Source organism: Humulus lupulus, chromosome 1 (genome assembly GCF_963169125.1).
Source record: "Humulus lupulus chromosome 1, drHumLupu1.1, whole genome shotgun sequence".
Taxonomy (NCBI): Eukaryota; Viridiplantae; Streptophyta; class Magnoliopsida; order Rosales; family Cannabaceae; genus Humulus; species Humulus lupulus.
Genome location: NC_084793.1, coordinates 27207796 through 27279884, shown reverse-complemented (window position 1 = coordinate 27279884; position 72089 = coordinate 27207796). Strand labels below are relative to the sequence as shown.

Here is a 72089-nt window from a genome sequence, read left to right as displayed (position 1 = left end):
AGAGTCCAAGAACTTTACGTAGCTAGTTAGATAGTAGTATTATAGTAATTATAGTATTATCAGTATGACTGTGGATTTTTGGTTCAGACCGGGATTTATTTGGACACTCATAGTAGTATTTGTAGATTTTCTAAGTTTAACCTATAGTTTAAGAATATTAATACACTGAGCTCGCTTATTATGCACTGGTAGCCGAGGACAGCTTATTATGCACTTAGCTCGCTTTAAGCGGGCCGGAGTCAGTGGGGTAAACAGAGGGTGCGGCCCAAGTTGTCGGCCCTGATTATCATGTAACTTGATTGTTATCAATGCTTGGTTACATCTTTGATTCTGAATACGTGCTATGTGGTTAATAAGAGTATTGAGTGTTTGATCATGTTTAAAGGATTACTCATCTGTTAATGTTGTTTGTGATGCATATTATGTTTTCTTGCTGGGCCTTGGCTCACGAGTGCTACGTGGTGCAGGTAAAGACAAGGGCAAACTCGATCAGCCCTAATTAGGAGAGCTCTGCGAGCTGAATGTACATGAGCAGCTGCTCAACTGCCACGGTTGAGGGGAAGGTAGGAACAGGGGAACCAGAAATGTCTGTTTTGCCTTAGAATGGCTGATGGTTGTCTGTATTTTGGAGATTCTATAAACCAACTTTTAAACACTGTTCCTTTTTTGGGATCCCATGTGTAAAACTGTTTAGTTACATAAATTGTATCTTTTAAGACCAAAACCCTTTTCAACCCTAGCACATTCATGGTTAGTGACACATTTTTTTTAATTAAATGACTTGATTAGTGAGTCCTGCACCTTTATAAGTACACAGTGTAGCGGTCTTGGCTATCCAGGGTGTTACACTGTCCATTCCCTTTAGGACTAAGTGCCTTTTTCTTGGGAGGTTTTTGGTTACCAGAGTTATTGGAAGTGAACTTTCTCTTGTGAGGATTGTTCAGATTGTTAGGATTCGTCACCATAGAGATGCTTCTTACCCTACCTTTTCTCATGTCCTCCTCTTCCTTGGCAAGAATAGCAGACATCTCCCCAATAGTCCATTGCTCTTTCTGAGCATTGTAGCTTGATCTGATCGCATCAAACTGAGATGGAATGGTCTCCATCACCAACCATACCATGTAATCCTCACTGAGGTCCATACCTATGGCCTTAAGTTTGTGATAATAGCCCATGAACTTGTCAATATGAGCCCTAATGTCACTTGAACCATCATAAATGGTGTGATGGAGCATGTTCAAGTGTTCATTCTTCTCATTCTTTGAGAATTTCTGGTACTTTTCCTTAATGGTAGCAAGAAAATCCTTCACATTTTTGAACTTAGGAATACTATCACGAATGGATTCATCCATGTAATATCTCATGAGCATCAAGCAACAACGATTGGAGTGTTCTCAGTCCTCATAGAATTTCTTATCCTTCCCAATAGCATCATCAACAGGCTTAGATGGTGCATCAATTCTCAAGGCCAAGTCCACTTTCATGAAAGTCAAGTTCATCGTGATAGACTCAACTCACTGCTCGTGGTTGGTTGCATTCAGTGTCAAGACGACGGAGGTTCTAGGATAGCTTAGTGCTAAATGAGAAACAAGAGCAATAACTATTAAATGCATGTTATAACAAAATCATGTCATTTGTGCTATTTTCTCATAAATGATCGCAAAAACAACAAATGATCATTATGTATGTTATAGTTCTTAAATAAACAAAAGATAGAATTCATTCACAAGTAAGAACAATCTATTAAGAATTATAACCAAATACTTGAATTTGCTATCTAGAGGATAGACAAATTGTGGTTCATAAAATTCAATAGACTTTCTTTACCATATTAAGCATCCTTACCAAATAATTATTATCGATAGGATAATTAATTACTCATATGGACCTTAATGTAACTTTGGAGGAAAAACACAAAATTTAAATAAATAATTATTTAAATGTTCCTCATCACTAAACATTTTTCATGCTTATTCTTACAACAAGTAAGAAAATAAGCAATAATTGCTGTCAATATATATAATTAGATTTATGCCACAAAAGATTGAATACAAATACAATTATGAATAAAATTCATGGATTAATCTCTGCATAAATATATGAAGATAATAGGTGTTTAACACCCAAAATGTGACTACCACTAAGCGGTAGTTGTAGTAAGATTAGGTGGTCGATCTACAAGGAGGTAACCTAAAATCAAAAGATTAGTAGAAAATAACACAAAAAGTTAGTAACAATAAATAAATAAAATTGTAAATGAAAAGAGGTTTGAGATTTTGGTATTGTCTTTTTGATAAGGTGATAAAATGATATAAGTGAAATAAATGTAAGATGTAATCAAGATTTTGAGAAAATGAAAGATTTCAAGAGTCATCTATATGCTTGTTTAGTTACTTGGTTACTTGATTTACAAAAATACACAAGTAAATAGTTCATATCCCAACATTTACTTGAAAAATCTAACATTAAAGTTCATATTATTTTCTAACAAAAGTTCATTTGAGTTATAAAGTTATTTACTTTAAAAGCACAATGTTAATCTTATGAAAAATCTAAGAATGAAAAAATACCCAAGGGCAATAATGCAATAGAATATTAGACATAAAATTATGTATCAATATTACTTTTACTAATTAGAATCACATAGAAAGAGCATGACTAATCCTATATACCATTAGCATAAGTAAATAAAGATAACAAAATAGAGATGGAGATGAAAGAACATAAATAACTCAAATATATTACATTAAGAACATAGTAAATCAAAGTAGCAAAATAACATCACTAGCATATGGAATCATCCCTAACCTTACTAGGAAGATTAGACCATTATGTTCATGATTCTCACAAAATTCTAAGAAGAAAATGAGTAGAAATTTTGCTATAGTTTCTTTACTCTAAAAATTACATATATATTATGAAGAAAGAGTCCCTATTTATAGATGGAGAAAATGACTAAAACGAAATTAAACAAAAAAATGGGGTTTATAAAATAAATCTGAAATATTAATAATAAAATATGATTTTGAAAAATCAAATCTTATTATTAATACTAACCTAGCTATTTTGGTGTATGGTCATTTTTCCCTTTTTTCAAATACCACAAAAACACGAGCTTTAAAGCTCAAAATAGCAAATTTGCAAAGCCCAATACCCACAAAATATGGGTTGAAGGTGGCTGGTGGCAGATATGGGTTTTGACCCATTCACAGCCAATGAAAATGTGACACGTAGGTAGGCTGCTAGGAAGGCTTCAGATTGGGCTCTTTGGGTCGAAATGATGAGGAGGCTTCGGCTGAAGGAAGCAAGGCTGCTGGTTGCTTGGGCCTTTATTGGGCTGGTGGTCACGTTGGAGTGAAGCTGCTGGGACGCGTGGAGATGCTTGGACGTTGAAGAGGATTTGAGCCGTTGGAGATGCTTGGATGCTGAGAATGGAGCTACGGGCCTGGGTCTGTGTTGGAGAAGCTGAAGCTTGGGCGGCTGGCTGAAGGATTACATTGGGTTGGGGAGAAGGCTGGGTTAAGGCAGAAAGAGACCAGGAGGCTCACGGACAGGTGGCAGGCGAGGAGCTGCTTTGGAACGCGTGGCGCGTTGAGATAATGCCACCTGGCGCACTGAGGGAGGAGGAGAAAGGCTGGGCCTTTGGTTTGGGCCTTCGGGACTGGGCCAAATTCCTCAAAAATGCCACTTTCTTCATTTTCTTTTTCAGTTTTAACCATTCATTGTTCTCTCTTTTTATTAATGTCCAAATGCAATTTATTTCATGAAAATTAAACACAAATTAAATCAAAAATTAATATTTTCAATTAAAAAAAATATTACAATAAATTTATGAAAATATTAATTAAAACTTAATTTATTTTACACTTTAAAACCAATAAATTTGCATTTTTGAGCACTAATCACAACCCCAACTAGCTTATTGCTAGTCCCTAGCAATTAAAGTAAAAAAGAAAATTGTCAAGTTGAATAATCAAGTCAAACCAAGCAAAATCATCTAAACATTTTCAAAGTATCAGCAAGAAGTCAGAAATTACTATCTAAGCTACTATAGTTGGGATTTCAGAGTTGTGTGTGTGTGCACCAAACCATATTATTTTTATAGCAAGTCATAACACAAATAGTATTGAAAATTTTCAAAAGTATAAAGATTTCAACTCCAAATTCCTCACGGGCATTGAAAGTATTTGTATGGGAAGGATTACACTCTTGGAGTTGGAAATGTAACAGTTTACGCTCAAATGAGAAAAGATAAACTTTTTAGGACAAGCAATTTGAACAAGTATTGATCACAAGATAGACAAATCAACTTATTAGAATTCAAATGACAAACAACCTTTGAGATTTATATGAGAAAACTCCAAGAACAAAATGACAACTAACTAGAAATGATAAATAAGAAAATGAACTATAAAGATAATAAAATTGTTTTTTTAATACAATTACACAAAATAATAGTAATAGAAATATATATATATTTTTTGAACAACTACAAAATAATAGAAGGAAGTGTTGCTCTTGTTCTTTTTTTTTCATTTATCTAATATATTTTTTTCTTTTGTTGTCTTCTTTTTTTTCATCATTCTTTTCCCTTTTTTTTTTCAATTTTTTTTTACAAGAGACAACACAAAAATGAAAGGAAATTACAAACAAAATCTATTGAACATAAATTTATAAATTATTACAAAGACTCATTCTTATATGAAAAACATCCCTGTAGTAAATGTCATGTTTTAAATTCCAAAGGTGTGACTTTACCAACTCAGATAATCAATAAAAGTTCAAAAAGTTGTTTTCTCAACTCTCACAACTCACCAAGAAATGAAAAACTTTAAACTTGAAATTTCTCTCAACTATTTGTGTTAACAACCAATTTATCACATGTTTGGAAAGTGTACAAAAGAACTCTTAAAATCATTTCTTAATAGCTAAACATAGTAAGAACTGACTCAAACTAACAAGTTATACTCATGCTTGGATAATTTTGAGAAAATTTGACTTAAAAATTCAACAAGACAATAATATTTTCCAAATGAATGCTAATGATGTAACAATAAGATTTTCCAAATGAAAGTCAATGCATGCTCACCACCCCCAACCAAAAATCAGGTAGTTTCCTCAATGTCAAAATGAATAATCAATGAAAAAGGTAAGGAGAGAGAACACTTGGATGATGACCATGTCCATGAGGCAAGAGCGAAAATAGCCTGGTAACAATATCCCAAAACAAAATACGAAAAAGCATACAAAAATAAAAGAAAGACAGAAAAATAAAGATAATGAAAAATAAAAATAAAAATAACAACAACAAACCATTTAGAACTTCAAAGTGTATAGATTGGGTCCATAAGAATGACCTTTTCAACACGACTCACACTCTCAATGTAATGCTCCAGTCTTTGGCCATTAACTCAAAAAATTCTCCCATCGATTGGGTCCTCGACCTCAATAGAATCGTTGGGAAATGCTTGCTTCACTACAAATAGACCAGTCCATCGCGATCGCAGTTTATCAGGATGCAAGTGCAAGCGAGAATCGTACAGATGTACTTTTTGATTTGGCTCAAAGTGTTTTCGTAGGATTTGTTTGTCGTGAGCGATTTTCAATTTTTCTCTATAAACCCTGGAATTGTCATATGCATCATTTCTCAACTCCTTAATTTTGGACAACTGGAGTTTGCGATTGATACCTGCGGCATTCAGATCAAAGTTTAGGGCTTTGATAGCCCAATATGCTTTATGCTCGAGCTCGACAAGTAAATGACAGGCTTTTCCAAAGATAAGCCGATAGGGAGACATCCCAACAGGGGACTTAAAAGCAGTGCGGTATGCCCAAAGAGCGTCTAGAAGGCGTGTAGACCAATCTTTGGGGTCGGGATTTATTGTCTTTTCCAGAATGTGTTTTATCTCCCTATTGGCTAACTCAGCTTGACCATTGGTCTGTGGATGATAGGCATTTGCAACTTTATGAAGTACACCGTACTTGCGCATAAGAGCCTCAAAGGATCGGTTGCAAAAATGAGTGCCTTGATCACTGATGATAGCGCGAGGGGTACCAAACCTTGATAACACATTTTCTTTCAAGAATTTTACAACAGTAGCGTTATCATTGGTTATGCATGGTACAGCCTCGACCCGTTTGGAAACATAATCAACAGCGAGAAGAATGTAAAGGTAGCCAAAAGAAGGTGGAAATTGTCCCATAAAGTCTACCCCCCAACAATCAAATATTTCAATAACAAGAATTGGGTTCAAGGGCATCATGTGCCGACGGGATAAGGATCCTAACTTTTGGCACCTTACACAAGAACGACAGAAATCATTGGTGTCTTTGAACAAAGTGGGCCAGTAAAGACCGCATTGTAAGGTTTTTGCAGCAGTTTTCTTCACAGAGAAGTGACCACCACAAGCATCATTGTGGCAAAAGTTCAGCACACTTGACACCTCATCGTCGTGAATGCATCTTCGCATGATTTGGTCGGGGCAATACTTGAATAAGTATGGGTCATCCCAAAAGAAATTGCGCACCTTGACCAAAAATTTGCGTTTGTCTTGTGAACTCCATTCAGATAGGAGTTCACCTGTTACTAAGTAGTTTACAATGTGAGCATACCACAGTAACTTAGCAACAGAAAGCAATTGTTCATCGGGGAAATCATCATGAATAGGTGGACCGTCAGCGGGATCGCTGAATTCAAGTCGGGACAAGTGGTCAGCGACGACATTTTCAACACCTTTCTTGTCTTTGATCGTTATGTCAAATTCTTGCAAAAGAAGGATCCACCGTATTAATCGCGCCTTAGCATCCTTTTTGGAAAGGAGATACTTAAGGGCGAAGTGATATGTGAAGATCGTAAAAGGTGATCCAATCAAATAAGAGCGGAATTTGTCAAGGGTAAAGACAACGGCAAATAACTCTTTTTCAATGCTGGAATAGTTCATTTGAGCACTATTGAGAGTTCAGCTTGCATAATAGACAACAAAGGGTTCCCCCCCCCCCCCCCCTTCATTGTCCTAGCACAACTCCCACAGCAAAGTTGCTGGCGTCACACATGATCTCGAAAGGAAGAATCCAATCGGGTGACTGAATGATGGGAGCAGAAGTGAGTGAATTGACAAGTGTTCGGAATGATTCCTCACACTTAGGTGTCCATTCAAAAGTGGCATCTTTGGCTAGGAGGTTGCTTAGCGGACGGGCAATCATTGAAATTTTTTGTATGAACCTCCTATAGAAACCAGCATGACCAAGAAATGACCTAACATCTTTGACAGTCTTAGGAGTCGTGTAATGCCCCAAATTTCCTAATAAGGTTTAGGACCTTGATTAGGAGGTCGGGAGGGCCATAATTGATTTATTATGTTATTAAGTGATCATATGCATGTTTAGGTGTATCAAATATGCATGTGAGCTCATTTTTAACTAATTGGGTGATTTTCATATTTTGGCCATATCAGGCATATTTGGCATATATGTGATATGTGTGTGGTGCTTTATTATTGTTTGGTTATGCCAAGGTTACTCATCACAAGACGATCCTAGGAGGTAAGCTAGTGGGAAAGTCACAATGGGATTTATTCTTGACTTGGAGTGAGTCAAGGGGTAATTAGAGCATTATCGGGTTACTGGGTAATGGGAATTAATATTTGGTGATAAATTGGGAGTTAGTAAGATCAAGGGGAAATTCTGGAGGTTTTGACTATAATATTCCCAGGGGTGTTTTCGGGACCCCAAGCACTAGGTTTTATTTGAGATTACTTAAACTTGAAGTAACATTTTAAAAGAATAAAAGAACGTTCTCTCTCCCTCAAAGTTTCCTTTTCATCTCCCGATCGTGTTTTTGAAGGTAACTTGAGTTCTAGGACTCGGATTCAAGCGAGGATCGAGGCATAGCAATCCTAGGGAAGATTAAAAGCTTTTTAGATGGAAGATTTAGTTGGAAACAACTCAATTGGAGGTAATTCAAGTTTTAAGTTTTTAAAGTTTTTAAGCTTGAATTGGACTTTGTGTTTTGATGAGTTTTTGTTAGATTTGAAGCTTAGGTTTTATGGGTTTTGGATCATGGGGATGTTTGGGAACTTTAATTTTTGGATTTGAGGGTGTTTAGGTATGTTTTTTGGAGGTTTTAAAAGGTTAAAAGCGGAGAAAAATGGCTGGCCCGAAGTTGGGCCGCGACCCTGTTCTTGGGCGCCGCGGCCCTAGTTCGAAGAAGCTGGTGAGGGCTTATTGGCCTTGCTGGGCGCCGCGGCCCTTGCTCCTGAAGTGGCTGGGGGCCGCGGCTCAAGGTGTTAGGGCCGCAGCCCTTGGGCAGGTTTGAGCCCGTTTGAGTGTTTTGACCTCGGGAACTTGGTTTTAGGCCTTGGGATCATTCTTACTACCCGGATTGGTGGGGGTTTGATGTCTTGGAGGCTATCCGGGATTGGTTTTAGAACTTGAACTCATTGGATCACCATTTGTGGTTGTGAGTAGGTTATCACTAGAGGCTTGGAAGCATGATCGTGCTTGTGGTTCGTTTGTTGGTAACCTGTGCTTGGACCAAAGGTAAGAAAACTGCACCCCATATGTGACATGCATGGTTATTCTTGATGCATGTTGGATGCTTAAATATGATGCATGTGATGCACGAGAAACATGTGATTAGGGCATGCCATGAATATTGAATATGAGATTGTTCAGAGCTTGAGCCTCTGTGTGTATGCATGATCTTAATTGTGCTAGTAATTGTTAAGTAAGCATGCTGAATGCCCTGTATTTGAATATTAGACATATGATATATGTTTGGTAGCATTTCTTACTTGTGCATGGCCTTGATCACTCAGATTTGGCATTGGTCGTGTGTTACCGACCTGGGAGCCAGTAACGGCATAAGCGTCATGACCACAGGGCCGATAAAAGATTAGATCTAATCGACATTCTGCATTAGAAGACTCAACAAGAGCATTAATGCCGGACCGACCTCAAGTTCGATGAAAACTAAAAGCGCTTGTGTGACTTACCCATCAGTCACTCATCTGTTAAGTTAGAGACTTACCCATCAGTCTCCCATCTGTTCAAGCTAGTGACTTACCCAGCAGTCACTCATCTGTTTAAGCTAGTAACTACCCATCAGTCACCCATCTGATTAGAGCCATTGCAGGAAAGCCCAGGTAACGGTTTCGTTACACGGTTATGGGCACCGAACCCCATAGTGACTTGCTTGTCAGTCACTCAGTATGGTTAACAGAACCTCAAAGTGATATTCACTCATCTGTTCAAGGCTATAAGCTCTGTATGATCATTTTGATCATCATATGCATGGCTTTGGGTGCTGAGCCCTGTAGTGACTTTCTTGTTGGTCACTCAGTATGGTTTACCAGAACCTCAAGTGTTGAAACACTCATTTGATTAGGATTGACTTGATAGTCATCCAATCAGAAGGGCAGGATTCCTTATCCTTGATACCCCAGCATTGGTTGAACTTATTTGCATGCTTGAATAAAGCTATGTTGCTAGGCATGTCAGATATGATTTGATATCATAATATGATTGTTCAAGGGCATATTGAGTTTTCTTGCTGGGCTTCGGCTCATGGGTGCTATGTGGTGCAGGTAAAGGCAAAAGAAAGTTGGACCATCCTTGAGTTGGAGAGCTTAGTTGACGACGTGTACATATGCAGCTGCTCGACCGCTACGGCCGAGGTTTGAAGGAGAAGAACTAAGGTTAAATCCTGTTTTGCCACTTAGATCGGCTGGTTGTAAATATTTTGTTGTAATAAATCTTTAAATTACATTTTTTGGATCCCAATGTATACAGTAAACGTTTTAGTGAAACGTTATATCTTAACCAAAATTTGTAATCTTTAAACCGTTAATCATACTTAGTTACACGTTTATGGCCAAATGACTCGATTAGCGAGTTTAGCACTGTTTGCAATGTGCACCGTAACGGTCCCTGGAGTTTAGGGCGTTACAAGTCGGCAGGTTGGAGATAAGGTCGACTTTGGATTGATCAACCTCAATTCCTTTTTGAGAAACAATGTGGCCTAAGACTATGCTAGAAGATACCATGAAGTGGCATTTCTCCCAATTGAGTACAAGTCCTTTCTCAATGCATCGTTTTAAAATAGCTTCAAGATGAAAAAGACATGTCTCAAAGGAGTTTCCAAAAACGGTTAGGTCATCCATGACTAAAGATGCTCATCATGCATCTTTGGAAAGTAGCTAGTGCGTTACACAAGCCAAATGGCATACGCCGGAAAGCAAAAGTGCCAAAGGGACAAGTGAAAGTGGTCTTATCTTGATCCTCTAATGCAATCTCAATTTGATAATAGCCAGAATAGCCATCAAGAAAGCAATAGAAAGGATGACCAGCTACACGTTCAAGGATTTGATCAATAAATGGGAGTGGAAAATGATCTTTGCAGGAGGCGGCATTTAATTTTCTATAATCGATGCACATGCGCCACCCCGTCACCATTTTTGTGGGGACAAGGACCCCTTTTTTGTTTTGGATCACGGTGACACCAGATTTCTTGGGCACGACTTGAGTTGGACTGACCCACTTGCTATCAGCTACGGGATAAATAATACCAGCGTCTAGCAATTTCAAAACTTCATTTTTTACAACTTCCTTCATTATGGGGTTCAGTCGCCTTTGAGGGTCTCTTCGAGGGATGGCTTTGTCCTCCAGATTGATTCGATGGGAGCAAATTAAAGGGCTAATACCTTTGATATCAGCAAGCGTCCAACCTATCACAGATTTATGTGTTCGTAGTAGCTCGAATAACTGTAATTCTTGAGAATTTTGAAGGTTGGACGAGATGATAACTGGAAAGGTTTCGCCATCTCCCAAAAAGGCATGTTTCAAACCCTCGGGAAGTTGGGTCAATTGAACAATTGGAACCTCTTCGGCTGAAGTTTTCGGCTGTGACCTCTCACGAGGTAGCTCTTCAAAGCGAGGTTGCCAAAACTGAGTCCTTCTATTGCGTGAGTCTATGCGATCTGATATTGTAATAGTAGACTCAATAGAACTCAGACTTTCGTTGTCAAACAAAAGGAGGAGTTCATCAAGATTATCAAAGTTGCTTCGCAATTGAACCTCCTCGGGAATTATAATGTCAATCATGAATGTTTAATGGCATTCATCATCTTCTCGAGGTTGTTTCTCGATGTGGAAGATATTGACTTCAAGAGTCATGTTTCCAAACGATATCTTCATTGGATCATTTCGACAATTGATCAAAGCATTTGCAGTAGCAAGGAATGGTCTTCTGAGGATAATAGGAATTTTAGACTCCATGTTCACCACAGATTGGGTATCAAGAATAAGAAAATCCACAGGGTAATAGAATTTTTCAATTTGAACCAATACATCCTCAACAATACCCCTAGGATATTTGGTGGAACGATCAGCAAGTTGTAGTACAACAAATGTTGGCTTCATTTCTCCAAGACCGAGTTGCGAGTATACAGAGTAGGGCATGAGGTTGACACTCGCACCAAGATCAAGTAAGGCTTGGCTGACTTCATGGGTCCCAATTTAGCAAGAAATGGTGGGACAACCGAGATCTTTGTATTTCGGCGGTGCCTTTTGTTCAATCACCGCACTCACTTGCTCGATCAAGAAGGCAATCTTCTTGACATGGTGCTTCCTTTTTGCAGTGCAAAGATCCTTGATGATTTTGGCATAAGCGGGCACTTGTTTAATGATGTGAAGCAAAGGAAGATTAATCTTCACTTGTTTTAAGTGCTCAAGGAGTTCAACTCGGTTATCAGGAAGTTTCCCAATAGGTTTCAAAGCCTGGGGAAATGGTACTTTTGGAGTGCTGGGAGTGTTGGATTTTATGGGTGGGTCTTGCAGAGTTTTACCACTTCTCGTCGTGATGGCATTCACTTCCTTGACATTTTGATCATTAGAATTTGAAGATTGGGCCATGTGTTGGCCTTGCACATTGAATTTCGGTTGGGAAGGAAGTTTGCCTTTTTCCGTAATGGCCAAGGATTCAGTTAATTTTGAGAATTGACATTTCATTTCCTTGATTTCTTCCATCATTTGGCGATTTAGTTTGGATTGTTCCTCCATGAATGCATGAAGAGTATTCTTGAGAGAATTTCGTTGTGGATGAGCATTGTATTGAGGTGCATAATACGCCTTTGATGGTTGAGCTTGGTTGGAATCTCTCCAACTGAAATTTGGGTGGTTTCTCCAACCAGGGTTGTACGTATGGGAGAATGGCTTATTATATGCCCCTAAGGCATTGCATTACTCCTCATAAAACCCCCTCATTTCATTAAAAGCTAAGGAGTCCTTAGCTAAATGCTTCGTCCCTCCACAAACAAAGCATGGTTCTTGCAGTTCCGCTTGAGCGATCATGTGCGATTTTTGGCCATTTTACATCATTAAGACCTCAAACTGCTTTTCAAAGCTTCGAGTTGGGCCTTAACACTATCCTCTTCTCGAAGTTGATAGATCTCAGATGTTTTATGTCAGTTGGTGCTGTCAGTAGCACTTGAACCAGTCCAGGTGTGAGACTTTTTTGCAGTTTCTTCAAGATATTCAAGAGCATCGTCTAGCTCTTTTTTGAGGAATTCACCATTGTATAGCATTTCTCCAAACTGGCGCTCATGACTCATGAGACCTTCATAGAAGTACTAACCAAACGCCAGTTCTCATAGCCATGGTGCGAGCACTAATTCAACAGATCTTTGAATCTTTCCCAGACTTGATAGAACGTTTCATTGTCCTTTTGGGAAAATGTGGAAATCTATCATTTTAGACTGTTGGTCTTATGGCTAAGGAAGTGTTTCAGAAAGAAAGATTTGGTCATCTCCTCCCATGTTCCAATCGACCTAAGTCTCAAAGAGTATAACCAACTTTTGGCTTTGTCCTTCAAGGAGAAAGGAAAGAACTTCAGTCGCACAGCATCGACATTTTCGGCTCGGTTATAGAACGTAGCTACTACCTCCTCAAATTCTCTAATATGCACGTATGGGCTTTCGTTTTCCATTCCATGAAATGTGGGCAAGAGTTGAATCATGTCAGGTTTAAAGTCTAATGCGGGCATATTAGGAGGGAAGCTAATGCATGAAGGCGTGGAAGTGCAAGTAGGATGGAGGTAGTCATTGAGAGTTCTTGGTTGGATTTCATCATTGCGAGCCATTGCTAATGGATTATAATCAGCGAAAGTTTGTGGAGAAGCAGGATTGGTGGAAGGAGTTCCGGAAGGAGTGGTGGATGAATTGGAAGAAGTGTCAGTAGAAGTTTTGTGATGATTCATCCACTCTCGGAAATTAGAATTAGATTTTTTGATTTTTTTGATTTTTTTTTTGTTAAACTTGTTCCCAGGTAGATTTGGAGGTCTTCGGGTGATCTCCAACGTCTTACTAGAACTCCCCGAGGTTACTGAGTAAGTATGGTGGATCACAAGTTAACCTTTTCGACCAACAATCTTTAAGCAGATTGGAATTGCTTATTTTGACAGAACAAACTTGGTTTTCTTATAGTAATAAGTTCAACAATGTAATAGTGCAAATGTATATGCTCGAAATGTTCCCAGGCCGATTGGGAAGGTTGTCAAGGTACCGCTTTAAACGCACACTTGCCTAGATAGAACTCCCCGAGGTTCCCAGGTAAGTGTGGAGGGTAACGCTATCACAAACCTTATTTAACAACCAATCTTTCTAGACAGAACAATATCGGTTCCTACCATTTGTAATATTACACAATTGTTCCCAATACTAAGCGTTTTATGATTGAAATTTTATGAACAATTTTATGCAATTTTATGTTTTTTTTTTTGTTTTGAAAAACCTAAATTCTAAGGAAGTCTAAGGCAAAGAAAATAAAAGCCTAAACTAAGTAACAAAATAAACAACACAAAAATAAAATAAAGAAAAGAGAATTAAAGTAAAGATGGAATAACAAGCTTAATTTTTTTTTTTTAAAATGTATTAAACTAAAAAAAAATAGAATATAAATTAAGAAAGAAAAATGGAGTAAGAGTTAACTAAAAAGGAAAAAAATAATTATATAAATATATATGGTTTTTTTTTTTAACCAAAAGAAGGGAAATTGAAAAAGAAAAAAAATTAAATAAATAAATAAAAATTAAAGAAAGGAAATTGAAAAAAAAAGGAAATTTAAAATAAGAATATATATATATAAATTTTTTTTTTCGATTTTTTTTATAGTTATGTATATATATATGAATATTTATAATATAAATATTTTTTTTTTACCAAAAAAAAGAATAAAAAAGAAAAAGAAAAGATATATATTTAAATAAAGAATTTTTTTTATGATTGTTTTTTTTTAGTTTTTTTTTCTTTTTATTTTTGTTATAATAATAATCTAGTTAACTAAAAATTAGTAAATAAAAAACTATACTAACACAATATTTATTCTAACAAAAATACAATTAAAGTTACTAATATTTTTGTAAAAATTTCACCAAACCTTTGAAAACTACCTCCCCGGCAACGGCGCCAAAATTTATTTAACGCCTAAAATGTGACTACCACTAAGCGGTAGTTGTAGTAAGATCAGACGGCCGATCCACAAGGAGGTAACCTAAAATCAAAAGATTAATAGAAAATAACACACAAAGTTAGTAACAATAAATAAATAAAATTGTAAATAAAAAGAGGTTTGAGATTTTGGTATTGTCTTTTTGATAAGGTGATAAAATGATATAAGTGAAATAAATGTAAGATGTAATCAAGAGTTTGAGAAAATGAAAGGTTTCAAGAGTCATCCATATGTTTGTTTAGTTACTTGGTTACTTAATTTACAAAAATACACAAGTAAATAGTTCATATCCCAACATTTACTTGAAAAATCTAACATTAAAGTTCATATTATTTTCTAACAAAAGTTCATTTGAGTTATAAAGTTATTTACTTTAAAAGCACAATGTTAATCTTATGAAAAATCTAAGAATGACAAAATACCCAAGGGCAATAATGCAATAGAAGATTAGACATAAAATTATGTATCAATATTGCTTTTACTATTTAGAAGCACATAGAAATATCATGACTAATCCTATATACTAGTAGCATAAGTAAATAAAGATAACAAAATAAAGATGGAGATGAAAGAACATAAATAACTCAAATATATTACATTAAGAACATAGTAAATCAAAGTAGCAAAATGACCCAAATTTACTAATAAGGCTTAAGGGCCTTGATTAGTGTGCCGGGAGGGCATAACTGGATTATATGTCATTTATTGATTAAAAGCATGTTATATGATTATTTGAATATCTGTGATGCATGACTATGTGTATTAGTATGCATGTAGGCCCTGATTAGGTTAGAAGGGCATATTTGTAACTTTGGCCCGTTGAGGGCATAAATGTAAATAACTGTGATAAATTGTTGAGACCACATTATTATGTGGATATATTTGTAACCTGCGACTCGAGGCGATCCTAGTGAGCAGTTTAGTGGAAAAGTCACGGCGGGGATTTATACCCGGCTCAGGGCGAGCCTGGGGGTATTTATGGGAATTTAGGGAATATATTGGAGTTTATTTTGATATTGAGGAATATAATTGGTGATTAGTTAGGCGTTGGGAAGTAAGCGGTAAATATTAGAGACATTCGAGGAATTAGCGGGAATTGGGTGTAATGACTAAAATACCCTTAAGATGTTTAAAAGTTTAGTTGTAAGTGGGAGGGAAATATGGTCTTTTGGTGTGTAGAATCAGATGAGTGCTGTTTTGGCTTTATTGCCTTAGTGGATTATGTAGAAAATTGTAGAAGTCTAAAGAAAAGAAAGAAAAGAAAAGGAAAGAAGGAAGAAGGACATAGAAGTTTTCTCTCTCACGGTTTGGGGTTCCCTCTTCAATTCTTGAGGTCTCTTGGAGCTAAAACTCAGAGGAGCTTTAAGCTAAGAATTTGCACTTGGGATTTTGATCAGGTTTGGGAATTCAACAGGGGTTAGGCATCCAATTAAGGTAAGGTTTTGAGGTTATAACTCAATTTCTAGTTCTTAGTGTTGATATGGATTTTTAAGCTGAGTTTTGGTGGGAATTCTAGGGAATTGAGGCTGAAGTTTTGAGGAGTGAAGCCTAAGGAGGTGTGGAAGGCAACCTGGGTTGAGCTCATCCATCAAAAGTAAGAAACTCTAGCTTTAGGCTTTGTGATTTCTGTTGTTTTGCTGAGTTTTTGAGCTCTAAGTTCAGCCATGGTGAATTTTATGTTTTGAGGTGCATGTGATTGAATTTCTTATGGTTGGGTCATTTAGGGTGAGTTGGAGATGTTGAGAGGCTTGTTTTGAAGTTTTGTAGAGGTATGGTTGAGTTTTGGAGGGTTTTGGCTCAAGGAAGTTCGAAGGGGAAAAACCTGAGTATTGCCTGGCTGTGAGTTTTGGGTGTCTGGGAGCCTGATGGCTTTGTTTGTAGCGCTATAGCGCCCACTTTAGGGCACTGTAGCGCTACCCTGTTCCCAGAAAGGGATTTTTGGGTTATCTCTTAGGGTTTTTGCCTGGGGGCTCGGGGTTTGGTTCCACCACCCTGTTTGGTGGAATTAGGGTTTCCCGAGGGCTCGGGATTGGTCCCGAGGCTAGGTTTTTTAATTGAAGTTTGGAGTTGGTTCTAACTTGTGACCGTGACTAGGTGTACGCTAGAGCTCGAACGGGATCGTGCTTGAGGATCGAATTAAACAAAGCTATCAAAATCTAAATGTAAGAAAACTGCACCCGGTTATGTGTTTGTGATGGGACTAAGAGCTCCCTATATCTGTATGATGTCATAGATGGTATTATGCCATGGGACATGTGATAAACGGCCTAAGGGTGCCGTAAACAATACTTGCGCACAAGGCGCAGCTCGGCCACTGGTAGCTGAGGACAGCTTAATATTCACTAAGCTTGGTTTAAGTGGGCCAGAGTCAGTGGGATAAATAGAGGGTGCGACCTAAGGGCGTTAACCCTGGTTATCATATGTGAATCGATTATTGATATGAAATGATGTACTTGGTATGCTGAATACTTGAATAACGTGAATGTTTGGACTGTTGAGTACATGTTTATACTGTATGAGTTATCTGGTTGTTAGCTTGATGATTATGCTCTGTTATTGTGTTTTCTTGCTGGGCCTTGGCTCACGGGTGCTACGCGGTGCAGGTAAAGGCAAGGGCAAGTTAGGCCAGTCCTGAGATGGAGAGCTTTGGGGGCTGAATGTACATAATCAGTAGATCGGCCGCCACAACCAAGGAGTGATACAAGATGAGGAAAGCCTAACCGTCTGTTTTGCCTTAGAGTGGCTAGAAACTATATTTTAATCTTGTAATTTGTATACTGTCTTTTAACTTTACTATTTTTGGGATCCCATGTAAAGAGAGTATTTGATTATAAGAAATGAAACTCTTGATGCGAAAATCTTTTAACCCTAGTTCAACTGTAGTTTCAGTAACACATTTCTAACTAAATGACTTGATTAGCAAGTCTTGCACCTTTATAAACACACAGTGTAGCGGTCTTGGCTATCTAGGGCGTTACAACTAGCATATAGAATCATCCCTAACCTTCCTAAGAATATTAGGCCAGTATGCTCATGATTCTCACAAAATTCTAAGAAGAAAGTGAGTATAAATTTTGCTATAGTTTCTTTACTCTAAAAATTACATACATATTATGAAGAAAGAGTCCCTATTTATAGATGGAGAAAATGACTAAAAAGAAATTAAACAACAAAATGAGGTTTACAAAATAAATCTGAAATATTAATAATAAAATATGATTTTGAAAAATCAAATCTTATTATTAATATTAACCTAGCTATTTTGGTGTATGGTCATTTTCCCTTATTTCAAATACCACAAAAGCATGAGCTTTAAAGCTCAAAATAGCAATTTTGCAAAGCCCAATACCCACAAAATATGGGTTGAAGGTGGCTAGTGGCAGATATGGGTTTTGACCCATTCCCAACCAATGAAAATGTGACACGTAGGCAGGCTGCTGAGAAGGCTTCAGATTGGGCTATTTAGGCCGCGTGGGGTCTTAGGGCCGGAATGATGAGAAGGCTTCGACTGAAGGAAGCAAGGTTGCTGGGTGCTTGGGCCTTTATTGGGCTGGTGGTCACGTTGGAGTGAAGCTGCTGGGACGCATGAAGATGCTTGGACGCTGAAGGGGATTTGAGCTGTTGGAGATGCTTGGGTGCTGAGAATGGAGCTATAGGCCTGGGCCTGTGTTGGAGAAGCTGAAGCTTGGGCGGCTGACTGAAGGATTACATTGGGTTGGGGAGAAGGCTGGGTCAAGGCAGAAAGAGACCAGGAGGCTCGCGAACAGGTGACAGGCGAGGAGCTGCTTTAGGACGTGTGGCGCGCTGAGAGAACGCCACCTGGCGCATTGAGGGAGGAGGAGAAAGGCCGCCTTTGGTTTGGGCCTTCGGAACTGGGCTAAATTCCTCAAAAATGCCACTTTCTTCATTTTCTTTTTCAGTTTTAACCATTTATTGTTCTCTCTTTTTATTAATGTCCAAATGCAATTTATTTCCTGAAAATTAAAGATAAATTAAATCAAAAATTAATATTTTTCAATTAAAACAAATATTACAATAAATTCATGAAAATATTAATTAAAACTTAATTTATTTTACACTTTAAAACCAATAAATTTGGTTTGGTGTTTGTACTGTTCTTGTTTGATTATTGAAGTAATTTTTTCTTCTTGATAAAAAAAAAACCAATAAATTTGCATTTTTGAGCACTAATCAATATGATATTGAAAATAGAATGAAATGGTGAAAAATGGTCCAAAATGGACCTCCCACGTGTCACGGGTCGGCTATTTGAGTACTCCAACTAGACGGAACGTGCGACATTTGCAGACTCTTAAAGCTAGCAAGTCAGCCTACAACACACACCTACAGGCAAACAAACTCAGCGGTTAGCCACATACACATCTCGGACATGCAACGGGCAATAACGAAGTATGAGCAAGCACACAGCAAGTCATTCCTAGGAACGTCCACACAACACAAAGCACACAACAAGGCAAATGGCACGCAGTGGCCCAACGAAGCTAACAAACAAGCAACACATAAGCAACAAGGAAACACACAGGGGCAAGTATGGATAAATGTTATTTCATTAATATATAGCCTTGATAGGGCAAGGGAGTACACAGCTTTGGCCCCTATCTGTTGATGGCCATGGTGCTTCCCTAAGTCACCAGGTCACCTCCCCCTAAGGAGTCTTCTAGGGAAATAAAGTCTTCCCAAGAACATATATGATTTTTGTTTGGGAGACATATGCAATATTACAAAACTGCCACTACCCTATCCCATGAGGTTGCTTGGTGCAAGACTTGACTAATGATCAAGCACCAAGGCATGCTCATTAACAAAATGGCCCCATGTGGGTGTGCCAAAGGGCAGCACGCCACACTCTCCCCCACTTCATCTTTCGGCGCCCTCAACGAAGTAGCTTGTAGATCTTCAATCTTCTGCGTGAGCTTCTTCTAGTCTTCCGCCCTCTCCCAGCTGATTTCGTCATCAGCGAGCCCCTTCCATTTTACCAGATATTCTTTATGCTTTTTGCGGTCAGTGGTGACCGTTCTTTCAGCCAGGATTTCTTCAGGTTGACGCTTGCTCCTTGGCTGAACAATGACTCCTCCTCTGGTTGACTGGTTGCGCTCTGGATTTGCTGGATCTTCATGATACGGCTTCAAGTTGCTGATGTGAAGGACCGGGTGTATCTTCATCCAAGCTGGTAGGTCAACTTTGTATGAAGTTAGGCCAACTTTTGAGATGACTGAGATCGGACCCTCGTACTTGCGAATGAGTCTGATGTCTTTGTCCCCTCGAAATCTCAACTGTTCGGGCCTCAACTTGATTAACACTAAGTCACCTGCTTTGAACTCCAGTGGTCTGCGCTTCTGATCTGCCCACTTCTTCATTCTTCTTGAGGCTTTTTCTAGATAAGCTCGGGCAATCTCTGTTGTTTTCTTCCAGTCTTTTGTGAAGTGAAAGGCTTGCGGGTTCCGACCGCGATATTCGTCCACTGTGTGGGGTAACAGTGGTTGCTGTCCATTAACAACTTCAAAATGGCTCTTATTCGACGAAGAACTCTTTTGAGAGTTGAAACAAAATTGAGCTACATCGAGTAGTTGCGGCCAATTATTCTGATTGGCATTCACAAAGTGGCGCAAGTACTCCTTCAACATCCCGTTGAATCTTTCTGTCTGCCCATCTGTCTGCGGATGGTAGCTCGAGGAAATATTCAGTTGTGACCCCAAGAGATTGAATAATTCAGACCAAAACGTCCCCGTGAATCTTCCATCTCGGTCACTGACGATGTTCTGGGGCACTCACCAATATTTGACAATATGTTTGAAAAATTGTCTGGCTGTCTCTTCTGCCGAACAGTACTTCGACATTGGGATGAATGTTGCATACTTCGAGAATCTGTCCACGACCACCAAGATCGCACTTAGATCCCCTGTCTTCGGTAGACTCGTGATAAAGTCAAGCGACACACTCTCCCATGGTCGGCTTGGGACTCGCAAGGGCTCCAACAAACCCGGTGTCTTGTTCCTATCGACCTTGTCTTGCTGACAGACGAGACAAGTCTTGGTGTACTCCACTACATCATCTCGCATTTGTGGTCAGTAGTACCCCTGCTTCAAGAGTGCGTGGGTCCTCTGCCACCCTGGATGACCTGCCCACAGGGTGTCATGACACTCGCTTAGTAATGTCCTTCGCAAATCTCCAGCTTTCGGAACATACAAGCGCCCCCCTTTAGCCCACAGAAGATCATCCTCCACCCAGAATTGGCGAGTCTTGCCTTCTTTTACGAGCTTCAGGATGGTCTTGACCACTGGGTCCTTCTCCAGGTTCTCTTTGATGCGTTCTTTGAGTGGAGTGTTCACCACGCTAGCCGATAAACTAGCCAAGACCTTTAGAGTCGCCAACTCCGCTTTGCGACTCAAGGCGTCAGCTGCCTGGTTTAAGCATCCTGCCCTGTGCTCAAAACGGAAGTCGAATTCTGCCACAAACTCCTGCCATCGAGCCTGCTTAGGGGTCAGTTTCGGCTGAGTAAGGAAATGACTCACAGCTGCATTATCCGTCTTCACTACGAACTTTGACCCCAGCAAGTAATGCCTCCACACTCACAAGCAATGTATAACTGCAAGGAGCTCCTTCTCCTGGGCAGTATACCTCCTCTCAGCTTCAGATAGCTTGCGACTTTCGTATGCGACCGGGTGGTCCTCTTGTACTAGTACCCCTCCCAGAGCATAATCTGATGCATCCGTCTGTACTTCGAAGGGCTTGCTAATAGTTGGCAAGGCAAGAACAGGATCCTTCATCATGGCTTCTTTCAAACTCCTGAACGCTTCAGCACACTTGTCAGTCCACGCCCAAATCACACCCTTTTTCAAAAGCTCGGTCAAGGGTGTCGCCCTTCTTGAGTAGCTGTCCACAAATCGTCTATAGTAGTTGGCTAGGCCCAAGAAGGAGCGGAGTTCTTTCACGTTTGTGGGGGCTTTCCATTCCTGGATTGCCCTCACCTTCTCCAGATCCATACGAATACGGCCACGTTCCACCACGTGGCCTAAGAACTTGATGCTCTCCTGTGCAAACGAGCATTTCTCTCGCTTCACATATAGCTGGTTCTCTCTCAACTTCTGAAACTCTTGAGCCAAGTGTTCTTGATGCTCCTCAATCGTGGCGCTATAAACCACGATATCATCCAAGTACACCACCACGAACTTATCTAGATACTCGTGGAATACTTGGTTCATTAGTGTACAGAAGGTAGCAGGTGCATTTGTCAACCCAAACGGCATTACCCGAAACTCAAATGCTCCGTATCGAGTAACACACGTAGTCTTTGGTTCATCCCCATCCGCAATCCTCACCTGATAGTAGCCTAATCTCAAATCCAACTTTGTGAAGTATTTGGCTCCACTTAGTTGGTCGAACAAATCAGCGATCAAAGGGATGGGGTAGGTGTTGCGAACTGTCACCTTATTGAAAGCCCTATAGTCGATGCACAGTCTCAAGCTCCCATCGTGCTTCTTCTGGAATAGCACTGGTGCGCCAAACGGCGCCTTCGATGGTCTGATGAAGCCTGCCTCCAATAACTCTTTTAATTGCTTCCTCAATTCTTCTAGCTCCGGGGGTGCCATTCTGTATGGCGCTTTTGTTGGAGGTTTCGCTCCGGGCACCAACTCTATCTGGTGATCAATCCCCCTCTTTGGTGGCAAGGCTTTGGGGAGTTTATCTGGCATCACATCCCCATACATCTTTAAGACCCTCGTAATTTCTAGTGGAACAATTTCTTCCACTACTTCTTCGAACACGGTGGGTACAACTACATAAGTGGGCTCCTGCTTCCTCACACCCTTCTTGAACTGTAAAGCCAAGAGAAGCTTCACACCAGGGGGTGGTTTCACCTTTGCAGGTGCCATTGAAGGAGTCTCTCCCATTATGAGTAAGCTTCTAGTGGCAGGAATTGAAATGGCACCTTTCTCGGTTAGAAAGTTCATTCCCAAAACTACATCGAAGTCGTCCATATGGACGACCACCAAGTCAGTCTGCCCCTCCCACGTGTCGATTTTCACCTTTACCCCTTTAGCCACGCCAGCTGTGGCCAAGGCTTTGGAGTTGACCGCTTTCATGCGGCCTGCATCTTTCTCCAGCTTCAGTCCCAGTCGCTTTGCTTCGAGCTTAGAGATGAAGTTGTGGGTGGCACTAGTATCAATCATCATGCTTTTGGCAGGCTTGCCATTGATAGCGGCATCCACGAACATTAGCCCTTTCCCCAGGGTCTTCTTCCCTTTCTTGCCATGCTTCTTGAGAGCGTTCAACAGGCGGACAGCGCCCATGTGTGCGTACTCTTCTTCTTCCTCTTCTCCTTCGCCCTGTTGTTCTTGGCCGATGAGGGCATTCAGCTTGCCCCGGAATTGGCAAACTGCCGACTTGTGTGGGCCTTTGCAAATCCAACAAGCTAGCGGCTTCTTCCCTGCAGCAGCATCTGTCCCACTGGAAGAATTGGACTCAGTTGTCCTCTTTTCTCCCCCACTCTTACCCTGCCAGGACTTCCCAGACTTCTTACTCCTGGCGCTACTTGAGCTGGCTGGAGGAGTAGTCCTTTTCGGCAGGCTGCTCTCCGGAGTGTAGTCTGTTAAGCGTTCGGCAGTAGCTTGAGCGGTGGCCAGATCAGACACCCGCTGTCTTTGAAGTTCTTGCTTGGCCCACGGTTTTAATCCCTCGAGGAAGCAGAAGAGCCTGCCCACTTTGGACATGTCTTTTATATCGAGCATCAGTCCCGAAAATCTCTTTACATATTCTCGGACTGTGCTGACTTGTTTAAGCTCTCTTAACTGGTGACGAGCTATGTAAGCTACATTTTCTGGCAGAAATTGCGTCTTTAATTCCCTCTTCAGGTCCGCCCAAGATGTGATGGTACACCTGCCATTCTCTATGTCATCATACTTGGTCCTCCACCACACCTTGGCATCCCCCGACAAATACATGGTAGCCATGGCGACCTTTCCGTCTTCTGAATCGGCCCGCACGACTCTAAAGTAATGTTCCATGTCAAAGAGGAAATTCTCCAAATCCTTTGCATCTCTGGCCCCATTATAGGGCCTTGACTCGGGTACTTTGGCTCAGCCATACTCCATACCTATCGGCCCTGTTGCAGGGGCATTCCCAACCGCTCGCATGGTCAGGTTTACCTTGGCAGATAGCTCAGCCATTTCTTCTCTGAGCACACCGACTGCCTCCCTGCAATCTTCCGTCGTGTCATTTATGGAAACTTCTTGTTCCTTCAGCATGCGCTCCACTGCCGCGATGCGTTCTTCCCACCGAGGGGAAACAGAAGTACTTGTTGGAGTGTTTCTTTTCTCCAACGCGATAATTCTGGATAGGAGAACATCATTCTCCTTTTCCAACGCAGCTATGCGATTGTTTGCATTAGACGATCCCGAGTCCTGACTTGCAGAGGAAAGATCCCTGACCCTCTCGTCCAGGCCATCTAGTTCCCCTACTCGCTTCTCAAGAGCTTCGATCCTCTAAGTGTTGCTCACCATAGTGTGTTTTTGCCAAGCGCTTTCTAACTTGGCTCTGATACCAACTGTCACGGGCCGGCTATTTGGGTACTCCAACTAGACGGAACGTGCGGCACTTGCAGACTCTTTAAGCTAGCAAGTCAGCCTACAACACACACCTACAGGCAAACAAACTCAGCGGTTAGCCACATACACATCTCGGACATGCAACGGGCAATAACGAAGTATGAGCAAGCACACAGCAAGTCATTCCTAGGAACGTCCACACAACACAAAGCACACAACAAGGCAAATGGCACGCAGTGGCCCAACGAAGCTAACAAACAAGCAACACATAAGCAACAAGGAAGCACACAGGGGCAAGTATGGATAAATGTTATTTCATTAATATATAGCCTTGATAGGGCAAGGGAGTACACAACTTTGGCCCCTATCTGCTGATGGCCATGGTGCTTCCCTAAGTCACCAGGTCACCTCCCCCTAAGGAGCCTTCTAGGGAAATAAAGTCTTCCCAGGAACATATATGATTTTTGTTTGGGAGACATATGCAATATTACAAAACTGCCACTACCCTATCCCATGAGGTTGCTTGGTGCAAGACTTGACTAATGATCAAGCACCAATGCATGCTCATTAACAAAATGGCCCCATGTGGGTGTGCCAAAGGGCAGCACGCCACACCACGCGCCCCCATGCGCCTAAACAAGTTTATGTTTTTTTTTAATTGACCGTACGACATGTCGTTTGATAGCCAAAAACGACGCCCCTTTGCCATAAAAACGACATGTCGTTTTTTGCCTAACAGAGGCAAAAACGATGTGTCGTTTTTCGTCGTCTCTGTCCTCTGATTTGGGGCATTCGGGTCGCGTTCGACCTGGTTCGTCCCACGGGTCCGACCCAACTGGAATCGGTGTTTCCGGCCACCTTTCGAGCTGCCGTCGACTGGGTTTTCATCCCCTCTCCATGGCTATTCGATCCATTACCTCCATTTCACTCATTTCACCCAAAAAACTCAATGACACTATAGAACCCAAAAATGGGTTTTCACCATTGTTATGCACCAATAAAGCTTGGTATTTCAGCAAATAAACACAAAGGAAAAACCCAAAATCAAGTTGAAACTCATTAAACATTATCAAACCCAATTTCTAACGTCATCATATCATTTATTTCGAAAATTTGGGCAAAAATCATATTTGAACAAAATGGGATTTTGTCTAAAAAAACAAGCCCTAAAACTCAAATGACCTTGCTCATGATATCAATTGTTAGATTATAAACAATATTATATATATAAATCAGATTCAACAATAACATTAAATGATAACGCAACAACCAAGATCACATTTTATTTAGGGCATTAGTTTGGGAATGTAGATAACATACCTCCCATGTTGCTCATCCCATCTTGAGCCATTTCCTCACTCCACAATCTGCCAAAATCACACACAAGATCAAGTGTAAAAATGCAAGAGGAAGCTTATGGATAGCCAACCCTTACCACAATACCACCATGCCTCCAATTGCCACCCATACACCATATATATTATGCTCTCATACCTTAAGAGGTATTAGTGGGCTAATTGAGGCTCATTATAATATGAGGTGGTGAACTATAGTTTAATGGGCCAACACATAGTCATTAGGGTGCCACTATGTGTCTCTAATATAATTAGTAAATGTGAACCATCCTATTATGGTTATTAGTAATTAATAGACATTTTAACTAATGGTTGTGATTATGGAATAATATTTATGATTATATTAGTCCATGATAATAATTCTAACGATACTAACTAAAACTAACGTTAAAATAAATCAAACCATCTAAAGATAATATAAAAAAATAATTACTACCAAATGTCACACGGTAAAATTAAAAAACTAATCAAACATTGCAAAAATAAACCTAAAACTTCCTGTCCGAAAACTAAATCGAGCAAAAGACTACAAACAGCATTATCAACAATCTCTGCAATATTACCCTTAGACTTAGCACTGTTTAAATAATGTTTTGTTCCTTAACCGAACACCAAAGTGGCTGTAGTTTAGTGGTAAGAATTCCACGTTGTGGCCGTGGAGACCTGGGCTCGAATCCCAGCAGCCACATTTATTTTTTGTTTTTAAAAAAAAAATATGAATCTAATCAATCAAGACATCCTAGCCGTCCATCTGAATAATTGCAATAAAACTAATCATAGCGGATCAGAACCCTCCCTTTCCCGCCAAAACACCACTATCATATACTCATTTGCCGCCAAACTCAACCCAACCCTCTCATTCTCATCTCTCCCATTTTTCTTTCATTCTTCTCAGACTCTCTACTTTTCTCTTTTTCACTCCTCTTCGCGCTTCTCTGTGCAGCCATGAAGGACCTCGATTTCGATTCAGATAAAAGTAAGCAACTCTTTCACTTTCTCCATGTTCAGGTTTCTCTTTCAAACTACTATTCTGATTTCTTTTGTTTTTTTTTTCTCAGCACTCGCGAAAGAGTTCCTTTCAAATTTCGCAGATGTCAATGGCGAGGCCAAATACATGAACATCCTTGTGAGTTTCTCCGTTTTTTTCATACTTCGAATATCATAAATGAAACAAATTTCACTTTAGGTGTCAGACTGAGTTTTTCTTTATAATGTTTTTTATTTTACAGCAAGAAGTCGCCAATCGCAAAATCCGAGCTGTTGAGATTGATCTCGAGGACTTGTTTAATGTAAGTTTAGCATCTGCTCTGATTTCGGTTTGAAAACCCTAATTTTCAGTTATGAATTTATTTTGTTTTTTCTTTTTCCTTTAGTATAAGGACTTGGATGAAGAATTTCTCAGAAGGGTTACCGAAAATACTCGCCGGTACATTGGAATTTTCGCAGACGCAATTGATGAGCTTATGCCGGAGCCGACAGAGGGTTTTCCAGATGATGATCACGACATATTGATGACACAAAGGTCTGATGATGGACCGGAGAACGTTGACGGTTCAGATCCTCATCAGAAGATGCCTCCCGAAATCAAGCGCTATTAGTGAGTTCAGAGAAAGACTCTGTTTTGCGTTTAGGTTCCTAGTTCTTTGGCTAATTGGTTTTCTATTCTTTTTACAGTGAAGTTTACATAAAAGCATCTTCCAAAGTAAAGCCTTTTACCATTAGGGAGGTCAAGGCCTCGTACATTGGTCAGCTAGTGAAGATATCTGGCATTGTGATCCGTTGTTCAGATGTTAAGCCATTGATGCAGGTTGCTGTGTATACATGTGAAGAATGTGGTTTCGAAATTTACCAGGTAAACTTGCTTAATCATATAAGTAGCACTGAAAACCATCTTTGTTTAGTTGCATAATTCAGACTAGAATAACGACCCGTTGGCTCTATCTTTCCATTTGCATAATTTTGTGGTGTTTTATTGGCACTCGGCGAAAATTGAAAGTTCGTGTAACTTTTTTTGATCTAATTGGGGTCTGAACCCCTACCCCCATACACACACGCGAGTAACTTTTAAGATTTTTTTTAAAAGATTTTAATTTTGTTTTATTCTTGTCTTTCAACCACGTGAGTAACGTTACTTAAGTAAGCCATTATTGATTTTTTTTCTTCCTTTAATGCTTCTTTCATCTTTTCTTTTGTGGGTCTAACAGGAAGTCACTGCTCGAATTTTTATGCCCATATTTCAATGCCCATCCAAGCGTTGTGACATAAATCGAACAAAAGGGAATCTTATCCTTCAACTCAGAGCATCCAAGTTTTTGAAATTTCAAGAGGTCTGTAATTTGTGCTAACCAAATTACAAATTTTGTTAATCACAATTTGCTAATAACAAATCTACATATTCCGTTAAAAATTTGTTATTAATTTCTTGAGCTGTTTTTCCTTCTCTGAGTTAAGGTTTGAGATGATTAAATTTCAGGCCAAAATTCAAGAACTGGCTGAACACGTTCCAAAAGGTCATATTCCTAGAACGATGACTGTTCACCTTAGAGGAGAACTCACAAGAAAGGTTGGTTATTCTTTCTTCATCGTTTTTTTTTGGTGTCTTTGAAAGAGTGAACATTATGGCATTAATGATTGTGCTGATATTTTTTTATTTCTGTGTCCTTGGAAGAACTAAAATTTCTCAGCTGCTGATAGTATTGGTCCTGCTGCTACTTTATTTTGCTGATCACCGTAACTTTTTTCTAATTATTTTTCTTCTGTTATCAGGTGACTCCGGGTGATGTTGTTGAATTATCTGGGATATTTCTTCCTATTCCTTACACTGGTTTCAAAGCAATGCGAGCTGGTTTAGTTGCAGATACCTACTTGGAAGCCATGTCGATTACACATTTCAAGAAAAAATATGAAGAGTAAGCATTTTGAAGTATCTTCCCTTACATTCATTTATTCTAACTTTCTGTTTGCAACTAAAGTGCTTTATCCTTCAGAATACTATGAAGAACCTTAAAAAGTCTCCTATAAATATATATTTTTACATATATTGCTTTCCTCTCTTTCTATCTTACCATAGAAACTTATGGTTCTTCTGAGAAAGATTTTGGTAAAATCAATCAACTTCTGGAATGATTTTGTCTACTGTTAGGTGTAAAGATCTACTGTTTACTAAGGTATGTTCAATTACAGGTATGACCTTAAAGATGATGAAGAAGAGCAAATTGCACGTTTAGCTGAGGATGGTGATATATATAACAAGTTGGCACGATCCTTGGCACCTGAAATATTTGGACATGAAGATATTAAGAAGGCTTTGCTTCTTCTTCTTGTGGGTGCTCCTCACAGGAAGCTGAAAGATGGGATGAAGGTAGATACATTATTATCATGCAATTCAATTTTACTTGGTTCTATGCTGAGTTCTGCTTTTCATGTTCAGTAGCATGATTCTAGTAAATGAGAGGCACCCACTATTGCCTATTTTTTCAACTTTATTGGTTGTTGTTGATTCTGTTATGCAGTTACATAAAGTGATTTTTAATTCATGTGAATAAGAATAACTACTTCTTTCATGTGGGATCCCTTAAACACATATTTTGTTGAGGTTAAATTTTATTTATTTGTGTCGATCTATAAATAGTTCCTCTTTTTACATTGCAGATTAGAGGAGATTTACATATCTGTTTAATGGGGGATCCTGGAGTTGCAAAAAGTCAGCTTCTTAAGCATATTATTAATGTAGCTCCCAGGGGAGTGTATACAACTGGAAAAGGAAGCAGCGGAGTTGGTTTAACTGCTGCTGTCATGAAAGATTCAGTCACGAATGAGATGGTTCTTGAAGGAGGAGCATTGGTGAGACATACACTCTTTTGTGTGCATCATTACTTATGTTTGTTTTAGTTTCTGCTCATATTATACAAGTCCTTAAGCTTCCAAGGCATCTAGTGCTATTTCACTGATGCATGACGTTTCAGATTTAAATTGTTGTTGCATTAATCACAGTAGGACGTAAATTTTTCTCATTCTAAATTGGAGTCAAGAACTTGAGTTGATAAAGATGCTTAATTTTGTGACATTATCTGAAACAGCTGTTTAGTTTAGCTGCTTCTCAAGGAGGTTTGCTTTCCATTTTTTGGCTGGGAAATTAATCATTGTTGTAATAATTGAATACAGGTGCTAGCTGATATGGGTATATGTGCTATTGACGAGTTTGACAAGATGGATGAATCAGATCGTACAGCCATTCATGAAGTTATGGAGCAACAAACTGTTAGCATTGCCAAGGCTGGGATTACTACATCCCTGAATGCAAGAACTGCTGTTCTTGCTGCTGCCAATCCAGCATGGTATAAATCGTTCTGTTCTTGCTCGTCTTTTTTAGTTATCTCCGTCCTGCTGCTTTTTTACTTTTTAAGTCTTAACCTTGTGGTTTCTTTTTGGTCATAGATGACTCTTTGTTATGCTAGGATTTCGATATAGCACTGTAAACTAACACATGCTCTTGACTGCCTGTTCTTTAAGGGGAAGATATGACCTGCGGAGGAGTCCCGCCGAAAATATCAATCTTCCCCCAGCCCTTTTATCAAGATTTGATCTCCTGTGGTTGATTCTTGATAGAGCTGATATGGATAGTGATCTTGAGCTGGCTAGGCATGTTGTTTATGTCCACCAGAACAGGGAATCTCCATCGCTTGGTTTCACTCCACTTGACTCATCTGTGCTTCGGTAAATGATACATAAGCAATATTATTTAGAACTGTTATATTTTTAATTGCATATTTACTACTCACATGAGACCATGCCTTTTGTCATGTATTTTCGTCTTGTTTTTTTTTTACTTTTCAATCTTCGTGGATGAGCATAATTGCTGGTTTTTTTTTGTAAATTACTTTATTTTGTGTTTCAGTGCATATATTTCTGCTGCAAGAAGATTGTCTCCTTCTGTTCCAAAGGAGCTTGAGGAGTACATTGCTAGTGCCTACACTGCTATTAGGCAAGAAGAAGCAAAATCAGACACCCCACATTCTTACACAACTGTGAGAACACTGCTCAGCATTCTCCGGATATCAGCTGTAAGTCTTATTTTACGTTTTCTTTTCTAAGTGTACTCCCCTATCAATTGACATGTTAATGTTCGTTAAATATAAGTTTGCTAATAGGTATTTGAGGAGGGATTATAAAATTGAAATGGTGGAGCAAAGTACAATGAACTTTTAGATTTTTTATTTGTTTCATTGTTGCTAAATTGGGTCTCATGTTTAGGAAAATATATCCACATGGTGCATTGACCATTAAAAAAAATAGCATTACTATAGAAAGAGTTTGCTGAAACCTATAAAACATTTACAGGCACTAGCGAGACTCCGATTCTCTGAAACAGTTGCTCAAAGTGATGTGGACGAGGCACTTAGGTTAATGCAGATGTCGAAATTCTCATTATACTCTGAAGATCGTCAAAAGTCTGGTCTTGATGCTATCTCTGATATCTATTCAATTCTTCGAGATGAAGCTGCCAGGAGTCACAAAATGGATGTTAGCTATGCTCATGCACTTAACTGGATTTCTAGAAAGGTTAGTCTCATTCCTGGTATTCATTAATTTCATCTCTATTGACCTGAATACTATACTTGGTTTTAGTTTGAAATCAATTGCATATTGAGTTCTTAACCTTTGTTTTCATTGATGCAGTCATTGGTATTTTTTGGTTGAGAGTAATAATCTTTTCTTCTAATTTTGGAATTAATAACTATTCTATCAAAATTGTATGAAACCATCTATTGAAATGGTATTTAAATTGTAACTAAACAAAATATAATAGAATACCAACCAAATTTGATTTAAATTCGATTCACTCTCTCTCTCTACTCCCTCTCCCCTAAAGTAATAATGTTGTTTTGGTTTGTTTCGAGAGCAGGGTTACAGTGAAGCCCAGCTGAAAGAATGCTTGGAGGAATATGCAGCCCTGAATGTGTGGCAGATACATCCTCACACTTTTGACATTCGATTTATTGATGCTTGATGTCTCTCTCTTTATTATAACAGTTGAAAATGTTCACATTTTTCTTTCTAGTTTGTAAGAGATGTATTTTAATTATTTAGTTTAGATTTTTTGGTCGATTTGTATCTGGAGTAATATGATTTGATTGCTTTTTATTTTAATTTAAACTAACCAATTACTTGTCTAAATCCCATTTCTTTTATAGTACCCTTTTCGTCAAAGAAGAGACAAAACTAAGCCTATACTATTTCTTTCACTTCTATAAAATAGTGGCGTAGATTGGACGCTAGTGGATCTGAATATCTATTTATTTTAGCGCCAAAAATATTTTTTTACCTTTATTTTATAAATGAACCCATTTCAATTGAATAATAAAATAAAATTTCCACTGTTTTCACCAATTTAGAGGTAAATACAGTTACCATTTACTATCTTATCGCACGTGTCCAGTTTCTATTTGTCTTCGTTATGAAACCGTAAACAAAAGCACCGTGCAGAGTGGGGTATTTTAGTCATTTCAGAAACCCTGACCTGATCATGAAATTTATTCCATTTCGAGATAAATAAATATATATTTATTTCTTCGTTTGTCTTCTTTAATTATTTCTTTTTCAATTAATAATTTTCTTTTTGTCCGAGAAAATATTTTACGGACTCACTATTTTGCAGCTTTTCCTGTTCTTTTGTTAACTGAAAAAACCAAACTACAAGAACTCATGAGTTCGAGCAAAAACCCCTCAAAATGTGAATTTTTAATTTAATTGTTTTTATTTTTTATTTATATTTAAATGAGGTTGGTCGTTCAGACCAGCTCTCCCTCAACCTAGGAATGGAAACCCCAAAACCCCCATATTGCTCCATTCCTCGTTTGCTCGAATGAGTATGAACCCTTCTCTCATCGAAGGCGACTCTATTTAAGGTAAATGTTTTAGATTTTATCTATAATATTTTGTTAGATCTATCTCCTTTTCACCTTTGCCCTTTGCATTGTGGATTGGTGGCGCAAGCAATTTTTTCAGTTTCAAATCCCAAATGTCTTAATCTTACAAACAAAACAAAAAAATTATCAACTTTCTATTAAAGATTCTTTTTTTATTTGTTGGGGTCTATGATTTTGAAGTGCAATTAAGTTGAACGATCGGCTATTGGGTTGTTGTATACTAATATTGTCATGGGTAGAACTCATTTTTATTATCTGGATTGTACTTAGCTGAATTTATTCCACACCTACCATAACTGTAAACTGCATTTCATTACAAGAAGCCTGAGATTGCCATGTTGGTAATAATTTGATGTGTTAAAAACAGACAAAAGGGTCACGTTTAAGGCAACTTTTAGCAACCCGCAATTTCAATTTGAACATCTTTGTTTAGTATTTTTGTAGACATAACTAAGGGTCTAAAGCACATGTTCTGATGTTCTAGGTTACTGGAAAAAACATGGATCCTTGGAAGTGCACACCTTCTGTTGGCGTGCCTTCTTTTGAGAAGGCACCTCGTAAATTTTCTAATCAGGTGTCTGAGAAGACTCAATTAGAGATCGTAGAGAGAGCTAGTTGTCATGCAGCTGAGACTGAAGTAGATGTCGACCTTGGAGAAGTTTACTTTTTGATTTTGCACTTTCTATCTTTTGGGCCATGCAAGAGGACTTTTACACAATTCTTGGGTGAGCTTATGGAGCATCAGCTTTTGCCTAGAAGATATCACGCTTGGTTTTCAAGGGGTGGTACATGTAGTGGAGATACCAATGATGATGGTGTGTCCTTCCCTTTGACGTATGATAAACTCATGGAGAGGTATGCATATTGTCTAATTGCTCTAATTGAAGCTCATTGTATCATAAGTTCTATAATAGCCATGGTGATTTCTTAGTTATGCTTCTCTAATTTCTAGTCTTAATTTGAATTCATTATTGTGTATTGTGATTTTACATTTCGGTGTTGTTTACTCCGTTTATATTAGAGTATGCTGGATTCAAAGTTTTCTTTCATTTTTCTCGTTCCTTAAAATGATTAATTAAAAAAGCTTCCTTTAGGAAGATAAACTTGGAAATGTCTTGTTACTCTCTCAACAGTTCTGTATCCAAAAGCTCAATTATTAAAAGGACTTGCTCTCAAGATTAAGAAGTCACAAAAATACGTCAAAAATGCTTCCTTTTATTTTAAGATCTTGATATTTGTAAGATTATCTGTAATATCATCAGTTTTTCTTAATAATATTTCCCACAAAATGAATAATACACACAAACACATTATATTTGGTCCCAAAATCGGTGATGGCATACTGTGCATTTTTTGTCTCCATATGTGAAATGATGAGTCATTTATTCGATTTCTAGGTATCCTCATGTTGAGAAGGACCACCTGCTGAAGCTTTTGAAACAATTGATGGCGGTTGAATGCTCTCCGTTGCATGGCAAAGTTGGAAGAAATGCCCCTAATGCAGCTGATGTCCCTACGTTACTGGGAACGGGGTCTTTTTCGCTTGTAGATTGTATGTGATGTCATGTAGATATTCACTCTTAATCTCATTGGTTCTTTCGTTGCTGTTGTTCTGGTTGATTTCTATTTAGCGTATTTATTTATTACTTATGGCTGTTTGTTCTTGCAAGGTTAAGATTCTAGAAATAGGTCTAATATCTTTATTGATTACTTGTAGTTGCATTTAATTTGTCAAGATATGTCTGTCAAAACTTTATTTGAAATGTATCCACACTCAAATTTCAATAATTAGAGGGTTCAGAAGTAGGCTAAACATTCTATTGATTATGGTAGTAATTTGTTTGATAATTAGGACGAATGGCTTCATTAAGCTAAGCACAATTGCTTTCTTGTTTTTTTTTTGTCTTTCAATTTTATGCTCCCACTAATGTCTATAAACTCATTGAATGTTTTGAGTTTTATTAAATAGTATCTTTGTCTTAGACTGAGCTCCTCTCAAATATATCAAGAGCCCTCACTTATGTCGGAGGAAAACCGTGGAGTTTTATTATATAGTATCAGGTGTCCTTGATTAACATCACTTTAAGCATATAAATGTTCTCTGTCTGGATGTATTGAAGATATTTTCAGTCCAAAACCCTCAAAGAAAATAAAAAATACTTCCAACAGTTAACCAAACATAGTATTTCATACCAAACACTTATTCCAAAGTTCAACTGAACATTAAAATTCCTTTATATGCTATCCTAACCCATACTTTCAACCAAACACCATCTTAGTATTGACTTTTCTGTAAACTTTCTTATTCCTGTTTATGCAGGTGATAAGAATATGGAAAATAAGCATGGTAAGCCTCTGCCAGCTTATTTACATTGGCCTCACATGCAAGCTGGGCAAGTTCGTGGGCTTGGTTTGAGGGAAATTGGAGGAGGTTTTACGAAGCATCATCGTGCCCCATCTATTCGTTCTGCATGTTATGCCATTGCGAAACCATCGACTATGCTGCAAAAGATGCAAAACATAAAGAAGCTAAGAGGGCATCGTAATGCTGTTTATTGTGGTACTGGTCTTATCAACCAAACTTTTCATCAAAATTTTATATTCTGAGAAGAACCCATTTGTATTAGATCTTGCTTAACTATTATTCCTAAATCACTTGTTAGGATGAGGAGTACATTATTTTGAACATTTCTGATGACGTTGACCTGGTTCCAAGCATTTTCATTCCCTTTAATACCGGCACTAGTTAATGTATTCTTAGGGTTTTTGGAAATCAATTTGACAATAGATTTCTCATACTTCTACTGTTTTTTTTAGCATGTTTGGTATTTACTTGAGCACTTGTTTCATTACGTAATGTAAATCTTGGAGTTTGTATTAGTTATTTGAAGAAAGATAATATATAATTTAGCTGTACCAAAGGAATTTGCTTGTGTCGTGCAGCCATATTTGACCGGTCAGGAAGATATGTTATAACTGGTTCAGATGATCGTCTTGTCAAGATTTGGTCAATGGAAACTGCACTTTGCTTGGCCAGCTGTCGTGGACATGAAGTAATTTTTGTCCACATCACATGGAGAACTTTTTTTTATTTGAAATATAGCCTTCATCATTTTCTTGAAATATAACCATTTGTAATCCTTTTCTTTTTCTTTTCCAAAAGGGTGATATCACTGATTTGGCTGTGAGTTCAAACAATGTTTTGGTGGCATCTGGCTCAAATGATTTTGTCATTCGAGTGGTATGTATCTTGCCTTCTAATAACTTACCATCTCTGTTTCATATTTGATCATCACTAAGAATGTCTCTCTTCCTACAGTGGCGCTTGCCGGATGGAATGCCAGTATCAATTTTACAGGGGCACACTGGAGCTGTTACTGCAATTGCATTTAGTCCCAGGCCGAGTGCTGTGTATCAGCTTTTATCGTAAGCCACATCATGAGTTTTTTTTTTTTAAAAAATTATATAATTATTTTTAAAGAGTTTCTATTTCTGTCGTTGCTCCTGTTTAGTTCTTTGACTGCTATATATATGATTTCTTAGTGAATGTTCTGAATCAGTATTGTTCTTCCTAGTGTTTCATGTTGCAGTAAAATATTGCTCTGCCTTTTGACTCTCAACAATATTCTTTTTAATGCATATCGTGTTTGTGATTATCATATTATAACCTTCGCAGAAATGGAGTGACACTACCATACTTGAAGATGCATTATTAATACCTGCTCTTCTTTTCATGACTTTTGTAGTTCATCAGATGATGGAACTTGTCGTATCTGGGATGCTAGGTATTCACTGTGTAAACCACGAATATACCAACCAAAACCTGCAGACACTTTAGCTGGTCAGTTCATCAATTCTATAGTGTTTTGTAATGATAACTGTTACATTGGGTGTTGTTCGCTTTCATCAAACTAGGATGTTTACTGCAGGAAAGAGCATTGTTTCATTAAATACTGGACCGTCTTCGGTTAGTGGTTCACAAAATCATCAAATACTTTGCTGTTCTTACAATGCAGACGGGACTGTTTTTGTCACTGGTAGCTCTGACACCTTTGCAAGGGTATGTTTGATAATATGCTTCATAATTACCTCTTGTTGGTACCGTTGGGTTTCGCTTGTATTAATCTGTATTATATGTTTAGTTGGACACATTCATATAGAGTTGACTACCTGTAGGTCTGGAGTGCTTTGAAATCTAATACAGATGACCCAGAACAGCCAATGCATGAAATGGATGTATTGGCTGGCCATGAGAATGATGTCAATTACGTACAATTCAGGTTAGTCTATTTGTTGTGAAAAACATATTCATTTACATAATTTCATGACAAATCTATTACTTCCGTGTGCAGTGGCTGTATTGTGGCTTCAAAAGCTTCAACTTCGGACTCTTTAAAGGAGGAGACTATTCCAAAATTTAAGAATTCCTGGTGTGTCAATGTCTTCCTCACTGATGTTCCTACCATCAAGCACATTACCTTTTAAAGTTTCTCAACACAGCTATATTTCATTCTTTCCTGAATGTTCACAGGTTTTGTCATGATAATATAGTTACTTGTTCTCGTGATGGTAGTGCAATTATTTGGGTTCCAAGATCTCGCAGATCCCATGTGAGTTCTTGACAATAATACAAATATAATTTAATGACATATATACATAATATGTTTTGTAGGTAAATAGAAATATATTGTAGTACCCAAACTACCAGTTAGCCTATCGAATTTATTTTGTTATATTTGGCATATAATTTTTAGGGGAAAGTTGGACGTTGGACACGTGCATATCATCTTAAGGTTCCACCTCCACCGCTGCCACCTCAACCTTCTAGAGGGGGTCCGCGTCAGCGATTTCTTCCAACCCCTCGTGGTGTTAACATGATTGTGTGGAGCCTGGATAATCGCTTTGTGCTTGCAGCTATCATGGGTAAAGTATATAATAATTTACATGTTGAACAAAGCATATTACATGTAGCCAAGTTGCCTCATAGGCTATGATCCCCATCATCCGTTTAAGTAGTTCTTTTTGGTTTTCTTATCTTCTTGAATTGGCGTAAGTTTCCCTATTGTACCTTTATTGAGTACACATTCTCTTATGGGATGTACACCATCTCCAATATTCTGTTTTCAGTGGATGTATACTGGTTTCATTCATCCTTAGTTGTCGATGTTGTTATTGACTACCATTATCTTTTATTTTTTAAATTAATATAGTGGTGCTTAATTTTGCAGATTGTAGAATCTGTGTTTGGAATGCAGTTGATGGTAGCTTAGTGCATTCATTGACTGGGCACAGTGCATCTGTAAGTGGTTTGTATTATAAGCTTTTGTCATCATTTGATTATTATTTGTTGATAATGTCAATGCTGGGTGTTACACTGTTTAATGAATTTCATTTGATGATTGTTTCATTGATAATGTATATATGCTGGTTTGTTATACTGTTCAACAAGTTTAGGAAGATGCTTCATCTGCAGAATTATTGTTGTTGTTGTTGATCCTATTAAGAAAAAAATTGAAAGAGAATACTCTTCAATATCCGAATAAGTCTATTTATATGATTTAGTCTGATTAATTCTTTCAGTATACAAGCATACTGTAATTTGTTTGTTCTTACACTTTTTCTGTTTTTTTTCTTTTCGGTTTATATGTTATAATCTATTGCTTAACTGGTTCAGTACTATGCTGTTGAACTCTCTACAGTCTTATGTTTTGGATGTTCATCCTTTCAATCCTCGGATAGCGATGAGTGCTGGGTATGATGGGCAAACAATAGTGTGGGATGTGAGTTCTTATTTTTTCTGCTCTTCATATAAATAATTATATTCTGCTTATTCTCTAAGGAGCTAATTTATTTTTTCAGATATGGGAGGGCACACCTATTCGGATCTATAAGATGGGGGAGTTTAAGTTGGTTGATGGAAAGTTTTCTGCGTAAGTATTACTTATCTTTGTCTTTTCTTCTTTATTTCCTTCTTCTTATATGTTACTAATTTCAAATATATTTTCGTAGGGATGGGACTTCGATTGTACTTTCAGATGATGTTGGCCAGATATATTTGATAAACACAGGTCAGGGCGAGTCTCAAAAGGATGCTAAATATGATCAGGTACTATAATTGTTTTATATCTGCCTTGGTTTCTTAACTCTGTTGTTTCAACTCTCTAACAATTATATAAATGATCCTTAATCAGTTCTTTCTCGGGGATTATCGTCCAGTTATACGGGATGCATCTGGCAATGTTCTTGATCAGGTTGAGAGTGGCTATTCATTTTCACTCATTATTGCATATTTCTGTGGTAACTTTATCTTCAAATATGCATTTAGTATCAAGTTATTAAGAAAATCACTGTAAATACCATTTGCCCATTACCCTCTTGTGAAGAGCCATGGTATTAATTAAATTTTACATTTAGGACTTTTAAATTTTCAATTGTTCTTTCAATTTTGAAAGGTTCATATGTTAAATCATCTTCATGCAGCCTAAATTTTGTTCTATATTTTGATCCCGAGTACTTTACATATGGCGCAGGAAACACAACTTTTTGTACATCAAAGGAACATTCAAGATCCTCTTTGTGATTCAAGTAACTTCTTGGCTGCTAGCTATTCAAATTCGGAATTTGTCACTGAGTTACTACATATTGTCTTATCATTAATTGATATGAAATGACAGGCATGATTCCATATCCAGAACCTTATCAGACTACATATCAGCAGCGCCGACTTGGTGCATTGGGGATTGAGTGGCGACCATCTTCCATAAAATTTGCTGTTGGCCCAGATTTCAGTTTGGGCCTAGATTATCAAATGCCTCCTTTGGCAGATTTGGAGAGAATGATTGAGCCACTACCAGAATTTGTTGATGCCATGTTTTGGGAGCCTGAAAATGAAGTGATGAGCGAAGATAGTGATTCTGAGTACAATGTTACTGACGAAAATTTCAGTGAAGGTGGTAAGGAAAGTATTGTTGTCAGCTCATCTGATGATTCAGAATGTAGTGCAGAAGATGATGAGGTTGGGAATGGTTATAAAGATGGTCTACGAAGATCAAAAAGAAAAAAACACAAGGTCAAAAGCTTTCTTCAATTTACTGGTTTCATTTTTTTATTTTTTCAATTTTAGGTGTTCTGAATTACTTTGACTGAATTATTTTGTTATCCAGCTTCATTTAATGACTTCGTCTGGGAGGCGTATCAAGAAAAGAAATTTGGATGAACCTGTGAGCACAGTATCTAGGAGTTTTAAAACCAAGAAACCAAAAACTAGTCGTAAAGTTGCAAAGAAGAAGTCTTCTAAATCTAAAACATTGAGGCCCCAGCGAGTTGCAGCGCGCAATGCTCAAAATATGTTTTCTCAAATTACTGAAACATCTTCCGATGAAGAAGAAGAAGAATTTGAATCAGATAATGATTCGTCAGACAGCAATTTGATGCTAGAAGATGTTAACATGCAAAGCAATGAATCTGATTCGAACTTTCAGAATATGCATGCTAGAGAGGAAGAACCATCCTCACTTGAATTAGAGGAAAAGACCAAGCCTCCCAAATTTTCTGAATCTCAATCAAATCTTCAAGACAAGCCAAGATTGCTCTTGAAGTTTTCACTTAAAAAGCAAGTGCCGGCAGAAGACACAAAATCCAAATTTGACAATCAAGCTGACTCCGTACCTCCACACAAATCCTTTGTAAATCATGCCTCAACTTTGGCAGATGTAGCTGATGTGGAGCTGTCTCAGGACCACAGCAGAAATGAATCCACAGATATGGGGCAACCTGAGAGAACTGAGTTTTGTTTGGAGGATTCTGCAGAGAATGAAATCAAATGGGGAGAGGTCAAGATGCGCACATCTAGACATTCAAAATCCGAAGATGTTGATGCATCCACTGGATTGGATGACAGTGCTGATGATATAGAAGAAATAAATGCTTTGAATGAGTATGTTAAACCTGAGTCATCTTTTATGAGAGAGCATGAACTAGAGTGTAGCAATGATGCGGCCTCTTTTAATGGGAATCTCAACAAGGGAAATGAAGGCCCATCATCGTCTGATAAATGCAGAGACCCTTTGGAAACAAAGGAAGCTACCCACTCAAAGCACTCTCGTGAATTTAAAGAAAATGCTCCCCTCAACTCAACAAAGATAAAAATCAAGACGAAGAAAAGGATATTAACTGATCCTAGAAGCCCATCAACTTTAAAGTTTGTTACAGTTAAGGATGAACTGACTAGTCCAAGAGATGACTCGATGTCTGAAATTCCTCCTAACATGGAGCAGGATACTGAAGTTGGACCAGCTGGAGGTACTCGCAGATCAAGTTCTTCGCTGTTACATTATAAGTCTAGGTCTGATTTAGAACGTTTTGATGGTGATTTGGAAGAAACTACTTCAAGCACCAAGTACCGCCGTGATTCAATGTTTGATTTCCCAGAAGCAGTTACTGATGTATCGCGTAGAACAAGATCCTTTACCATGAAAGCTACTTCTCGGGAAACAAACACGATGAGCATTAGCTTTAAGGCGAGAGGAAATCATCATACAGCAGGGACATCAAAAGGTGCAGAAGAGTACTACACAAAAATGAATGATCAGCTCCATAAAAAATCAAGGTCCTCTAGAAATTCTCAGGGCACATCTAATAATTATGACAGAAATTCAACAGCCAAAAGGATTTCAAATCAACCTGTTGGCAAGCTATCATGGCTAACGCTGTCAGAGTATGAAGAGGGTTATCGTTATATTCCTCAGCTTGGTGATGAAGTTGTATATTTGAGACAGGTGATTCCACGCTGTATAAATTTTGGTTTATATTCTATTTTCTTTTTGATTTAAGCTTTCATTAATAGCTTCTAATGGTTTGATTTTATATTATATAGGGTCACCAAGAATATGCTGAGTCAGTTAGGCGTGAAGGTCCTCCTAGATTGCTTAAGAGTCACCTGAGAACGGTTGAAATTTGCAAGGTTGATGCCCTTGGCTATGCATGGGATTCAGGTTCTGGGGAAAGCTGCTGCAAAATCACACTGAAATTTATAGATCCTTCGTCAAATGTGTTTGGCAAATCATTCCAGTTGACACTTCCTGAGCTGAGAGATTTGCCTGATTTTGTTGTTGAGAAAACATTGTATGATGCTGCAATTAAAAGAAACTGGAGCACTAGAGATAGATGCCAGGTTTGGTGGAAACATGCGAATGGGGAAGGTGGAATGTGGTGGGATGGACGAATTGTTTCATCTCAGGCTATATCACAAGAGTTTTCTGATAGCCCTTGGTTAAGATTTGAAGTTCGTTACAGGGAGGATTCTGGGGAAGAAAACACTCGACATTGTCCTTGGGAACTACATGATCAGAACATATCGTGGGAGCGTCCCCATATTGATTCTGAAAGCCGAGACAAGCTGCTGCATATTATTTCAAAACTAGAGCAGACGGTATAATTCTCATTAATACATATTTGTGTGGATGCTGCAGTTTTGTCTCATGGATGATTCAACTCATTGTTTTACTGCTTGTCTTGCAGGACGGTGGCATCATCCAGCAGCTGAATCATGTTGTTCAGAAGTCAAATTTCTGCAACAGGTACAAACTTCAGATATTTGCTACAACTGCCTGTCTAGTTAATTCCTAGCACAATCACCTTGTTTAAAGTCTAGTAATGCAAGACACACATACAAACCCCATTTATTACTCGAGTCTGTTGAATTTTTTCTGCCATGGTACCTTTATCATATGATTAATTACAAATATTACCTGTAGTAACTTCAGAATGCTGTTATGTATTTGGATTTATGGACATTTTGTAGGGTCGCGGCTCCATTTTACCCTGAACTGATCAAGTCAAGGTTAAGGAACAATTACTATAGGAGCTTGGAAGCAGCTAAGAATGACATGAGTGTGATGCTTGAGAATGCCAGCGTTTTCTTTACCCAAAAAGAATCACTGACCAAGATTATGCACTTGTCAGAACGATTAACAAGGAAACTGTCAAGATTGTGTAGAGACAATGCAGTAAGTTCTGTATAGGATGCATTTTCCTTTAGGTTTTAAGCAACTACTAATTCACAAACAGAGATAAATCCAAAGTATCCTGGTTGTGAAGGGAAGGGAAGGGAAATGTCTGAGGCAGTGAAAATGATTTGACTTCTTGTACCTGATACCTAATCACGTATAGAAGCATTCTTTCAAAGCATAACAACCATTGAGTCAATATAGAGAATGTTATAGAGTAGATTGGATTACAGATAAACTTTTTTTTTCCCTTTAATATATAGAAAATGAAACTACAAATACAAGGCAGTTAGCAGGTACCTTTAAACAAGATTACAAAGCCCATATCAGTACGATAATATTGCTTCATAACTAAGATTATTATCTATGTTTGTGAGTGTATTTTTTTCATTCTATCTCAGTCTGTTTTTAGTAGTAACATAGAAATCAGCTGCTATGAATTGATTATTCTCATTAACAAACTTTCAAGATGGCATGTAGGAAAGAAAAGATCACTTTGATGCATTGATGTATCTGATGGCTTGAAACAGATCGTCATTTTTCAACGGTTTGCTTAGACAAGCGTCCATCCCAGCTTGTATTGTCTTGTTAGTTTCTTCAGAACCCGGTGTATGAGCAGTCAGTCCTATTATTGGTATATGAACACCATATAGTTTCTCCTCTTTTCTTATCTCCTTAGTTGCTTCATATCCATTCATTACTGACATCTGCATTAAAACCAGTACTTGTACATTAGTATAATCCAAATTTTGATAACAGTCTATTGATGAAAATTGCATCTGTATTTGACTAAATACTCGTATAGCTTACCTCACAATCCATCAATATACAATAGTAAGGAAGAGTCGTAGATTCTGCTTGTTTCATCTGATTGGCTAGTTCTTTGGAAACAAGTTGAAAAGCTTCTTTGCCATTTGAACATAGATCAGTAGTTGCACCTTGCTTTATGACTATTCTACTAGCCATTTCTCGAGCAAATAAGCTGTCATCTACAACCAAAATCTTCTTCCCACTTAATGGTAGTTTCTCACTAGGACTACTAGTCTTGGTCGATTCACTAGGTTCTTGTACCTCACCTAGAAATTGATTCTTAGATGTAAGATAAGATGAGTAGCTGTAATCATGGTCAGGGGTCGAAAGGGTCTTTTTCAAACGCATATTGAACTCATTGCTTGTACTACCAACTTCTTCAATTTCATGCTTGACCCTACTAGAAGGAACTGTAGTTGAAGCTTTACCAAGTATTGATGATGACGAACCCTTAAACTCTGGAAGAAGTCTCACCACTTGGTACAAACGAGTCCCATGGAATGGCTTGTACATAACAATGTCGTTTGTATCAAAGAGAGAGTTGTCGATGGTACGAGCCAGTGGATTCAGTAGCCAAACAATTTGACAAGGGGTGTTTTCAAGGCTGTTTTTGAACTCATTCGCCACCTCTAACAGCTGTGAAATTGGTCCAGCAGTTGTATCCATCACCATTACTACTAACCCATCTGATGTTCCCTGAAGTTGATGATCAGTAGTAGTACTACTTTTGAATAGAGAAAGCGCATAGTTTCCACTATTTGAAGATGGCACATCTGCATTTGTTTCAATGGCATTGTAAGGACCCTGACATGCTGAAGAGTTATTGCTTGAGTTGTCACCACTGTTGTTCCCTTGCTTCATGTACTTCACTTTGTTGAGAGCACTAGGAAGTTGTTCCCACTGATCCACTACCAAAACTTTTATCCCAAGTCTCTTCATGAACTTCAGTGAAACTCTTCTCCTTTCATCGTTTTGAATCATTAGGACAACATAAGACCTATCTACCTTGGGGCTTGGACTGCAGTTCGGGTCAAGTGTGCTTATTTGGCTAGCACCTTGTTCTTTCTCACCAATGTCACTTGGTACCAACTCACTAGTATCCAATTCATTTTGGTCTTTAATAGTAGTACTATTACTATTGTCAAAGGCATCCTCACACACAGAGAGAAGAATATTGAACCTGAAGCAAGCTCCCTTTTCTCCATTTTCCTTGTCCACAACACCAATTTCTCCATGCATCAATTCTACCTGAAAGTCGTCAAAATACAAATTATTTTAGTGGTGTTTGACAAAACGTACATTTACTCAATATCTTTTTGCAAAATGATATAGTCAAGTGTCAAGTGTGTACGGCAGAGTGTCAAGTGATTGTTTTGCAAAGAATCATCAAAAAGAATGTTCTCATTATTTTAAATCACACATATAAATGATAGTTATGTTTTAAAAAGGATTGTTATAACTGCTTACCAAAGACTTGACAATACCAAGTCCTAAGCCAGTGCCTCCTTTAATTACAGAAGTTTCTTTGTCTTGGACATAGTTTTTGAAAAGCTCCTTTCGTTTTTCCTTTGGGATTCCTTTCCCTGTGTCATCCACCTCAAACACAAAGTCCATAACATGTGGATCATTCTTGATCATATCCATGGCTTGATCATCATCATCATCATTGTCATGGTCATTCTCATGAGGTTTTTTCTTGTTAGACAAGCATGAAAATAGTTTTTTTATACCTCCTTGATTTGGGGTGTCAATGATTGAACTATCTGTGAAGCATGGTTTTCTAGCCCAAGCTCTAAGAACCACTTGACCATGATTTGGAGTACATTTGATAGCATTGCTTAACAAGTTGCATAGTATTTGTTTAAGCTTGATTCTATCACCTTTGACATGTGAAAACTTGATCACAGAGGCATCACAAGGATCCAAAATCATATCAACTTCTCTATTAGCTCCAACAGGGTGGTACAAATCAGCTACCTCTTCCAAAAGAGGAGCCATTTCAAACTCTTCCTCTTCTAGTTTCATCATCCCAGCCTCAATTTTGCTTGTGTCAAGAATGGAGTTCAATATACCTAAAGTCACATAAATATGTGTTAGTATTGTGACACATTAGATACTTAGAAGAAAGGGAAGAAAAAAGAGGTGCAATTAAAACAATCCTAATCAAATTAAGTAACACGACCTGATTAATGAGAAGAAAAAATGTCTCTTAATTTTTGCAAGAAACAATAATAGAGATAAAAGGACGACATGTTAGCTTAAGATTAATGCTAGGAATAGTGCAAAATTGCATTTAAATTCAATTTGTGTTTTTAATTTCACCCGTAAAATTAAAATTAACGACTTATCAATTTGTATAAATTTAGTATGACTTATGATATCCATTAGTGTCCTTAACATTTGTCTTCAACATAATGCAAAATACTAATCTTCCTTAACAAATTGAGTGACTATCTCAATAATGATAAAGTATATTTAAGTCTTTCTAGTAATTAAGCGAGATTAGATTCCATATTGTGACAGATTAAGTTCTACTAATAAATCTTAGTTATTGATAATTTTTCATAATGAGACGGTAGTTTTTTTATAGTCTCGAAATAAATATCAAATTTTAATTTTATATACGAATTCGTTTAAAAATATATTTTTTTTTATATAAATGAGAATTGCCATTGGATATCAGCGATTCCCAATACAACTTGATGTAGCATATCCCAATTAGTGTAATTTAAAACCATGTCTTGGACATGAGATTGGATATTAAATTGCACAAAGCATCAAGTGGCATTAGGTATCACAGTGCCCATAGCAATGCTCTTATAAGATAGTCTTCTAAACTCAGTAGTTGACAGAATGTCCATAATATCCACATCCTGTCTAGAAGACCATTTTATTATAAAATACTATTTTTTAAAAAAAAAAAAAGGGATATGAATGGGGTATATTACCTAAAAGGTCCTTGGTACAAGCATCCATTTGTCTTAAATTAGTTTCAAGGTCAGAGCCAGGAGCAACCTCCATATAAGACAACTGTATGAGACCAGTGATGCCAGCCAAAGGAGCTCTTATGTCATGGCTGGCTCTTGCAAAGGCTAGGCTTCTGTTTTGAGTCCTCTCCTCAGCCAGTTTGGTTGCCTCCCTTTGCTCTATCAGTGCTTCTCTCAGATAGTTCTCTATTATGGAGTCTCTGAAATTTATGAAAACGAAGCTGAATATTGGAAGAATGGTTGTCACCATTATTGACACCAGAAGGATCAGCTGCACTATACTTTGCTTGTGCACAAAGTTCACCATTTCACTTTGTGCCACTGCTAATGCATACACCTGAAAACCCATAATATACAAAAAAAAAAAAAAAAAAAAAAAAAAAAAAAAAAAAACTTAATTATGATATTACTGTGATTAACCATGTTTTTTCTTCAGATTAGGTTAAAAAACTATAATAATTGCTATGTAGACGTCTTAGAATGACTCAAACCTCAAACTTATTTGTCAAGTAAACCACCTACCATTCATTTGAGTTACTTCTTGAATTATTCAGTCATATTATTGTTAAATTCACATGTGACATGACTGACATAGTATTTTATTTGAATTACAATTAATAATCACAGTGAATAAGCTATCATTACATTAACAAGATTAATAATAATAATAATCTTTATGCAACGTGTTTAAATAATCTATGCAGCACATTCTAAGTACACGACTGTGTTTTATACAACAACATAGTATGGTTTCACCTTAAAATAAAGATGATACTTGATTATTAACGCAAAAAAATTTGCAAACCAGAAGTCAATAAAAAGAATAAAAAAACTTTCCAGGCATAGTATTAAATATTTTCGATAGGATATGAGTGTGTTTAAAAAGTCATTTTGAAAACAATGATAAACAATGTTTTTGTAAATTATCCTTTTGAGACCTTGTGTTTACAATAATGCTAATTTAGTAACATGTATTTTGAAATCGTACATATTTAGTAACCTAAACTCAAATTTAATTAATAAAATTTTAGTAATTTAATCAAATTGCTATCAATTATATGAGTCAAAATTCAAATTTAATTACTTAATTACATAATTTTATCGTATTGACAAAACTTTATTAATCAAATCTAAATTTATGGTACTAAATATGTATGATTTTAAAATATAGAATACTAAATATTATTGAAAAAAAAAAATCAAAATAATACTTTGCAAAAAGATACGTGTCAAATGAATAAATTCCAATATATATATATTGTAAAATAAAAAATTAAACTGTTTTACAAAACATATAAATAGGTGGAAGTTGATGTAAGAAAAGCAGTACATACCGATTCCACACCAATCACATCAAGTTGAGAACAATAGAAATCGTAATTGGTTCCTTCAATATTCACAACTGTAGTACTTATCACTGATGATGATGATGATGTCCCACTCCCACCATAAGGATAGCATGTAACACTTCCAATATCACCACCATCACCATCACCATCACCAATCAATTCGAATGAGACTGAAACATGATTATGATCCTCTACGGCAAGGACCATCCTAGTCCCTTTGAGCCCATGATTCACAATCATTTTCCCATCTTTTGTAGCCAAGTACAACAAGCTCCCACCCACAACACTACTCAAATCACCATAGAACTCATCACTTAGGTCTTTGACCAAAAACCCTAGAACAATGAGACCTTTGCCATGGTTAACAGTGGCTGAGTTTTGGAGCAAGAGATCTTGGTCATTGTCCCATTTGGTTCCAAGAAAGGCATAGGAGCCATTCATGCTACTCAAGGCCAAGTCTCTGAACCAGCTTGCATTGATGGTGGTGAATGGGTTGAATGTGGTGACATCTCCAACTGCCTTTCCAGTGTCATGGTCAACTCTTTGTTTGTACCAATTGGTGTTCTTCATGTTAAAATAGTGAGGAGAGTAGATTACAAATATTTGATTGAGTTGGTCCATGGAGTAGGATAGAAGTTGACCATCTTTTCCAATGTATGAGATTTGACCAAGGTGTGGGGTCATTAGGAGTGACTGAAACAAAAGTGCTGACACCTGGAAAAATAAAAGAATAATAATTTTGGAATAATGGGTTTATTAAATACAAGTTTAGTTACCTGATAATGTAAAATTATAGGATCTATATGTATATTAAGGTATGATGTTTAATTCTTCATAATATATCTACTTGTATTATTGTATTAGTTAGTGTATGATGTTGTTTCATATTCGTGATTTTAGGATGTTAAGATTTATAAATTTGAGGTGTCGAGTAGAAAATTTTATTCAAACCCTTCAAATTTTATTTTATTTTTATATCAATTTTTATTATAAAAAATATATGAAGAAAAAGGCTATATATCTTTGATGATTTTATATGTATTATGTATATGTATTTTTTAAATAAATAAATAAAAAAAATCAATGTCTTCAATTCTATGTAATATATATATATATATACATATGTTATATATCTAAATGAATACACTGACTGACCTTGTTTTCAATATCAAAGAATGAGAGGTTAGATCCATTAAAAGATGAATCTAAAAATCTTGCTAAATTGGGTGTAGAAGAAGTTGTTTGGCTGAAAAGCTTTGTAGTCCTCTCAATTTGAGATTTGAGCTGGGAATGCAGATGGTTGGAGCTCAAATTAACATCCTCTTTAACATGTTTAATCATCCCATACCAATTTGGTAGCAATAAACTCAGAAGCACCACCACTGCAATCGTCTACATGTAATAATAAAAAAACAAAATCATCTTTAATTAACACATAATTAGTAAAAATAAAATGTGATTTTGTAAAATCATTTTTTTACGTACAAAATTACCTTCTTGATAGGATATCATGTGCTGTGTTGTGTTGAGAATACTAACTTGTAAAGAATTATTAAAAAAAATATCATTTTATTTTTATAATTTTAAATAATAGTCATTTTTACCAAATACCCTTTTAAATAATATAATTTTTATAATAATAATATGAAAGGGAGTAAAAAACAAAATTTAATATTATATATATGTTGAAAATTAACACGTTTGGAAATAATTACCAGAAAAAATACAATAAGGAGCCGGACCAGTACTACAGGCGATATCAGCTTCATGGTATCTTCAAGTAATTGAGATCTATAGATTTTTTTTTTTTTTTGGTAATTATCAGGAAAAATATTAGTGAATATCGCATACTATATGTTAAATCATCAATAGAATTTTTTTTATTAATTTTAAACATGACAAAAAAAGCAGACAAATATTATTACTTGAGATTATTGATTTTTTTTTTAAAAGATTTGAGATTATTGATTGAAGAATATATACATACTTGAATTAGTGAATCAATATCTTCTTTTAATATCTTTATATGGAGATTTTCATCTCTACATAGCTATCTTTTTATTTTAAATTTCAAGATAAGGAAACAAAAAAATTATCAATTTAATGTGTCTAAAAGAGAATCAGAGCATGCTTAGGCATTAATGCAAAGTTTATTAATTTTAATGAGCCAGAGTGACATATATTAAATCTTTATAATAGAAAAACAACATAGTTAGATATGTTGCAACCAAGTAACGATTTTTTTTTAATAAATCAAAAACAAAAAATATATTTTGTCAAAAACAAAAACTGAAAAAAGAAAATTATTTTTTTAATAAATTAAAATGTTGCATTGGAAACAACGCATTGTGTATTTATCCCTAAATTTTTCAATTTTTGTAATGTAGCATGCTTATCTTGAGTAATTAATAAAAATAGCACGCTAGGATTAAATGTCAAAATATAATTTTCACAAAAAAAATGTCAAAATATAATAAACCATCTCATTCTATATTAAAAGAGAATAAAAAATTAATTATTTTCATCTTTTATCGTCAAATTATAAATATATGTGTAATAACTCAACACATGATCAAATAATAAATTTTAATCGGCCTTGACTCAATATCTTACAGAATAATTTTTAATGCTCCTAGGGATATTTTCTATTTTTAACATTTAGAAAAATTATAATCTATTATTTTTCATTGCCGAGATATCCTATTAATTTTTCGGCAAATTTTGAATAATTTACAGTGTCCAAATCAAAATTCAAATAATTAATTGTATTCGTGACTAATTTTTTTTATGTACGTGAAAAACAAGTTATAATTTTTCTAGATATTAGAAATAGAAAATGATCATACGGTACGAGCTAGCATTTTATATGAGAATTATCCTATCTTATAAAGTATTTTGTATGTACGTCTCGTTATTTTTTCTTATACAACATCTTATAGTACTATAAACTTTGTAAGCGCCGAGAGTATTTAATATATTCTCAATCAATTTCATGCGTTCACTTGATATCTTATCTATTAATAAGTAATTAGTATATTCTTAATTAAACTTGATAACACATGTTAATATATTTTTAATCAAACTTTAACACACATATATTGACTTAATATCTTAGGTAGAAGTTCTACCAAAAAAAATATCTTATGGTGCAACAATTCAAAAAAATAATAAAATTATAGGCTATATATATACTATGATTAAATTAGGTAAAAATACCAAAATATACATATATATCTTTGCTCCAAAATCCTTTTTGTTCTAAGATTTTCTCAATTTAATTTCAAATTCACTAGATGGAGATCAAAACTATAAAGGAAGGTATATATATTCATATAACTATATATGTATGTAAATCTCGTTAGATATGATTTAGAAATCTACCGTCTTGTTAAGTGCATTATGCATTGAATAACAATTCTTCAAAGGAGAAGTGATGAAGAGATGAAGACAATATATATTCCTAGAAAATTCTTTCTCGGCAACCAAACACGAAAAAATAACCATGAAACCAAAGAGAAAAGACGGAATAAATCACAGAAAATATAATAGTAAACAGTGAATAGTAATTTACCTGTTATAATCTTTTTCTTTAGTCACTTCACTGAATTATTCTCTGTAAAAAATATATATATAAAAGAAAAAGAAAAAGAAAACTCAAAAGAAAAACTGACCTCTGAACTCGAAAAGTTTTCCTTTGAATGAGAGACTTTTTTTGTTTGTTTGTTTTTGTTTTTGTTTTAACTGACTAATACAGTGAATTTGGATATTCGGGAGAAGTGAAGAAGAAGCCCCCAGAGAAGGGACTTATATAGTTCTAAAGAAAAGTTTTTAGGATTATTGAAATTTTACTTTCTCATAATTAATTTTTAGGAAATACAAGTGGGAAATTTCCATTTGATTTCCTTTTTAAGTTTTTTCATTCAAATTAATAAAGCGTGTACAAGTGTTTAAAAAAAAAGTATGTGTCTATTATGGAATGTTGAGAGAGAAAGAGAAAGAAATATAAAAACTTTCTTTTGAAATTATAAATTTTATAAAAGAAAAAAAATAGAAGAGAGAGTTGATACTTTAGAGGCAACACGTTATCACCATGCAGAAAAATGAAAAATCTGAGTATTGCTGTGTATTAATATCAGACTAGAAAGAAATCTAAAGAAAATAGTTGTTATAATTTATTATAACTGAAAAAGAAAACCAGCTTAAGTTAGTGTATATAATACTGGGTTTTAGCACATGGTTTCACCACCACGGTCTTCTAATTTTGGCAGGTTATTTAGTTCCTCATCAGAAAGGATCAAAAAGAATAAATATACACAAAGTCTTCTCAAAAAGATTCAATAACGGTTTCAAAATTATATTCAAAAGTATTTACAGTGGTAAAATCAAACAATGGATGTTGTTAGGGGTGTAGATTATTGTTGCTAAATGATAATTATATTTTATTTATATTTATCTCTGAAAAAATTAACAATGTTGTAATAACTAATAAATGTTAGCGATAAGTTATGGGTACTTATTAATTTCAATTTAGAAGTTAGATCGACGTAAAAGAGATAGATCATATAACAACCGAGTCTCAATGAAGAAAACTTGGATAAAACCTACTCATATTCTTTCTTAAAGCTATACCTTATTTCGTTGTTTAAATATTCTTTACAAATGAAAGTTCACATCCAAGGTTTTTCAATTTTGGTAGATTAATTTTTTTTTCTCTATCAAAAAGTATACATGATTTTTTAAATTAAATAATTATTTAAAAAATATATGTTATTTAAAATAATATATAATCTTTTTTTTAAAATGGTAAAAGAGCGAATGCTGTAGTATGTAGGGTATTAATATAAATGAATAATTGCTAACTAGAATGTACATACTTCTTTTAATGCAAACTACGTTTATAAACTTTAATATTTTCTCCAAGATAAAAGGAAAAAACAACAACGATATTATAATAAAAGTTACTAATTTAGTTGTAAGGTACTTATTAATTATTCAAATTTAGAAATTAGACCAACGTAATACAGACAAATGTATAATAAATGGGTCCCAATGAATGGGATTGGGACTTATCCCACTCATGTTATTTCTTAAACTCATATCTTACTTCATTATTTATTTTTGTGAACGTTGTTGTGGTATGTAGGGTATTAATATAAATGAATAATTGCTAGCTGGAAGATATATACTTCTTTTCATGCAAATGGCGTTTATAAACATTAATATTTTCTCCGAGATAAAAGGAAAAAAAACAACGATATTTTAATGAAAGTTACTAATTAAGTTGTAAGGTACTTATTAATTATTTAAATTTAGAAGTTAGACCGACATAATAGAGACAAATGTATAATAAATGGAATTTGGATGTATCCCACTCATATTATATCTTAAACTTATACTTTACTTTGTATTAATATTTTAGCGAATTTTGTAGTATGTAGGATATTAATGTAAATGAATAATTGCTAGCTAGAAGATATATATATTTTTTAATACAAACGATGTTTATAAACTTTAGTATTTTCTCTGAGATAAAAGGAAAAAACAACAATGGTATATTGTAAAAAAAGAGTTACTATTTAAGTTGTTAGGTACTTATTAATTGTTCAAATTTAGAAATTTAGACTGATATAATAGAGATAATAGAGATAAACGTGTAATATACGGGTCCCAATAAATGGGATTGGGACGCATCCCACTCATGTTATTTCTTAAACTTATACCTTACTTTGTTATTAATATTTTAGAGCACGTTGTAGTATGTAGGGTATTAATAATGTAAATGAATAATTGTTAGCTAGAAGGTATATACTTCTTTTAATGCAAATGACGTTTATAAACATTAATATTTTCTCCAAGATAAGAGGAAAAACAATAACAATATTGTAATAAAAGTTACTAACTAAGCTGTAAGGTACTTAATAATTGTTCAAATTTAAAAGTTAAACCGACATAATAGAGACAGATGTATAATAAATGGGTCCCAATGAATGAGATTGAGACCTATCTCACTCATGTTATTTCTTAAACGTATATCTTACTTCGTTATGAATATATTCTTTTAACATATTAGTTTACCTCCAAATTTTTCTAATTTTTTTTGGTTAATTTTTTTCTTTCTCAAAAGGCCTACATACTTTCTTAAACTATTCGCTTGAAAAAAAAATAGTAATGAATAATTAAAAATTTTAAAATGATAAATTAACGAATATTGTAGCAGGTAAGGTATTATTATTGTGGAGTTTGTGTCTTGATTTCACTAAAGATATTAGTTAGTTATTACCATTTTAAAGATTAGTTAGTCTTATTGTTTTACTCTTTTCTTTCTTTTCTCTGTTCCAAGCCTATATATATAAAGGCTTTTGTTCTTATTGTAAGCTGTAACAAAAATTTGTGTAAACCGAGAAGAGAGAAACATAGTAGTACCGAGAGGAAAAGTCCTGGGGTGTATTTAAGAGATCATAGAGAAGACTAAGTTGTACTTGAACTTTCTACATAGTGAAAAGACTAGGGAGTTTTACTCCCAACCTTGGATGTAGGACCATTAATTGGTCTGAACCAAGTAAACTGTGGTGTTCATCTCTTTTATATCTTTCTGTTTTTCATTTTAAGTTTATCTTCTTATTCAAAAGCTATTGCTGGTGTGTATGGGTATTATCTAATCTTGTGTGTGCAGGTGCTTCGGTCTGGTTGTTTTTCCTCACAGATTGGTATCAGGAGCCAGGTTGCCGAAAGGAAATTCCCACGCCAAGATCAAAGACTACTTCAACAATCTTTCTGTTTCTCCAGCCATCTTCTTAATTCTTCAAGGTTTTCTCATCCTTTCCTTATTTATCTTTTATTTTTTTTATTCGAATTTAACTGGCCACTAGATTCGGTTACAATGCCTTCAGCAAAGGTTGATATTGAGAAATTTGATGGTAAAAATGATTTTGTCTTATGGCAGGAGAAGAAGCATGCACACCTTGGAAATCTGGGTTATGAAGAAGCTTTAAAAGAAAATGATAAAATGTCAATCAAACAAGAAGATAAGGAAGAAATCTTGAAAAAAGGCAAGGAACACCATTGTACTCAGCTTAAGTGATTCTGTCCTAAGGAAGGTGATAAAAGAAAAGACAGCAAGGGAAATGTGGGAAAAGCTTGAACGTGCTCAACATGACCAAAGCTCTTCCTAATAGGATTAACTTGAAACAAAAAGTGTGTGGTTTCAAGATGGAGGAATCGAAATCGATTGATGAAAATTATGATGTGTTTGTCAAGATGATTGCTGATCTTGAAATGATGAAGATCACCATTGAAGAAGAAGATCAAGCCATCTATTTGCTGAATTCATTACCAAATGCTTATGATCAACTTAAAGATACTATCAAATTCAGCAAAGAAGTTTTGACCGTGGATGATGTTATCAGTGCAGCCTACTCAAAAGAGATGGATTTGAAAGCAAGTGGCAAGACTCATAGGAGTACTGGTGAAGGGTTACTTGCTCGTGGAAGACCTGAAAGAAGAGAACATCACCAATTTAGAAATCAAAGCTCAAAGAGTGGGAACTACAGATTTGGCAAAACTCGTTCTAAATCTAGAGAGAAACGAGTATAAAGCGAAATTGCCCTCAAAGATTCAGTTTTAACAAAGAACATAGATCAGACAACTACAACAAAAAATCAGAGAATTTAGACAACAACTCAGATCTGAATTTTTCAGATGGTTATGAAAGTGCTGAAGTACTTAACATAAATTCTAAAAATCTAGAAATGGAATGGATTATGGATTATGGATTCTGGATGCACTCTCCATATGACCCCAAGAAAAGAATTTTTTATTGATTATAAACATACATCTAACAATAAAGTTTTCATGGGAGATAACCATTCTTGTGATGTTGCAGGTATTGGAAGAGTAAAAATCAGATTAAATGATGGTTCAACTTAGATTCTTGATGAAGTGAGGCATATTCCAAACCTGAAAAGAAATCTAATTTCTTTGGGTGCCATGGACCGTTTAGGATGTACATATAAGGCTCAAGGTGGAGTCTTGAAAGTCTCCAAGGGATCTATGGTCATAATGAAGGGAAGCTTACAACAAGGGCTGTATATTTTGCAAGGAACTGCTGATGAGGGAATAGCTGCAATTTCTATCTACAACGAAGATCAAACCAAACTATGGCATAGCAGATTAGCCCATATGAGTATCAAAGGCATATTGGAGCTTGGAAAACAGGGTCTAATCGACAAAAGCAAGCTGTCAGGAATTGATTTTTGTGAGCATGGCATACTAGGAAAGGCTCTGTTGATCCCAAAAGAGGGTGTTTTAATATTTAAACTCGCAAGCGCACGAATCGTTTCGGAATATAATGTTCATGTAAGTACGAGGTCGAACCCATGGGAGTTGACTAACATCAAAAGAAACTATTTCAAACAAAGCAATAATATTCTAACCTAGTTCCAAATATTTGATGAGATTTTGTTTTAGAAAAAAAAAGACAAGTAATAAAAAGATTTAAGATTAAATAGAAAAATGGTTTTCAAATGAGATATGTAAAATAAGGTTATTAAGATATTAGAATCCACAAAATGCAAGTTCAATAGTATTTATAAGTATATTGATTTCCAAGTTTAGATATAGTTGAAATAAATCACACTATATTTTTTTCAAAATACATTTTTTATTCAAGCACAAGTTACTTAAAAAAAGGTAGGATTTTTCTTCACTTATATAAGATATAATTTCTAAGCATTAGTTGTGTTACAACCTAATGAAACTACAAAAAATCAAAGAGATTATGTTTAGGCAAAATATGATACTTATGCTCTAAGAATTAGATGTGAACAATTTAATGAAAAACATTTAATCAAAGAATATCATATTTTTGCATAATGAAGAACTAAGTGTAATATGCTTTAACACTCAATAATAGATGAAAAATGCATACCTTTGATAGAAAAATCCATAAACAATGTTACACAAATGGGAAATCAACATACAATAAAAAAATACTATCTAGTTACATTTTGCTTCATCATCATCTTAATAACCTTTGAAAAAGATTAGAAGCTCATAACTAGATTGAAATAAAAATTAAAAAATAACATACTTGACATGCTCTTCAAAAGATGAAAATGGTAGAGAAAATAGTGAAAAGAAGAGAGAAAAATATGTGTAGAAGATGTTGAAAAGATGAAGAAGAAGAGCCCGCCAAATGATCTTACAATACTCTATTTATAGGCAAAATATGGAGATTAAATTAATCAAATTAAAATAAATAAATTGATTAATTTAATTGTGTTGGGAAGTGGTAGGATAAATAGAGTAAGTGTAAGAGTATTGGAAAGATGAAATGTTTGGTTGGGTAAAAGATTAGTGAAAAACTAGGGTAAAAAATTGAATTAGGAATGTTTATTTAGGTAAGAAAAATAGGGAAAAGTGAATTGATATTTGAGTGAAAAATATTGGGAATAAAAATGTGGTTTTTGGCCTTTTGGTGGCTATTGGCAGCTTGGTCTAGGCTGTCTTGGGGCGGTTTGGGCTTGAGGAGTTGACTTGGGCCAAAGGAGTGAAGTTGGGCCCGAATTGGTCTTGGGGCTGCTGGTCCGAATTGGTCTTGGGTGGAGTTGGGAGGCAGCTGATTGATGAACTTGTGAAGGGCTGGTGGAGTGACAACTGGCGTTGAGAAGCATGGCCTTTGGAGCAGCTGCTGGCTGATGAGGGATTCGGTTGAGGCGTGGTGCTATGCGGCTGAGGAGCATGAAGGCTGGGAGTATATGCTTGCTGCTGGGAGGTGGTTTCGGCGTGGGCCTGGCAGCTTGGAGATGTGGGCTTGGGCCATGGAGCTTCTTTGGTATTTTAATAATACCATTTTGTCCCTTTCTTTCATTTGAAAATGCCATTTTCCTCTTTATTTTTCTTTCTTTTTAAGAGCATACATTCCCTACAAAATAAATATAAAATAAATCATAATACAGTATTTTCAACTATAAAATAAATCAATTTAATTATTTGAAAATATTAATTATAACTTAATTTATATTTTACATTTAAGTTCAATAATACAACATTTTTTTACCACTAACTTAATAATAATAATTCAAATAATTAACTACAACATTTTACAACAAAATAACTATAAAAACACACAAAAATCTATAAAATTAAAATAAACCTAATAAATTCAAAATTACTTAAAAAACTTAATAAATTACTTAAAAACTCAAGAATTAAGCAACAATTAGCACATAAAAAGTGGTAAAATAACTCTATTTTGTAGAGTTGTCAAGCTCACAGACTAAAGTTCACCCAAGCTATACACAAGACAAAAGGTACACTTGATTACATACATTCAGATTTGTGGGGATCACCAAACACACCTTTTTCTCTCTCTAAATGCTAATATTTTGTCTCATTTATTGATGACTTCTCTAGGAAAGTCTGATTATATTTTCTCAAAACAAAAGATAAGGCTTTTGAAAAATTTATAGAATGGAAAACACTTATGGAAAGACAAACAGGTAAGAAAATTAAAAGACTTAGGACTGATAATTGTCTTGAATTTTGTAATAAGGTGTTTGACAATTATTGCTCTAAAAATGGCATAGCTAGACATAGGACTTGCATAAATACTCCTCAAAAAAATGGTTTGGCTGAAAGAATGAATAGAACAATAATGGATAAAGTTAGATGTATGCTAGGAGAATCTGGGCTTTCAAAAATGTTTTGGGCAGAAGCTGCAAATACAGCTGCTTATATAATTAATAGATCTCCTAATGCTGCTTTAAATCTTAAAGTCCCTAATGAAATATGGTCTGGTAAAAAACCAGGATATAATCATCTCAGAATATTTGGTTGTGTTGCTTATGTGCATACTAGTCAAGGAAAATTAAATCATAGAGCAAAGAAAGGTTATTTCATTGGTTATCCATATGGAGTTAAGGGTTATAAAGTATGGCTTCCTAGTGAACATAAATGTGTTGTTAGTAGAGATGTATATTTCAATGAAGCTGTATTATTTAACACTAACATGCAGGGAAAAACTATTGATTCTAACAGTGACTCCAAGACTCAAAACAAGTCTCAGGAAATATTAAAAGATATGCAGGTTTCTATTGACATTCCAGCTCAAGGCGGAGCCTCTTCATCAACACAAGATGAACTAAAATATGATACAGATCCTGAAAGTGAACCTGAAGAAGTGACTGGCCAACAAAGTCTTGATGATTATCTTTTAGCAAGAGATCGAGAGAGAAGGCATATCAAATTGCCATCAAGATATGCTCAAGCTGATCTGCTTGCATTTGCATTCACAGTCGCTGAAATTATCAGTGAAGAGGAGCCAAAGACCTATGAAGAAGCCAGAAATAGCCCCAACTGGACACATTGGGAAACAGCCATGAAAGAAGAATTAAATTCTTTGAAAAGGAATCAGACTTGGAAATTAGTTCCTAGAGAACAAAATTAGAGTCATTGGATGTAGGTGAATTTTCAAAAGAAAACCAGGGATTCCAGGGGTTGAGAAGCCTAGATACAAGGCTAGACTCGTTGCAAAGGGGTATGCTCAGTTGGAAGGTGTTATACCCAGATTTCGAGCCATGTTAATTATGACCTCGAAAGTTGAATTCGCAAATAAGTGGACTCATAAGGTTGGAAGCAAGCTCCAGGATCATATGCCGAGCTTGCAGGATATGGACGATCTCGAGTATGGTGACCTCGAAGAGTTCATGATCTCGAAAGATAGCCCCGGGAACACATTCATCTTCGGAGACAACTTCGGATTAGGGTTCCCGAGCTCGACGCGCATACGATCTCGAACAGATTGGGTGACCTCGGAAGATGTCTCCAGCTCGAAAGGTGACAGGAAACCTGGGAGACTAAAGCCTTAGAGATACGCAATAACCACATTGAATATCTACAAGTATTATAAATATGAGATGTAATCCTCATTTATTAATGTAAATCCCCTAGAATCGTGGGATATTATTTAATCAGTTATGTGTTTCCTGGTCTTCAGGGACGTTTCCTTTTATATTTGATTATAGGCATTTAAAGCCATTTATTTTATTCACAAAAAGAGTAACTACCCAAAATATGTGCGATAGTATTCTGCATCCTTCTCTATAAATAGAGAAGCCATGCGCCATTGTAAAGGACTGAAATTCTGATCCTTGAGAGAAAACTCTGAAGAATTCATGCTTAAGAATTTTCAGAGATAATCTTGAGTTTAATAACAGAGACTCGTGGACTAGGCAGATTTAACTGCTGAACCACGTAAAAATCGTGTGTTTGATTTGTTTTATTGTATTTGGCCATTATCAATTCTTGTTTAAGTGCTCTTCTTTCACTGTTTGACGAAAAACGGCGTCAACAGAAGGTATTGACTATCATGAAATTTTTGCACCTGTTGTTAAGATGACCTCCATTAGAATTATTTTAGCTTTGGCTGCAAAGGAAGACATGGAAATAGAACAACTAGACGTTAAAACAGCTTTTCGACATGGTACACTTGATGAAAAGATTTTTATGCAACAGCCAGAAGGATTTGAAGAAAGGAGGAATGTTGATATGGTGTGTCTACTACAAAGATCATTGTATAGATTGAAACAATCCCCAAGGCAATGGAATAAACGTTTCAATGAGTTTATGCTTAAAAGGAAATTCGTGAAAAGCCAATATGATCACTGTGTGTATTTTCAAAAATACAACTCAAAAGATTACATATACCTCTTGATCTATGTTGATGACATGCTCATAGCATGTAAAGACCTTGCTGAAATACAAAAGCTGAAAACTGCTCTTGCAATGGAATTCGAAATGAAGGAACTTGGCCCAGCTAGAAACATTTTGGGAATTGAAATCTCAAGAGATAGATCTCTAGGTACTCTTACTCTATCTCATCAAGCTTACATAGACAAAATTGTTAAAAAAAAATTAATCTTGAAGAGGCAAAATCAGTCTTGACACCTATTGGAGCTCATTTTAAATTGTCTTCACTGAGCAAAGTCGAAGATGAAAATGACATGAAGGCTATTCCTTACTCAAATGCAGTAGGGAGTGTGATGTATGCAATGGTTAGCACTAGGCCTGACATTGCTTATGGAGTTGGCTTAGTAAGTAGATTTATGAGTAATCCCAGTAGAGATCATTGGAATGCAACTAAATGGCTGATTAAATATCTCAAAGGGGCAACAAGTTTGAAGCTCAAATAGTCAAATCAAAGTTCAGGCAGCCTTATAAAAGGGTTCTGTGATTCAGATTATGCAGCAGACTTGGATAAAAGAAGGTCAATATCAGGTTATGTATTTACCATTGGAGATAACACTATAAGTTGGAAATTGTCCTTACAACAAGTTGTGGCTTTATCAACTACAGAGGCAGAATACATGGCCATTACATAAGCTGTAAAAGAAGGGTTATGGATCAAAATATTCATAAATGAGCTAGGCTATAATGAAGACAAGGCAGTCCTTTATTGTGATTCACAAAGTGCGATTCATCTCACCTAGAACAATATGTATCATGAACGCACAAAGCACATTGATATCAGATTACATTTTGTTCGTGATATCATTGAAGAAGGAGATATCGAGATAAAGAAAATCTCATCTGAAGATAATCCTGTTGATATGCTCACTAAAGTTATTCTTGTTGGTAAGTTCAAAAACACTCTGAACTTACTCAAGATTGCCCCTAAATAGTAAGCTGATTTTTTTGGGAGTCCCTAGTCTTTTTCACTCACCGTTCATCATGACACAAAAGGTGGAATTTGTGGAGTTTGTGTCTTGATTTCACTAAAGACATTAGTTAGTTATTACCGTTTTAAAGATTAGTTAGTCTTATTGTTTTACTCTTTTCTTTATTTTCTATGTTCCAAGCCTATATATAAAGACTGTTGTTCTTATTGTAAGCTGTAACAAAAATTTGTGTAACCTGAGAAGAGAGAAACAGAGTAGTACCGAGAGGAAAAGTCCTAGGGTGTATTTGAGAGATCTTAGAGAAGACTAAGTTGTACTTGAACTTTCTACATAGTGAAAAGACTGGGGAGTTTTACTCCCAACCTTGGATGTAGGACCATTAATTGGTCTGAACCAAGTAAACTGTGGTGTTCATCTCTTTTATATCTTTATGTTTTTCATTTTAAGTTTATCTTCTTATTCAAAAGCTATTGCTGGTGTGTATGGGTATTATCTAATCTTGTGTGTGTAGGTGCTTCGGTCTGGTTGTTTTTCCTCACAATTATAAATGAATAATTACTAACAAGTAATCATATTTTTTTTAATGCAAAGGACATTTATAAACTTGAATATATTTTCTCCGAGATAAAAGGGAAAAAAATGTTAATAGCTAAATGAGATATTTGCAGGGAAAATACTCAATGTTTGCATAATGTAGCATTTAGATACCCAAACTTCTTTTTGATGGAAAAGTATCCAAAATTGCTAAAATATAGTATTTAAATGCCCAAATTTTTTGTTTTGGCAGCAAAAATACTCAAAGTTGTTAAAACGTTGCACCTTTAATACCAAATAGCTAAAAAAAAATTAGGGATATTGGTGGCAAAAATACCCGATCTTTTTAAAAATTTGTGATTTAGTACCCAACCTTTTTTTTTAGGAAAAGTACTCAATGTCAAGTTCTCATCCTAACAGATTAGTTAAAAATTAACTTGGTAGACACATGGCACATTATGATTGGTCCATTCCATAATTTTTATAAAAAAATATTCAAATTAATTTTAAAATATAAAAAATATTAAATAAAAAATAATATAATTTGATTTTAAAATAAAAATTAAAAAACTATTTTAAATAATAAAAATAACTAAATAATTAAAATCTAATTTAATTAGCACCTAATTCTAAAAAAATCATTAAGAACTCTAAAAAAATTACCAAACTAAATTTATTCATTTTTTTAAGAAAAGAAAAAAAACACGTGCTCTTGAGTTTTCTCCCAACCAAGATTCAAATAAAAAACCCAAAACCAAAATCAATGTCATTTAAGATCTAAATACCAATACCAAAATCAAAATCAATATCAATGTTCAACATCTCTCTCAAATCACAATATCAAGTCTCTTTGCACAAAAATATCTCTACACAAATCTGCCCAGATCTTTGTTGCCGTGTTCCTCCTACCATTGCCTAGATGGCACAATTATCGAGTCACTACCTAGCTATACTACAAGAAAAAACAGTATTCATAACACTTAAAAACTACTAACCGGAAGTATTCATAACACTTCTCAAAACGCTAACATAGTCCCTGTTATTAAAAGTCTCGTCTTTTCTATAACAGTTTTTTAATGTTATGTTCAATGTTATCTTAAAGCATTCAATAACACATTTTTTGTTGCTATCATATTAAAATAATAACGTTTAGTTAGAGTAATTGGTTATAAATTTGAAGTTTAATCTTAAACTTTTTGCATAACACTTTTCAATTGTTATAATTGATTATTTTGATAGAATTTTTAGTTTGTTATATTATATAAATCATAACATTTTGTTACACTTATAATATGTATCCAAAACAGCCATAAATGCCATATTAAAGGTCCAGTAATAAAATTTTGTTATTTTAGTCTAGATAATAGGTTTTTAATTGTGTTGTGTAAGGATAACTATAAGTTTTTTTAAAATGAAAATGTTTTTATTATCATATTTGGATAAAAAAATATCAAAATTAATCACAAAATGTAATATTAAATACATTGATAAACCATAAGTATTACATTAAACAAGAACTAATTCAAACCATGACTGTGGCTACTTCATGAGATCTTAGTTCTAACTTAAGTTTGAAAGCATACATAATAAAGTTTTTATAATCTTGAACATCTTTTACTTCAAAAATAAAAAACAAAAACATAGCAAGATATACAAAAATTAAACCATGAAACTTGTTCCATCCTTCAATTCATTATCCATTGTGCACTTGTCTTTGTTGTGGGTTGATTTGCTTAGCTGCATAAGAATTTGGGTCACTTGAAACAAAATAGCCTTCTGCAATAATTTCACAAGATCCAAATGTGTGATTATTGACACTCTAACAATATATCAATAGAACAAATTCGCCATCAGTAAGAAGTAAGTGATTTTATATTGAATAATATAAGTTCTAAATTTTATCATTTTCATGTAATTAGTATCATAATTACTGCAGGGGAAGGAACATGAGAATTTGATTGAACATTGTTTGATTTCTCCTCACTCTGAGCAGATGTATTCTATTTACAAGTAAGATGACAAAACATGAATTCAACATCAAAATTAAAAGAAGAAAATACAAAAGTAAAGACAAACTTAAAAATTAAACATGAATCTTAGTTATTATTATATGAAGAGAATAAACAACACTTTCAATCACTGAAGTAACAAAAATATCCCAAAAAAATTAAAGAATGAACATAACTTTACCACTAATTCAGCCACATGAAAATTAATATAAGAAATTGTAATTCAACCTACACTAACTCAGCCACAATACTTTCAGTCACTATCTCTTATTTTGGAGTACCAACAAATGATTGTTTCTTTCTATCCCTAAATTTCTATGAAAAACAATATATATATATAAATAACCATTAAACAGATAAGCAGCCACAAATATTAAAAATAATATTTAGAGATAAAGATGCTATAAAAAATTAGATCAATGAGTTTACACTAATAGATAAGCTTCAAAGAGGATAAAATGAAGAAAAAGATGAAGAAAAAGGTGAGGCCATCAAGAAATAAGTTATGGGTTTGCTGATATTAGAATAGTTACGAAGAAAGAGATGACAAAATATAATATTCTTTAATTTTTAAACTTAAAAATAATGAAACATTCAAAATTTTAAAAATAGACTCCAAAGAGAAGACAATAGAAATCACAAAGTACAACATTGGGAGTCACTAGGAATGGACAAGTCACTGTCATGGCAACCAAATAATAATCTCACTACATGATTAAGGAATTTACAACAAGGCAATCAATTTGAGAAATGAAAAAATAAAACTAGGAATTTCAAAATCTTAGTTACATGGCAATTTTCATATAAAGTTAAAATGGCTAGTATACAGTAAGAATAATCAAATTAGTCCATCAATATAAATGAAAATTAATTACTCAAGTACCAAACAATTTCAAATAAAGTTTCCTTCCAATTTGAAATTTAATTGAGCCACTAAAATGGAAGTAGAATTACATTCATAATTTTTCTTATGTGTCTATGAAAAATTAAAAGAAAAATCAAAATAAATAAACATACAAGTGCATGCTTTTAACAATCTAATTAATCTACCAATAACCAAACCAATTAAACAAACACAAGTTAATTATAAGATAATAATAGATAATTCTGGATAAAATCAGAAAACATTCCTCCCATATTATTAACCAACCATCTACCATTATCAATTCAAAATATTTAAACAACACACGAGTTTTCTTCCTTATCTTGCCACAGCACACAAATTTCTCAGATCCTACTTCACTAAGACACACAAGTTCTCAATCTTCCGTTATCATCGCAACACATAATAATAATCTAAGGACCTACTTCACTATGGATGAATACCTAAGATATTCAAACTCTTCTAACATTTGCATAATACTATAACAAAAACAAAAGTAAGAGAAGATACCTCTTACAAACTATTGGAAATAAAGTTTCATTCCAATTTAAAATCCAATGAAGCTACTAAAATGAAAGCAAAATTACATACCAATTAATAAACTATCAACATCAATAGACAAATTAATTGAGATAATGTAAGAAAATGTGTTAAGAAAAAAAAATCAAACTCTAAATTTTTATATTATATTCTGTTGGAAATCAATCTAGATATATATTCTTAGTAAAAACAAGAACAAAGGAGCTAGCATCAAGCCAGTAGAAAAGTATCCCGACTAGGTCGGCACCCAACCCTAAAAGCTATCGCCTAAACCATATCCAATCTATTAAAATAACTATAAATACAGAGTTTAGGATCACAAGTATAAAATAAACACTCAAAACAAGATACATATGGTTTTTTCATTAAGGAATAAGAGTGCAATGCTTTACCATATAATCTATTTAAAGCTACAGAACGAATAGTGATGACTCCTCAACATCATCATTAGAGAGAATTAAGGCAGTCTCTTTGATTGATTTCCTGACCTATAAATAAGAGAGCAAAAATTGAATGAAAGTTAATAGAAGAATTAATAAACAGATCAACAATAGCTACGCCTCCATTATAGAAAGAGAATAAAGAAGATTGACAACATAAGTATAATCAAATTCCAACTGAAGATAGTTTTAGTTTCTCAAGTCAGCATACTCAATTGCAATCATATACTGAAATATCATTTCATTGATTGCTCATCTTTCTTGTGCTGGCTTTAGCATATTTCAATTTTGTGAAAACAAACAATAGTCACCCAAGACGGGTAGCTCAATCATATGCAAAGAATCATCTGTGAAAATAAATATTGATGGCAAGGAAATAACCCAAACATTTCCAAAAAAATTTAAAAATAAAAAACCATCTCACAATTTCAAAGGATTAAATAATATTGAAAAATATCAAACCCATAGTGCTCTAGGGTTAGAGAAGAGGAAGACATTAGTGGCTTGTAGTACGAAGACTAAAGCATCCAAGAATTACCAACAGGCTATGGTAATATTCTTGAGTAAAAGAACCCTGAAATTCATTGAATGCGCAAAAGCAAAGACATGAAACAAAAATCTCACAAAGACCGAAGCTACAATTCTAGAAAAGATAAAATTCATTTAAAAGGAAACACTAATCCAATTCAACTCCCTTCCAAGGTTAAATTCTTGTCCAAATAGATCGGAGAAACGCCTTACAAAGTCGAGAACCTAAAATTATTGAACAAAATGCATATGCTAAGATAGACAGCATATAAGAAAATGCCTAGAATAAAGCAAGAATGATTGAATAAGACTGGAAATAATCATTTTACATCCCCTCCACAATCCAACAACACAAAAAACCTTGAAACATTCTCTCAATCACCTAAACAGAGAAAAACAAACCAAAACTCTAAAAAGATGTAGAGAGAAAGAAATGGAAAACAAAGCACAATGAGTAAAATGGGAGGTACTATGTCAAACCCATAAAGATGAAAGGCAGCAGTTTTGTAAAAAAAACCTGAAAATTCATTTGAAAAATATATATAATATTCAAAGTAAATCAAACCATCCCCGTCCATCCTTAACAGCGTTATATGGTCAAAACCAAACTCATGAATTTCAACATTACAAACAATATTCGGTAACAAAGCCAAACATTTGGTAAGACAAGGAAGGCATTGAGTAAAAGCAACATGCTGTGATAATATTCTTAACTAAAAGCAGAAACCTAAAAGTCATTGAACGCACTAAAGCACACACATGACATGAATAAATTTTTTTACATGGTCTGCCATTCTCATAATCATAAAAAGAAGAGAGGAAATGTTAAATGACAAGAAACCTGAAGGAAACAAATGAACATTTATTTCAAGTAATAATTGGACCAAGAAACTCCCCTCAAAAGAAAAAAGAACTTAACAAAACATCTTCCTAAAACTTGTAAAATGCCAAAAAAAAAGAGGCTGAAATTAACAAAAAAAACACGAACACTAATAGTTTTAAATATACGTGGAAAGAAAATGAACAAAAGCTTCAAAAAAAAAAGCCCAAATTAAAATTAATGACTTGTCAAACCTACTCCAGCAACAAAGATATTTTAAGCCTTGATAGAAATTTTGTCAGAGGATTAAGAAAAACCTCGGAATCATTCAGTATCCACAATAATATCGAAAGGAAACCAAGTTAAGATAGAATTTAAATGACTACTGAGAAAAAAATGACCACCATCACAGGCTAGCTTTTATTAGTTTACAAGAGCTCTATCCAGTCCAAAGCCAAATGACTACTGAGAAAAAAATGATGCATTTACTTAATGAGAAAATACCTTTATATAGGGACAGAGAAAGTCGATTTAAATGATGATAAGCACATAAAGTAGGAACTCCAATGTTGACTTTGTGAAATCATCACATTTATCTCCATAAGAAATGCAATGTTGTTCCAATTCCAAAACAAGAAAATTCAAGAAGGAATGGAAAACTAAACCATACCCAATGGTTGCCTATGGATCTCAATCTAGACCCCAATAGAATGACAAATCAGCATCATCTGTATAAATCATATAAATGAAACCTCAAGTTCAAGTCAATAATTAGATATCAAAAACTATTTTAAAAAAAGAAACAGTTGAACTACCAATGTCTTGACTAATCCAATGTAGGGAATGTAGTTGGCAGTGTTATAAGCATAGATCGAAAATTCCAAACGCGTACAGATACACGTGCAAAGTCCCAAGTGTAAATCAACCACTGGTGATGCTCTGAGTTAATCAAAAGCCAAGGAAAAATAAACCGTAGATAATCATCAAGAACTAGATATATGCACTATACTGCGAACTAAATATTTGGCATTATAATGAGAAGGTCCAACAGGTCTGAAACAAGTTATTCTTGAAGTCGCCTATAACCAACAAATATTTGTCCTCTTGAAGATGTTGAAATGGATAATGTCCACCAAAATGATCCGAAAAGTGCAACAAGTATAATGACTGCTAAACTGAGCTTCAGAAGTAGCATTGCCAATTTGTGTCGATTTCTTGGAGTGATGGGATCGGAAGCAAAACCATTTTCAGTACTCCCATATTTGGAAGGATAATTTTCTGGGAAAAGTATCCGGATGGGCAGCTTCATCCCAAAGGCACTCTGATAAGATGAACCTCTTCTATCCAAATCATCCTTTTCTGTTTTATCTTTCATTTGAGAGTCGCTGAAATCATTGCTCCCTCTAGAGCCTCGTGTCCCAGAAGATATGCCATGATGCAGAGGCAAAGGCCTGGACATTCTTTAACCCCGGACTCGCTACACAGAAGAGACTACAGGAAACAAGAAAATAATATATGGGATTAGAAAAGAAACTACTCAATCCGAACAAAAGCAGGATAAAGATTAAGATAAACAGACTCAAATCATACCCTTAAAAGTTTTACAAAATAAAATAAAAAATAAGACCAACGTCGTCAGCTTTCTCAAATGGAATTAGTTTGACTGGCAGTAAAAGAGACTCCACCAAAAATGAATAAAATCCTTATAAAAGATGCTGCCCATCAATGTTCCCAACCCAAACAAGTAGAGGCGTGAAAAAAAACAGAAAACCCAGATATATTCTTCACTTAATTTCCAAGAAATATGCAAAGTTGGATTGGTTCTTCACTCAAGAGAGTTCAAAACACAAGCTAACACAAAACCCTTAACAATTCTAACCCAGATAAAACTAAATCATATAATACCCACAAAATCCTCAATTGTTATAAACTACCATTAGTTACCAACACACTGCACATGTAATGACCCAACTACTCTAGACCTTGGACCATTAACAAAAACTATACATAGACACTAATCTTTAACAAAACTTACAAGTGAAAAGATCATAACTTTATTAAAACTTGTAAAAACAATTGTTAGACTTACATAAAATCTCAAGTAGGATATGGGATCCCATTGTTTTAAAAACAAAACATGACATAATGATAAAAAAAAAGAGATTATATAATAAAATGCGGAAAAATACATATAAAAACCATAAGAACAAAACTACATCCTCGAATCGAAACTCTCGGCTCTTTGAATCCATTCCGCCTCAATACACATTCCCCAAGCTGCCACGAACCTTACCCGCCACTAAAACTTATTTTCCTGCACATATAAACAAAAAGGAGTGAGCCTAATGCCCAGCAAGGAAAATCTAACATATAGCCATATACATAAAAATTCATAATGCAACATAAAAACATACCATAACACTTATGTCACATAGATACTATAATGGCCATTATTACTTGGGGTCCCATAAACTAAACAAGTCATATGCCCATTAGATTAGTGGGGTCTTGCTAGCTAAGCAAGTCATATGCCCATAATCCATTTGGGGCTTGTTAGTTGTATAGGTCATATGCTCAAGTCTACAAACATACTTAACATAGCATTTTTCATAACACATATTCATAAGATAACATATAAAAATCATATAATCACATAAATCCTATCCTATTTTCCTTACCAAAATAACCGGGATATGAGGACTGATTTGGGACCTTGGAACACTCCTAAAAACCATTTAAAATATGGTGAGTATATTTGAAGAAAAGGGATGAAAAGAATGGAAGAACTGTACCATTGAGAATATACTTACCAAAAACTTATGTGCTTAAGAACTTGGATTTCCTAACCAAGAATAAGGTTAGAATGAGTAGAAGACTATGAGAATTTTAAAGAACATAATACAGAAATGGACTAGAGTTTGGAAATACCTTGAAGACTTATATGATCAATTTAAACCTTTCACCGAAATGTGAATAAACCTTACTTCCCAAAGTGTTTGATAAGCTTATAATGATCAAGCTTATAATTCACAACCCAAGTGTTTACACTCTCACACTCACCTAGCAACTTGCAGCCTCTGAACTTAGAGTAATAGATGAATAAATGGCTGGGTACTATGTCATATTTATAGAGTTTAGGAATGAAGAGATCTTCATTTAACTTGAATAAAAATAATGGCTTTTTAAGTGAAAATAATTTGAATTATCGTTCAACAGAGGCTGAAGACTTGTTCAGAAAGGTGCTGGACTTATCAAGAGGTTGAAGGTTTGAATGGAGAACGTTTTTGAAAACTTTCAAAAACACACTGAAGGAGGCGATATATCGACTGGGCCAGTATGCCCGAGGTAATCGTGCATCGTTTCGTGTTTTCCGTATCTTCGTACTGCGATATATCGCCCCCTATAGCTGCGATATATCGGCATACGCTGAATATTTAAACACGAAATTACACATTTTTAGCTTAATTTGAATTGAGTAAACAGCCTTGACTAAGCCCTTTAACGTTTTCAAAGCTGCTGACTGACCTTAGAGTATTCAAATTTTACCCTTAATAAATTTAGTCCTCAAAATACTTAATCATTAATAAACCTATACATAACATGTGCTATTATCTTATTGGTTCTTATCTAAACCTTATAGTATAATAAATATTATCCTCAATATCAGTCATATTAATCAAACCTTAGGTTAAAATTAATATTCCTAAACTATATGTTAAACTTAGAAAATCTACAAGTACTACTATGAGTGTCCAAATAAATCCCGGTTTGAACCAAAAATCCACCGTTATAAAGATAATACTATTATTACTATTATACTACTATCTAACTTAGCTAAGTAAAGTTCTTGGACTCTACAGCACAAAAGTGGTTGCATAGAACCACAAAACGCATATAAATACTGATAAAAAATCCTAAGAGCATATCAACAATCGGCAGTGCTATGAGAATCTGCAAAATAAATACAGATCACAAAGCATAACCCAATCTTTCCAAAAATAATAATGCTCACAACATCAAGAGATAAAAGGGTGATGAAGTACATCTAACCCGCAATGATGGGAATGGGGAAGAAGAAGACATTTGTGACTTGAATATATATATACATTGATTATATGATATTAATTGAAATCTAAATGATAAAAAAAACAAAAACAAAATACCTCACAGAAAAACAGAGGTCCGAGTTGCATGACGGGGAGAGAGAGGTGGCACGGTCATGGTGTGTTTCAGTGAGAAAAAATGACGGGGAAGCTGGCACGGTCATGGTGTGTTTCAGCGACTCGCATGAGAGAGAGAGAGAGAGCTGAGGAAACTAAGTGAGAGAGAGCGAGAGAGAGGAAGAGGGAGGCGACACTGATTTAAGGAGCTGGTTTGGGTAGTTTAGGGTTTAGGGATTCAATGAGAGCAGATGAGGGAATAGAGAAATTTCTGTGGTTGTTCACGTTTTTACTTTTGTTCTAGGATTAGACCAAATTTTCATATGGCGCCTTGTTTCTTTTTCATTTGGCACCTACACATATAGGACTCTCCGTGTTTTTTTTTTTCATTTCCCCATTAATAACACTTCTTCATTTATGTAATTTTTTTACTGTAACATATAGTCAAAATTGTTGTAGTATATCGAGCTCCATTCTTCCGGTCCCACATGCCACTGCTTAGGGTTGAGCATCGATTGGTTTGAGAAATTTTTTGATATTCTTAAATCCAAAATTTGGTTTTCGGTCCGGATTGGTGCAATCCAAAAACCGACCGACCAAACTTATTACAGGAAAAAACCGACCGTTTTGTAACCAACCAAACCGATTTTTATTATTATTTTTTTTAAATTCATAATTTTTTAGAAAATTTAAGTTAAAAAAAAAACTAAAAAATATGGATTGTTGGAATCCATTTTTTAGCTTTTTTTTAATATGAAAATGGTTCATTTAACTTGTTAACTTGAAGAATCAAAACCTAAATACATAGAACATAGTTACATCCACAAATTTGAAAGTTTGAAACATAATTAAAAGTCCATAAGCATAACCTCAAATCACAACACATTATCAAAAGTCCAATGTCTATTGTCTAATCCAAGACAACACACAATTAAACCAAAATGCCTACAACCACATATCACAACACATGGTTAAAGTTTAAACTTAAAGTCCAAAG

The 72089-nt window shown here is 35.4% G+C and overlaps 3 protein-coding genes and 2 non-coding genes across 6 annotated transcripts; 4 read left to right on the top strand and 1 right to left on the bottom strand.

Annotated features, from left to right (window-relative positions):
• Positions 1-12647: 12647 nt before the first annotated feature.
• Positions 12648-12754, top strand: LOC133813200 (small nucleolar RNA R71). Its single transcript, XR_009884237.1, has one exon. It is a non-coding gene; the product is annotated as a small nucleolar RNA R71 (small nucleolar RNA).
• A 13282-nt stretch (positions 12755-26036) lies between these two features.
• Positions 26037-26108, top strand: TRNAH-GUG (transfer RNA histidin (anticodon GUG)). Its single transcript has one exon. It is a non-coding gene; the product is annotated as a tRNA-His (tRNA).
• Positions 26109-26250: 142 nt separating this feature from the next.
• LOC133789959 (DNA replication licensing factor MCM7) lies at positions 26251-31526 on the top strand. The gene is made up of 15 exons (XM_062227606.1): positions 26251-26396; positions 26479-26546; positions 26650-26709; positions 26794-27017; positions 27095-27272; positions 27625-27747; positions 27894-27983; positions 28187-28329; positions 28604-28781; positions 29072-29263; positions 29585-29757; positions 29933-30136; positions 30318-30483; positions 30761-30982; positions 31326-31526. The coding sequence occupies exons 1-15, from the start codon at positions 26366-26368 to the stop codon at positions 31428-31430; spliced, it is 2157 nt and encodes a 718-aa protein (XP_062083590.1). The 5' UTR covers positions 26251-26365; the 3' UTR covers positions 31431-31526.
• Positions 31527-32033: 507 nt separating this feature from the next.
• LOC133789944 (uncharacterized) lies at positions 32034-42719 on the top strand. 2 transcript variants are annotated; one of them, XM_062227604.1, is made up of 24 exons: positions 32034-32328; positions 32834-33204; positions 33747-33901; positions 34670-34909; positions 35293-35402; positions 35513-35590; positions 35669-35775; positions 36096-36190; positions 36279-36409; positions 36526-36629; positions 36702-36779; positions 36881-36959; positions 37104-37272; positions 37578-37648; positions 38049-38129; positions 38209-38279; positions 38359-38455; positions 38541-38600; positions 38880-38934; positions 39024-39418; positions 39513-41126; positions 41225-41779; positions 41869-41927; positions 42152-42719. In XM_062227604.1, exons 2-24 carry the CDS (start codon positions 32849-32851, stop codon positions 42369-42371), a joined length of 4980 nt encoding a protein of 1659 aa, XP_062083588.1. In that variant the 5' UTR covers positions 32034-32328; positions 32834-32848; the 3' UTR covers positions 42372-42719. The 2 variants fall into 2 exon arrangements, with proteins under 2 accessions (XP_062083588.1, XP_062083583.1); XM_062227599.1 differs by having other exon boundaries at positions 35272-35402.
• A 128-nt stretch (positions 42720-42847) lies between these two features.
• Positions 42848-49014, bottom strand: LOC133804358 (histidine kinase CKI1). The gene is made up of 7 exons (XM_062242555.1): positions 48988-49014; positions 48658-48894; positions 47488-48216; positions 46115-46490; positions 44634-45238; positions 43167-44414; positions 42848-43063 (listed from the first exon to the last, which is right to left on the bottom strand). Exons 1-7 carry the CDS (start codon positions 49012-49014, stop codon positions 42848-42850), a joined length of 3438 nt encoding a protein of 1145 aa, XP_062098539.1.
• Positions 49015-72089: the final 23075 nt, after the last annotated feature.

What these genes read in the sequence shown, in the direction of transcription:
- LOC133789959 (XM_062227606.1), top strand. Translation starts at nt 26,366, where the DNA reads ATGAAGGACCTCGATTTCGATTCAGATAAAA. An exon ending in CCAAATACATGAACATCCTT is followed by an intron (nt 26,547 to 26,649) that starts GTGAGTTTCTCC and finishes TTTATTTTACAG; the next exon opens with CAAGAAGTCGCCAATCGCAA. An exon ending in GCATTCTCCGGATATCAGCT is followed by an intron (nt 30,484 to 30,760) that starts GTAAGTCTTATT and finishes AAACATTTACAG; the next exon opens with GCACTAGCGAGACTCCGATT.
- LOC133789944 (XM_062227599.1), top strand. Translation starts at nt 32,849, where the DNA reads ATGGATCCTTGGAAGTGCACACCTTCTGTTGGCGTGCCTTCTTTTGAG. An exon ending in TCGTAATGCTGTTTATTGTG is followed by an intron (nt 34,910 to 35,271) that starts GTACTGGTCTTA and finishes GCTGTACCAAAG; the next exon opens with GAATTTGCTTGTGTCGTGCA. An exon ending in CCAGCTGTCGTGGACATGAA is followed by an intron (nt 35,403 to 35,512) that starts GTAATTTTTGTC and finishes CTTTTCCAAAAG; the next exon opens with GGTGATATCACTGATTTGGC.
- LOC133804358 (XM_062242555.1), bottom strand. Translation starts at nt 49,014, where the DNA reads ATGATATCCTATCAAGAAGGTAATTTT. An exon ending in TTGTACCAAGGACCTTTTAG is followed by an intron (nt 45,239 to 46,114) that starts GTAATATACCCC and finishes ATGTGACTTTAG; the next exon opens with GTATATTGAACTCCATTCTT. An exon ending in TTGGTATTGTCAAGTCTTTG is followed by an intron (nt 44,415 to 44,633) that starts GTAAGCAGTTAT and finishes GACGACTTTCAG; the next exon opens with GTAGAATTGATGCATGGAGA.